Here is a 54,151-nt window from a genome sequence, read left to right on the forward strand (position 1 = left end):
CAGCCAAACGCTCCCCCAACTTGGCAGTCTACGGTCTCTGCTTCCTTCTTCTCTATATGTCATCCTCCTCTGCTTCCTTCTTCTCTATATGTCATCCTCCTCTGCTTCCTTCTTCTCTATGTCATCCTCCTCTGCTTCCTTCTTCTCTATAATGTCATCCTCCTCTTCCTTCCTTCTGTCCTTCCCCTCTTCCAGTCCAGGAGAACAGTTCATCTCTCTACATGGTGCACACACACAGCCTTAATCTATAGTTGCTATATTTGATTCACACACAGTCAAACACATTGCACATCGATGCAGTTAATTGAGTATACAACCCACACACACACGCACGCACGCACGCACCAAAAGACCACCTCCTGCTGCACATACACACACACGTGCACAAACGCACAAACGCATACACACATACATGCGCGCACGGATTCAAGCAAGCACAAGCACACACACTACACACTACCACAGCCCCCCCCCCCCCCCACTAAAGGAACTCTCATCTCTGCTTGCCTTGCAACCCCCCCCCCCTGTCTCCCTCACATGCAGAGAAAAGAAATCAAAGCCCTTCACTTACTGTCTTCTTCGATTCCTGTTGAAATACAGATCCCTCCTTGAGGAAGAAAGAGTGGCAGAAGTGGTGAAGGGGGGCAGCAGGGAGCGAGAAGAAGGCAGATGATAGGGGGGCAAATAAGACTAAAAGAGGGGGGAAAAGGAAGAAAAAGAAGTAGAAGAAATCACAACGGTTAGACCCCCAGGAAGGAGGAGGTGTCCGGTGTGGCTGAGGAGGAACTGTGCATATCCTCCCGGCCCAGGCAGCCTGTCTCCCCGCCTGTGTCCCAGCCTGAGCCTGTCTCCGAGCGGCGGCAGCAGCAGCAGCGCTGTAGTAACACTTCTATCTGCTCGGTCCTCCTGACAGTCTCCCTACCCTTCGCTCTCTCTCTCTCTCTCTCTCATTCTTCCTTTCCCTCCCCCTGAAGCGTGAGCATGTTCAAACGGCCCCTATCGCTCTCTCTCCTTCAGCTGGTTGGTTGGTTTCTTTCTTTCCCCCTCACCCCCCCTCCCATACCGACTCCCTCCTTTCTCTCTCACTCTCTCTCTCTATCTCTCTCCTCAGCTCTCGCCCCTCCCCCTCCTCCTCCTGCATGGTCTCTCTCCATCAGCACCCAGATACAGGGCATACCCCTCCCTCCCTCTCTCTCTCTTCCACAGTCTTTGATGTTTTGAGGAGTTACTCCTATAGCTGTGAATGGGAATGTATGGCTGTTTTTATAAAAAATTTAAAAAAAATATATTTCACTGAACTGAAAGCACCATGGCACACAGCAGGATTCACCAAACGATACAGAGACACAGAAACTCCAAGATACCAAATCATCAGCGCGTTAATATTGACAGAGATAAGCAATATTAAACTGACATTTCCAATTAGAAGCATCATGCTCTGCATTAACAAATGACAACACCAGAAACAGGACATCACAATCTGAAATAAAGTGTGCAATCACACACACAGAAATATGAATTAAGAATGAAGGGGATGTGGATAAGCGGATGAGGGAAGCCACTGCTGCAATGCTTATTAACATACAGAGAGGCAGTGTGGGGGGGGGGGGGGAAGAGACCAAGAGAGAGACCAAGGGAGTGGGTGACAGGGGGGAACCTTGCACTGACTACCTGAAAAATAAATAGCAAGGAGAAATCAACACCATTTATGCCAATCCAGGGTGAGTGAAGCTGTCAAACTTACTAGAGGCTTTGATAGCTGACACCCCTTTAATAGATCTCCACATTACTGCAGGGGGAGCCAGCGTGGCTGCATGTGTATAAATAGCCACCCACACACAATGATAGGGAAACGGACATTGTGTTTTCTAGCAGTTATATCTCCCTCTATTTTGCTGGTGGCAAATGATGGAAAGTGTGCACTGGCTTGTGTGACACTTGGGTAGGTGGAGGCTCAGTACTGTAACAGGGTCTGTATGTGAGCGCTTAGCGTTGCAACAAAAAAAACATCTGTCTGAGTAAATCCACCAGCCTACAAAACTGGCTACTTCCAGCTTTATGCAGAATGTCAACCACTGACAACACACTAGGTTCATAATCCTGAAATAAATGCAAGAAGGCAGACAGTACTGTATGCAATATACATACATATATATACAGTATATACATATATCGTACTTACTCACACACTTAAGATTCCCAGAGTTTGCACTGAATTAGGAAAATCTGTTTTTAGCTTCTGTGCCCCAGAAATATGGAATGTTTTGCAATGCACATTAAAACTCAATGCATAAAGGTCCCATGTCTTATAAATGGCCTTTTCCAGTGTTTAGCATTGTTTCCTAGCAATGGGGGATTATATCAATGTGGTCTGTGTCTCTAATTATCATATTGACTCATCAGTCTAGTCTCGAGTTCACGAGATCTTCCCTCACTGATTTGACTGTTTTGCTGACGTGAATATGGCACTGATATGCATATCTCCGCCCCTGGTTGTAGTCACCTCCACCGCCCACAATCAACCATTATTTAGTGCAGAGACCAGAGACCGCAAGGAAGGAAGTGCAGTGAGTTAGCCTAACCTAAAAAGTATGAGCAACACGGGCAAGAAATGTGCTGTTCCTGGCTGCCAAGCTGCTAATATGTCTTTGCACACTTTTCCTAATGATGTTGTGCTCCACAAGCAATGGGCCATGTTTGTTTTTGGATTTTTGCAAAGATGAGGGACTTTATGCTGCCGTGATTTCCTGGCTGTTGCTAAAGAAGAAGGGAGCTAGCCTATACCAAGTCTTTGAGACTGAAAGAAAGCATCGAATCAGTAAGTACATACAGTACGTCGTAATTAGTTAATTAGCAGTAGGACCTCATTCATTCATCCGTTTGTGTATTACGGTACTCTTCCGTGTGTGTGTGTGTGCGCCAAGACAGTCTAACGTTAGTGCATGGGAGAACCTTTTAACCTCTGTCTCTGTCTCAACCGGTCCCATGGAACAGCTTCAACCTTCTGAGTGACTCCTCCTGCCCCCACGGGGCATACGGCCCTGAGCTATTTTCTTGTATCTCACCCTGTATCCATACACTTGCAGTAGTTCTATCTATTACTCTATTTCACACTTTTCTTATATACTATGATTCTACTGTCACCATGTATGCATATGCTCACTACATGTATCTATTGCTCCATCTCCACCCACTACAAACATGGGAACTCTCTAACCCCTGTCCCAACCGCGTGTAGCCTTTTTACAACGCATCCGCAAGATTCGAAAGAGTGCCTAAGCTTAACCGGCGAAAGAACTTGCCGTCACGCTCTAAGACAAACTCTAACCGTAACCAACTTCGAACCAGTGTAGAAACTTGCCGTCCCACGATTGGCGCTCATGTCACATGACCTGGCCAATCAGAGCGCAAAACGGGAACCCGGAAACGCGGATGCGTTGTAAAAAGGCTTCAAGCGTCCCAACCCCCCGCCACCCCCATCTCTCTGAGTGCTTGTCTCGTAGTGCTGACCAAGGTGGTGGATGTCTCGAGGTCTTGGCCAAGATTGCAGTGACTGCTCTACGTGCACCACCGAGGCCATGGATCAGCTTCTTACCATCTTCTGTCCGTGGTCTGTCAACATGGTTTGTGGTCTGTCAACGTGGTTTCATTGCTGGGTTAAGTACTTCTATTCTATTCACATAATATGCTTACTTCATATATCTATTCTATTCACATATATGCTTACCACTTGTATCTATTGCTATGTCCGCCCATTACAATCACACAAGCTGTCTAACGCCTGTCCCGTCTCCCTGTGAGTTGCTGTCCCGGAGTGATGACCGGAGTGTCGGACGTCCCGTGATGAAGACCGGGAGGATGCGACCCTCTCTGCGTGCCCTCCTGTCTCCGGCTGTCTCGTAGTGATGACCGGAGTGCTGGACGTCCCGCGATGATGACGGGGAGGTTGCGACCCTCTTTGCGCCGCCCCCCATCTCCCTGTCTCCGGCTGTCTCTTTGCGCCGCCTCTGTGCCTCAAATAGATCCGCTATCAGCTCTATCTTTAATCTTTCAAAATGTTCAGTTGCTATCGCTATCAGCTCTATCTTACATTTTTCAAAATGTTCAGTTGCTATTGCATGCACTCATCTGTTTCACTACACACATGAGTGCATGCTTACCAACTGTCCGTCTGCAACACTACTATCACCGACATCTACCCAAAGCTGTAAAGGAATGTGAATCACTACCCACTTTCAAAAACACTCAAAAAACACCTACGGGAGACTGCAATTCGAAACTGGCCCCTGAAAATGTCCTAACACAACCCCCTCAAATGTACAGTAAATTACCAAGTATGGTCTTGTCAATATTCCAATGTACAGTTTTGCTTGTACAGTTGTACAGTGTCCCCCACCCCCCCACCGTCAATGTACAGTCCCCCCCACCTACCCAACCTCCTCCAATGTACAGTTTCTACGTCAAATGTATATACTCTCTTTTCTGGACTCTTTTCGTATCACAAACAGTACTGTATTTGCAAATCTGGTATGTCATAAATGTATAGATGTAGCAGTACTGTGGGCGCCTAGGTGGTGTAGTGGGCAAGGCACTCGCCACCAGTGTGGAGACGCTAGGATTCGCGTGTTCGAATCCAGCTCTCCACATTGTTTTCAGTTTAGCTGGTCGTCCGCAGTAATACACATTGGCCGTATTACGGGGAGGGAAAACTGAAGGGTGGGGATCGAACGTTGTGAACAAGCGACTCCTACAAGTCGGTTGGTGCGCCTGCGCAGTAGAATCAGGAAGTGTCGGGGGCAGCGTGAGCCTCCCACGCGTTACTCCTCGACACTGAGAGATCGAGCTGCGCAGGTGAAAAGATGCGACTGCTGTTACCTCAAGTACCGGAGGGGACTTGTGCTATGTATGACTTAGTCCACATTGCAGCCGGCTTGTGGGAGGCAAGAAACAGCGTTCGTGACAGGGGAGGGTTGAATTGGATGATACGAAATTGGGATGGGAGAAAATATAGAAAAATGGGAGAAAAAGTGGATAAAAAAAAAAAAAATGTAGCAGTACTGTCTATCTGTATGTCATATATGTCATATGTTATGATGAATTGAAAATGGAGGACCCTGATGTAAACAAGACTAAAGTCTTTCTCTGGTCTGCATCCCCTTAACAATTGTATGTATTGAGCTGTAATGTACTGTACCCATTCTGCAATCTGTTAATAAAGTTTTCAATCAATCAATCAGATCCCCCCTTGAATGGCCCTTCTAAGGTTTCTCTCCTCCACACTGCCTGTGGTGCATTTTTTCCTATTGCTAGGTTTTAGTGAGTTTTTCCTTACCTTCGCGTGGGGTATGTCTGGGAGTGTTGCATTCATTCATTTATTTTGCATTTATTTTAAATTTGTTGGACCTTATGGTGTTCTTGTTTTGATCTTGACTTATTGTGATGTTTCTTCTTGACTTGTTTAAAGAAGACGTGTCCGGCCCATGGGGACATTAACGTGTGTTGTCGGGCCTTACAAATAAATTTGATTTAGTGCAAGCACCATGTGTGCGTGTTTTAGACGGAGTGAGAGAGCAAGCTAGCTTAGCTAACGTTCTTAGTTCTGTGCTTCGTTGTATATATGTAGACCTACTTGTGTGTATTGCAAATTAATGATTATGTTCCTTGTGTGGGTTGGGGGATTATCTTAGCTCTGTTGCGCCAAGAAAATCTAACGTTACTAACGTCGTAAGTACAAGCGCCGTGTGTGTGTGTTAGTGAGTGAGAGAGCAATCTTATTCTTCCTGTTATTTGTTTTCCCAAAATCATATGGCATGGGTACCTGCTTCAGTGTCATCCCTTTGTGGATTGTATTGTATTCGAAAATGTATGCTTGAGCCATATTTGTTTGTGTATTAGGTTCACTTTGACGTTAGTAGAGTAGTATGGGCGGAGCTACAGGTGGGGGTCTGTCACTCAAATCGCATTCCGAGGCTGGGCAGAGCCCAGACACAAACAGTCCGAAATCCTGAAGTAGAAAAATTATGCTTTTGAGTACTTCATTAGAAATACAAAACAATGAATTTTTTTGAAAAAAACTTTACAGAGATGTGTTCCATAGACTCACAGGAATTGTGTAAAGTTGCCCAAATAATACAAGGAATAGCAAGACATGGGACCTTTAAATCTTTAATAGCAAACCACTTCACCAGTCTGCAGTTGTTTTTCATTATATTAAATGTTTTAATTGATTGACTTTCTGTTTCTATAGTTTTTTTTTTTTGGTATTTATTACATGTTGTATTTCTCAACGTCATTGTAAATGAGAGCTTGCTCTCAATGATCCTTCGGGATTGAATAAAGATTGAATGCATACACACATACGCTGTATGGACAAGTGTTGGGAGTGTTACTATTAGGATGACTGGAGCTAATGCCATGGCATGGATTTAGATATGGTGGATGCACTGTTACAGCTCCCAAATTGATCGAATCCTTGTCATCTATTCAACCACTAAAAGTTCTGTGAATAATTTAGTTAACCACATGCTTACAAAATATCACTTCATTATGGATGATCCCTGCTAAGATAAGAAGCCTCCCCCGCTGAAATTCCCTCCATTAGTGCCAAATTGCCCACTCCAAAAAATATGGATTGAATCACCCGTGAAACTCCACTCCAACAGGTCCAACTCAGTCACAGAGTCAACTAGAGGCTATTTTCTCCAACCTGAAAGTATTCAAACGTAGAAGACAATATCTTAATCTGATCCAGCAAACGGAGTTTGAATTGCTTCGTCTGTCTGTATGCTGGGCATGGCCTGGTTTCATGCGGTTTGCTAGCACTAATCTATTATGAATGAGTCAATATGCATGAGCATGTATTTAACGGATTTTGTTTATCAGGCTCGAGCAGAACTAAACAATATTGTTCGAGAGACAAGCGACAGTTGCACTAAGCCGACAGGGATTGCTGTGCTTCGTCAAAATAAATAAATACATTAAATTTTTTTTTTTTTTAAACACAATTTTAACCAGTCCAAGGAGACTGGGGAGTTGCCTTAAGAGCAAGCAGTCAGACTTAATGGAGAAAGATGGCCATAATAATGATAAGAGCAACATCCCTGCTTGTGAAGCGGACATATTTATTCAGCCCCTTCTCTCAGACGTTCCCGGTTTTGTTACAGCCATAATTTACACTAATGCACTAAGTTAACATCTCAAGCAGTGGCCGGTCATTTGGAGCCTCTGCCACCTGGGAAATAATGTGCTACCACACCACTGCATCCTCCAGTAGCTCTCTCTCCCATCGCTCTCTTGCCTCCATCACTCTCTCTCTCCCTCTGCTTCTCCCCCGTCTCTGCTACTCCCCTCCTCCCGGCGCGAGCTCATTCCTCAGGGTTACAGAAGGTTTGTGTTCTCTCTCCGCTCCACTGCTAGGGTGACTGAGCCCCTGCTGTCGGATGGTTCCACCACACTGGGTCTCACGCAAGCTCCCCATATACCAACTCAGCGCAGTCAGCCATCTTCCAGTGGCTATACTGTTGCTGTGCTACTCTCATATCCCGTGATGACAGCCTATAATAGCCTGAGGATGTCGAACATGGGGAGGGGGGGGGGTCATGTGGCTACATGTATAGTTAAGCTTTAATGGAACTGTGATGTAGTACACAAGTGTAGAATGGGAAGTGGGTGAGTAGGGGAGGCCTATGTGAATAATTGAAAAAGGGGGGAATATTGCCGTGGTAAAAGAATGGTTAGAGAATATTCCATGTGCCAAAAATGGAATTCCATGTGTAAATTTTGCATAAGGGGCACGGAGAACACATATGGCACATTCACAGGCTTGGATGAAGGTATAGCAGTGTAAAAAGAGGTAGAGTATGGTCACAGAATGCAAATATGTTGGAATCTGGCTTGACAAATTCACATTTAAGCACCACATCTGGAATCTTGTTAGGAAATTGCAACAAAAGATTGACTTTTTGTATAGAAACAAAGCCAGTTTCCCTTTGACCTGTAGAAAAAGGATTGTAACATACAGACACGCTGCTGTCTCCACACTCAGGCCCTTAAGACTCTGTTTACCATTCAGCTCTGAGGTTTATTATAGCTACATCACTCACCACTGTATTCTATAATATATTAATATATAATATAATCTATTATATTAATAAGGTTGATTGGACTTCTCTGGCTGACAGGCACAGTAATCATTGATATCTGTTTATTTTTATAAAGCCCTACTCTGTAAATTACCACCTTATATCATCCATGCAGCTCTGGAACACTGGCCCACGCTTTACAAGCTCCAATGATCGTCTAGTAGACTAGACTCGTTCTTCTGGTACCCTGTGTTAGAATTCATCTTGGAAGGACCTTATTGTATTGATGCAGCGGAATCATGGTATCTGTAACGTGACCTAATACTACGCTTGTCTCTTTTGGACGGTTTCGATTCTTAATAAAAAATGTCCTACTTCGACCCTTAATTGCTTTTGCTGATACAATATTGCATATTAAACTGTATTTATTTTTGGCTGTGTTGATGATTGATTTATTGTATGTTTTGAATTGATCGTGTGTGTTTTGTAATGTCATTGCCATGTAACACTTGGCGCCATTGAAAATGAGTGGTCTTGTTGATACAACACTCAACACTTGTCTTGGGTTTAAGTGGTTTCTGCAAGACCTTTCAGAAATGCACATCTTCCGTGCTAAGAGATCACCTCTGTCTCTGTCCTTTTTATGAAAAAAGCTGTTATACTTGGCATCAGTGTTAACCCCTTAGCTTCCACTAAGCATTGAGCATGAGGCAAAAGTGGGTCATGTGCTAAACGATGTGTGCGTGTGTGTATGGGGGTGGGGGTAGAGAAGGTGGACAGAGGGAATGTAATGCAGGGAAGAACCAAAAGATAGATTGGAAATAGGCATACAGCTAAATAGGGGGGGTAATCATCAAATCAAATGTATTTGTAAAGACCGAAATCACAAGTTTAATGTCCCCATGGGCCGGACAAGTCTTCTTTAACTCTTTAATTGCCAAACCCGTGATAAGTCGGGTTAACTCGCCATGCGTTGGCTGCCAGACCCGAGATATCTCGGGTTTTGATCGTTTATTCGATATCTTTATTCATCCACTGACCTCGGTGTTGCCATAGGAAAGGATTTTGAGATTGCCAAAGTGGAATACCGGCCGCATCCTGCCAGATGGCAGTGTCGCCCACCCTTTCAAACCTTATATCTAACGCTGTGTTACACTCAAATGTCTCCGGGCGCTATATTTAGTCGGAGCCGAGTAAGTCGCTTCATCCGACCACTTCGAAACGCACCTGGCACACTCCATCCATAAGTTGTGCCAAATTATGTCCGGGACCAGATGGACACCAATACTGGAAATAGCGATCAGACAATTGGAATATTCTTGGAATTCTATGGAATACCCCCGACCACAGGTAAGGACTATCTGACATCAATTTCAGCTTGATCCAACAATGTTTTCATATCCATCCAGCTGATCAGCTTCTGTATAGTGTTCAACACGAATGCCGTTACTGGCCATCAAAGCATAAAAAAACTACCCCCCCCCCTTTCATGCATTCATGATGAAACATAATACTAATTATATACATTTGATTTGGAAATAGTAGCGTGTCCAGGCAAGAAACGCCAATGCTTATAGTAGAATTCATGTTGCGCCCTACAACTCGCTTCCCAGGAATGATCCCGGATCACTCTGAAATTATACTTATATTCACCACGAGATAAGGCGCGGACGTATGCATGAAGAAATTATCTTTTTTTGCATCTTGGACAGAAGAAAGTCACTGTCAAATGACCATAGTATTGTCCCCATAGCTATAATATAGAATATAGACATAGCTCTCCAAACATAGTGACGCACAGTGAAAATATGTAATGGAAACCGCACGTTAGCTACAAGGCCAAGACTAATAGATGGCACTGAATGAGTTAAACAAGTCAAGAAGAAACATCACAATAAATCAACAACAAAAAACCCACCATGAAATCCAAAATAAATGTAAAATAAACATACCCCAGCGAAGGTAAGGAAAAATTCACAAAAAACCTAGCAATAGGAAAAAAGCACCACAGGACATCCACCACCTTGGCCATCACGAGACATCCACTCAGAGACAGGGACAGGCATTAGGCAGTTTGTGGTGGGCGGACATAGGAGCAATAATACATGTACTAAGCATATTATGTGAATACAATATACATGTAGTAAGCATTATGTGAATAGAATAGAAGTACTTAACCCAGCAATGAACTAGAACAGGCATGTTCATCGTGTACACTGACCTCCTTCTTCTTCAAGAAAGGATCAAAATGTACAAAAAAGATAAAGAAATTAAAGTTTGGGGGGGGAACAATGCGTTCACATTTTCTGAAATGGCCACTGGAACGAACAAAAGGTGCGGCCTGCGGAACTCTGCCACTAACCTACAGGGAATGTAAATATGACACCAGGTGGATATTCGTGGGTGGGACCTTCTCAATTACATTCACACGTAGTCATTTAGCTGACGCTTTTATCCAAAGCGACTTACAAATTGTGTACAAGTCAGCAGGAGGGGTGCACCCTGGTGACTAAGGGTAAGTGGTATTGTTCATCTAGCAGTGCAGAACTTGAGTGCTACACGACATATTAGCATAGTACATAGTAATAGACATATTAGCATAGTACATAGTATAGACATATTAGCATAGTACATAGTAGTATAGACATATTAGCATAGTACATAGTAGTAGATATATTAGCATAGTACATAGTAGTATAGACATATTAGCATAGTATAGTAGTATAGACATAGTAGGATAGTACATAGTAGTAAAGACAGTAAGGTTCGTTTTGTGAGCATCTGATGAATGGGATGCAACATGTTTTAAGTCATGTTAACAGTTAAGTAAACAAAGTATGTGTGTAGGTTGGGATACTACACAATGGTGATCAGGCCTAAAATGGCACACAGCCTAACTGTATATGGGAGAGCCTGAACGATATTGGCTAATCACATATTGTTACTGGTTGATAAGCCACCTTTTACGGGCAAATAGTTTTAAGCTAATCCTTGTTACATACAGCTCAGTGAAATTATGTGGATGAAAAAGCATAGGATAAAGCTTTGTGGAGGGGTGACAGCTATAGTTTTCAAGTTAGTAAATTGTTTCATATACCTTTATATGCTGTGTAACACTTTTTGTAAGGAATCTACATAATTACAACAAAATATGAACTTCAACCAAGACCAAGGCAAAAACCTAGAAGAATCAATTGCACTGAATGATTGCAATTGCATGAAGTTAAAAGATGAAGGTTAATTTAATTTACTTGTACTATTGTTATTGCACATACCGCACAGTATATTGTAAATAAATACCCTTTTTATTCTATCAATTGTTGCTTTTTATACTGTATACTTACAAGCAACAGTTGCGATTGGAAGATCAGGAGACGAGGGCGGGGTTTGACTGTTTGTAGGCGGAGCATCCCCTTCAGCAATGAGCGCGAGAAGGAAGCAGACATTATAAACAATAAGACGAGGAGAGTTAAGGAAAGAATTAGTTATCTTTAATGCTTTAGGGTACAAGTACAATACTACAGCAGACCTTTAAAAAGACTATATGCCGATTCAAAAAGGCTGAAAATTTTCACATCACCTGTAACAACTCAAAACATGACTAGGTGAAATGTCAAAAAAAACGAAACGATTTTCTAAATTAAAACAGTCAATGAAAAATATTCAGTTCAGTATTTTGTCCCATTAAATAAAAACAAGCATGTTGTGAACAATCAAGGTGAAATATTAAATTACATTGAAGCACCATTTCAAGAATGAGGATATTGAAATAAATAATTGGCCTTTGTGTGCATAATATGCACCATCATATAGAGACAGTACAATTTCATGGTAGAGTTATGTAAGGCTATGAAGTCACACTGAACCCCCCCCCCCCCCCTAAAGTTGTTAAATGGAGCAGCATCATCACAACATGAGTGGAATGCTCACAAGACTTCTACGAGAAACAGGAAATAATTACAATTACATACAAAAACCTACAGGTACCTCAATTTGAAAAACACAAAATAACTGGCTGTAACCATAGAGGTGATTGACAGTAGGTTTGTCTCGCTGTTCTTCCATCGCCGCTCAACCCTAGAAGAAATGAAGGAGGCCAAATCAAGAAAAAACGTCAGGCTCGTTCCGGTAGTTTTGGTGTAACATAGTCTGATGACTTTATTTTTTTTTAAGTGATAATCTTTATTAGAAATATTCCAGACCGTTGACCGTGGAGAAGGTAAATCCACATTATGAGGACCTCGTCTTGTACTACACTGTACCGTGATCCATATATTACCACCCTCGTCGCTATTCTCGGGAGCAGCTGCGGTTTGCGCGTACCACCCTACGCCCCCGGCGGAGCTGTCCTGGAGGGGACACTGTTCACGCCTCATTTATGCACCGCCAACTATGATCTTAATCCAATTTGGCATGACGATGTTCATACAATCAGGTATGAAGTAACACATGGTACCCAACGATACTCTCCACTCACTGCTTGCCTGCCAAACACATGTACGTACATACGTACGTACACACACGCACACGAATACACATGCATTCACATACAAATTGAGCAACCAAAAAAAAAATCCCATAAAACTGTGTAGCATACTGTTAAGTACAAAACGAGGGTAAACTGCTTTGACAGGTGTTGCAAAAAGTCACAAGAACATATTACAGAATTAGGCACAAAGCTGCCTATTTGAAACTCGTCAATACAAGTACCAGCTATGTGTTTTGGTGCTCCCGTTTCTACTGCCATACCTTGTAGAGAAAAAACCATACAGCTATGTTACAGTACAGTAAAAGGGTTTTCAATATTTATAGGGATTGCAGGTTCAATGTCCTAATCACAAACTTGTTTTTCAATTTGGCATTCTCTACAAGCGCTGATAGCACATTTTATCAAAATAAATAAATATGTTGTTTCACCCACTTCACTGTTATAAATCCCTCTACAAGACATTCATATAATAACAGTCTATCAAAAAAACTGATTAGGAAAAACGCCAGTAATCACTTAATAGGCGTCGAAAACTGGTAGACTGTGTAAATTACAAGGTTTAAAAAAAAACATTTTGTAGCTGAAATAATCCCCTTGAGCAGAATAATGTACATGTATACACAGCCTAAGTTCCAGTGAGCTTAGGTAGATATAAATTAGTCTGAGTATTGGAGGTCTAGGTCCACTGTCCCATCGGTCACCACAAGTCTTACTCTCTTGGGCTTTGTAGCACCCACTGAGTGGGAGGACGAGGCAGGTCCATGGTGGGACATTGGTGGGTGGTCCCCAGGCTGGCACTGTTGCTGCGTGTCCTTCCTGCAATGATCATCCTGTCCCTTGAGCCCCGAAAAGCCCCCCGGAGTAAAAGCGGGCGAGTTCGACTGCTGAGGTCCACAGGGCTCAAGGACTAGCCTCCCCTGGGTGCCCGAGGGTTCCATCAGACAGTGGTAGGTATAGTTTGTAGACCCTAAGCCGGGGTAAGTCATACCTTCTGCACCGTCCCGGAGACCCAGGGTCAATGAATGGTCTCCGCTGAAGTTGAGCACATAAGGGGGGCCGCCTTGATATCCGTAAGGGAAAGAGGCCGAGGGTGCGGAAGAAGAGGACTGGCTCTTGTCTGTTGGTGCCGACATGACAGGGGGCGTCCGGTGGGCCACTTGATGGCTATTGTGCTGAGAGATGGAGGGAGGGAGCAATGTGCCAAAAGTAAAATCGAAAGGGTCTTGCTGAGTGTAACACATCTGGTGTTTGTCGGGGGCTGGCGACCCAAACTTACCCGGGTTCAAACTCTTGCCCTGTGGCGTGTCATGACTTTCTGACGCGTGGCTGGGAAAGATGAAGGGTCTTGGAAGAGCAGAGAAGTTCTTGTGTGAAAAGTTGGCCTCTATGCTTTGGGGTTTTTCAGATATCTTGCTTTTATTGGAAGACTGGGAGAACACCGGGTGGCATTTGTTACTATGAGGATTTGACTTAATGGTGTTGTGGGATGAACTATGGTAACCTACATCTTTTTCAAACATAAATCCATGAGCTGAAAGGTTACCTTTACGGATGTCTGTGACAGTATCCATTTTCAGGCTCTGCTGTGTCCTCTTATTATCACTGCATTTTTCACTCTGTATTTTAGATGCGACCGAATGGCTGCCAGCAGCTAGACTGTCTTTGCAGGGGGCACTATACAAATTCTGACTCGGCTTCCCGCCTTGATACTTAAGAACCCGCTGGATAACAGAGGAGTTCTTGTCTGGGAAATTGAACAGATTGTCTGCGGGATTGGGATTTTTCACAGTGAAGAGTTGAGAGGATGACAATTTGTTAGCCATTTGAGGCGAGTGGACGGACTTGCTCGAAGCGCTGTGGGACACCGCTCTGATTGTGTTTGGCTGATTAATGGGGAACGATTTTGCTTTGTTGGGAAAGCTCACACGATGGAAGGGCCCCTGGGTTTTGAGGTGGGACTGGGCCTTTGATTGGCTGGTGCAAGCGTGGATACCGCTACCCTGACTAGTAGGATGAACTGGAATAATGTGAGACTGGGACATGACAGCAGCAGAGGTTGAAGTCAACAACCGTGGCTTGTTTACTAAAGGCATGGGCTGTGTTTTGGGATCCTCTTTGGACAATTGCATCCCAGGATTTCTATTCAAACTTCGATCAATAGCGCTCATCTCTGCGTTGTTCGGAGCTGTAAAACCGAAGCCCGCGTTGAGCGGGTGTTTGTCTTTGGTGGGATCCTTCACTTCGCACTCCAGAGGAAGAGAGTCACTTTTGCTAGTAATGAGACCAGGGAAAAATGGCAGTTCCTCACTACTGAAGTTGGGGTCCGGACTGGGTGTGCCAAGGTATGGTGTTTCCGGGTCCCAGGCATCTGGGGGGCTATGAGAGAGGGGACTGCTGAAGGGGTCTGTACCTGGCTCCAACGAACAGAGATCAGATGGAGAGGTTGGGATTATGGTCTGCGGATGATAGTACCCCTCGAAACTGAGACACTGAAAGTCCAGGAGGTCCTCGCAGCAGTTTGTGAAGCTGGATTCGTTGGGAAGCATACCGTCTGGAGATGTGAAAGGGGGAGATTGGGACTGGCCCTGGTTGACAGAAGCAGAAGTACTGGGGTAAGCTGCAGTTGTCTTTTCTAAGACCTGAGATGCACACAAGCCTTCAGAGAGTTTGGAGAGACTGTTGTCAATCTGTTGGAGGGTATGACTGAGACAAGTGGTGGGCGTTTCCACAGTTCCAGTCTTATACGTTTTCTCCATTTTGTGCCTCGGCTTCCTTCCCCTGCTGCTCATATCCAGCACCGGCCTTTCAATTTTCCTATCTGGAGCAGACGGTGTAGCGTGAGTTTTAGCTTCATTAAGAGGTGAGGATAGAGACAAGGATGAGAGGGATAAGGATAAGGGCGGGGCTTCAGGTTTCATAGGAGCCGAGCCGCAGGCGAGTTGCTTACTAGTAGAAGGGAAATCTTCTTTGGCCTGGCCTGAAGCTACTAACCCTTTCCTCAGTTTCTCCATAAAATTACTCTTTATATCTTTCTCAAGCTCTGCTTTTATCTGCTTCACATCGTCCACCTCCCAAACATCCTCTACCTTTCTCCGTAGTTTAATTACCGGCAAGGACTCGTCGTCACAATCCAATTCGGGCTTGTGTTTGTGTAGTTGTGTTCCACTTTCAACACAGCAGCTACTCTTTAGAAGAGGCTCTACTTTTTCAGTTTTTTGGCTTTCTAGAGGCACGGTCTCATCAGGCTTCTTATCATCCTCTTTCTTTTCTAACACCGGCTTAACTGCCCCTACAACCTCACCATCTAGCTTCTTGTCAACCCCCGCCATATCCTCATGAGAACCGCCATGTTCACCGCCTGCCGCCTGCTCAACATTTCCGACGTCTTGGTCCTGGTCCGGGTTTAAGCCGGCAGCGAAAACTGCCCCCTGACTTTCCCTCAACCTCTGACCTCTCCTTTTCAAACGATGCAATCTGCCCTTTGACCTCATGCTAGCTTGTACGTGTGCCTGAGCTGCCGCCATCTCCATGTTCAACATTGATAAAGAATCCATGATGCCCTTGAAAGGGTCCTGCGTCTGCGACTTCAGCTCCTCCTCTGTTTTCATTAACAGATCCTCACCCCCGGGTCTCTCCATCTCCCACACCTTCCCCCTCTTCCTCTTGAAGAGGATCTTGAAACACTGCTGCTTGTCCATCTCATCCTCCGTACAGGTTTGGGGGGATAATGCATTTTCGGCTTCATCCTCCATTTCCGCTTGACTTTTATTTGTCTCGTTTCCGGTATGTGGGGATATTTGAGCAGGACTCGCGTCTTCTTCGTCCTTGGCAGGCTCGTCATCCTCAAGTCCTCCATGCCTCTCCAATTGACACCTTCTAACTCTCCTCAGTGGGCGGCTTTGTTGAACTTTGTTAGCTCTGGAGCGAAGCACCCGGGTGACGTAACTTTGTTTTAAAGTCCCTTTGGGGGTTAACTTCTCAGATTGGACCAGCGGTTTCTTATGTCTGCCTTTGCTGTCCCTCGTCGTTATGCCGATCTCTTCTGAACATAGACCGAGGTCCTGCCTCTCCTCTATGGAAGATTTTGATTCCGAGACTTTAGAGGCTTGGTCAGAAACGGGGAAATTGAAACTCTGTTCAGAGTCCAAATCGACAGAATTTCGGAACATGCGTTTCTTCAGAGGAATGTTGGACTGTATGTGCATCTGTGGAACGGGATCTGTATGTTGATTCATTGTGGTCTTCACTGGAGTCGACGGCTCCTGATAAGACGGTAGTGGGTTAGGGCATGTTGTGAGTAACGCATTGCTTTGTGATGATTTGACCTGTAAACGATCCTGGTTTAACATAGTCTTAAAGCTGGGTAAGACTTGTGGGTTAAAGGGTTCCTTGATGCTTACTTGTTTCTCTTCAGCTTTACCCCGAGGCCTTCTCCTTCTTCTGGTTGCCATCTGCTCCTGCGCTGCACAGGCCAACCCATCTCTGTGTACTTCAGATGACTCTTGTCCTCTCTCAATACAGGTCTGTGTTACTCCGTCATGTCCACTTGCTTTATGTGCCGAGGTAGAAATATACTTTCCTGCACAGTCTCCCCCTAATCGCTCATTGCTATCAGTTCTCCCTTTCCTTAGGATATCTGAGAGTAGAACCCTTGGTTGTTTTAAGATGATGCCCTCCTTAAATGCGAACGCGTTGCACAACTTTGCAGCCATTTCGCTTCTATTTATTGTTCCTGATATTTTACAAACGTCCCCTTCCTTATCCGCATCCTTGATTTGATCAGTTTTCTTCTGTGCTCCTTGTGTCTCCCTATCACTCTCTGCCTCCTCTCTCCCTTCCAGTGTCCCTTTACTGTTACATCTAACAATTGGAGATATTACTGCATCAACACATTGTTCATCCGATCCATCTTTTCCTTTAATAGTCTGCGTATCCTTTTGTACACTACCCTGCTCTTCCAACGAGGCTGCCTGTATTTCAATGACCTTCTGATTTCCCCTTTCCTCAACATCCATAGCCTCACATGTCTGTCTCTTACTTGAATTTACTTCAACAGCCTTGAAATACATTTCCCTCACCCCTGTCTTACCTTCAGCTGTGGACGCCTCTGGGCTTCTTAATCGCTTCTGCTGAGATCTGGACTCTCTGGTTTCTGCCTGTGCTGTTTGGGTCAGTGATCTAGTCCGCTGCTCTCTTTGTACTGCACCTCTGGACGCTCTGGTTTCTGCCTGTGCCGCCTGGTTTGCTGGTCCTACTGTCACACTGGTTTCTGCCTGGTTTGCTGGTCCTACCGTCACACTGGTTTCTGCCTGGTTTGCTGGTCCTACCGTCACACTGGTTTCTGCCTGGTTCGCTGGTCCTACCGTCACACTGGTTTCTGCCTGGTTCGCTGGTCCTACCGTCACACTGGTTTCTGCCTGGTTTGCTAGTCCTGCCATGACTCTGGTTTCTGCCTGTGCTGTCTGAGCCACTGATCTTGTCCGCTGCTCTCTTTTTACTGCACCTCTGGATGCTCTGGTTTCTGCCTGTGCTGCCTGGTTCACTGGTCCTACTGTCACTCTAGTGTCTGCTTGTGCCACCAGGTTCACTGGTTCCACCGTCACTCCAGTTTCTGCCTGTGCTGCCTGGTTCACTGGTGCTACCATTGCTCTGGTTTCCGCTCGTGCCGTCTGGTTCACTGGTGCTACCATTGCTCTGGTTTCTGCTCGTGCTGCCTGGTTCACTGGTCTAACAGTCATTCTGGTTTCTGGCTGTATTGTCTGGGTCACTGATCTTTTCCGTAACTCTCTTTGTACTGTAGCTCTGGGTGCTCTGGTTTCTACCTCCGTTGTCGGGGTCACCGGTCTTACAGCTCTGGTTTCTACCTCCGTTGTCGGGGTCACCGGTCTTACAGCTCTGGTTTCTACCGCCGTTGTCTGGGTCACTGGTCTTACAGCTCTGGGTGCTCTGGTTTCTACCGCCGTTGTCTGGGTCACTGGTCCTACAGCTCTGGGTGCTCTAGTTTCTACCGCCGTTGTCTGGGTCACTGGTCCTACAGCTCTGGGTACTCTAGTTTCTACCGCCGTTGTCTGGGTCACTGGTCTTACTGCTCTGGGTGCTCTGGTTTCTACCGCCGTTGTCTGGGTCACTGGTCCTACAGCTCTTGGTGCTCTAGTTTCGACCTCAGTTGTCTGGGTCACCACTGGTCTTACAGCTCTAGGTGCTCTAGTTTCTACCGCCGTTGTCTGGGTCACTGGTCTTACAGCTCTGGGTGCTCTGGTTTCTACCGCCGTTGTCTGGGTCCCTGGTCCTACAGCTCTGGGTGCTCTAGTTTCGACCTCAGTTGTCTGGGTCACTGGTCCTACAGCTCTGGGTGCTCTAGTTTCTACCTCAGTTTTCTGGGTCACTGGTTTTACTGCTCTGGGTGCTCTGGTTTCTACCGCCGTTGTCTGGGTCACTGGTCCTACAGCTCTGGGTGCTCTAGTTTCTACCGCCGTTGTCTGGGTCACTGGTCCTACAGCTCTGGGTGCTCTGGTTTCTACCTCCGTTTTCTGGGTCACTGGTCTTACAGCTCTGGGTGCTCTGGTTTCTACCGCCGTTGTCTGGGTCACTGGTCCTACAGCTCTGGGTGCTCTAGTTTCTACCTCCGTTTTCTGGGTCACTGGTCTTACAACTCTGGGTGCTCTGGTTTCTACCTCCGTTGTCTGGGTCACTGGTCCTACAGCTCTGGGTGCTCTGGTTTCTACCTCCATTGTCTGGGTCACTGGTCCTACAGCTCTGGGTACTCTAGTTTCTACCGCCGTTGTCTGGGTCACTGGTCCTACAGCTCTGGGTGCTCTGGTTTCTACCTCCATTGTCTGGGTCACTGGTCCTACAGCTCTGGGTGCTCTAGTTTGTACCGCCGTTGTCTGGGTCACTGGTCCTACTGCTCTGGGTGCTCTGGTTTCTACCGCCGTTGTCTGGGTCACTGGTCTTACTGCTCTGGGTGCTCTGGTTTCTACCGCCGTTGTCTGGGTCACTGGTCTTACTGCTCTGGGTGCTCTGGTTTCTACCGCCGTTGTCTGGGTCACTGGTCCTACAGCTCTTGGTGCTCTGGTTTCTACCTCCGTTGTCTGGGTCACTGGTCTTACTGCTCTGGGTGCTCTGGTTTCTACCGCCGTTGTCTGGGTCACTGGTCCTACAGCTCTTGGTGCTCTGGTTTCTACCTCCATTGTCTGGGTCACTGGTCCTACAGCTCTGGGTGCTCTGGTTTCTACCTCCATTGTCTGGGTCACTGGTCTTACAGCTCTGGGTGCTCTGGTTTCTACCTCCGTTTTCTGGGTCACTGGTCTTACAACTCTGGGTGCTCTGGTTTCGACCTCCGTTGTCTGGGTCACTGGTCCTACAGCTCTGGGTGCTCTGGTTTCTACCTCCATTGTCTGGGTCACTGGTCCTACAGCTCTGGGTGCTCTGGTTTCTACCTCCATTGTCTGGGTCACTGGTCTTACAGCTCTGGGTGCTCTGGTTTCTACCTCCGTTTTCTGGGTCACTGGTCTTACAACTCTGGGTGCTCTGGTTTCGACCTCCGTTGTCTGGGTCACTGGTCCTACAGCTCTGGGTGCTCTGGTTTCTACCTCCATTGTCTGGGTCCCTGGTCCTACAGTCACTTTGCACTGTCCTCTTACCATCACCTTCCCCTGCTCCTCCTGAGAGGCTCTTTCTGCTTCTAAACTTCCTGGCACCGACAGCCTTGTCAAGTTCACTGTAAGGTACTGCTTTAGTGGTGTGAGTGGACCATCCCCGGCTTTATCTGAGTCGCTTTGACAAACTTCAACAATTTCCTTTGTGTCTTGGTTTATCAACTGGGATGGTGGATCTTGGACAGTTTTGTGCTCCTTTTCTCCAGTAGTGTGTTCATCTATCAAGAGGGGTGGTGGATCTTGGACAGTTTTGTGCTCCTTCTCCCCAACCACTACATTGTGAGTCGTGCTGATCTTGGGCCCATCTCCTCCAGTGTAGGTCCTGTTGCTGATGTAGGACACAGTGCTGCTGCTCTTGGTGCCTTCACCAATTGTTATGCAATCGCTGCTGTGACTTTGTGACTCTGCGGTCGACTCTGTGGTTGACTTTGTCGTCGACTCTGTGGTCGACTCTGCCTCTGTCGTCGGTTTGTGTATCTCATCTTGTTTCGGGGAATCTGCATTGTTGTTATTGTCTAGTTCAGTGGAGTTGCTAACGGTTGTGTTGATGTTGTCGCTGCACCCTGTATCGCCCGTGTGCACGTCTTGAACCTTGCTCCTTGTTCTCGTGGAGATCCTCGACTGGACAGTCTTAACGCCCAGCACTTTCAGGGGCATCCCGCTAAGGCTCGCACCAGCGTCTGCTGGGCTACCTTTCTCTTGAGAAGGCATTGAGGAGTCTAGAGTGAAAGGCTTCAAGTTGATCTCACTAGTAGTAGGTTTACCACTGCAAGCAATTCCACTGTCGTCCTTTTCTTCGCCCGCTTTATTTGTAGGGCACAGTTTATTCAGCGGCCTCTGTTTTGGCTTGGTGGCTTCCCGCAGTTGTAGCAAACCCCTCTCTTTGCTTTTTGGGTCCTTGCACTTCAGTAGAAAGTCGACTGTGTGGCGCCACACGCTGATCCTCAGGTCCCTCAGCGTGACTTGTGACAGAAGGGGAGCCGCCAGGCGCTGCTTGACTGAGGAAGATTTGAACGGGCGCTTCTCTTGTCTCCACTTCTTTGTCAATTTTCTGCTCATCAAGGCTTCTCTCTTTATCTGCTGCGTAAAGGAATTTCTCGAGGGGATGACTAAGAATGGGAAACATACAAAAAAAACAGAGTTTAACTTATGCTGCTCTAATACAAAAGCAGTCGTCACTGTTTAGAATGTGCTTGGAAATCTAAGAAATTTGAGCAGAGAAGTTTATTTCCAAGATCAAAATTTAGGAAATGCAAAAGAGATTTCACCCGAAACAAGACATTATAAATCCACAACCTAGCCAACACAATGCAATGGATTTGACATATGTAGTGAATATGTTGAAATATGATGTGTATTTGCCAAACAGTCACTTAAAGCTGCAGTAGGCAACGTCAGAGAAGTCAGTGAGTTTACCTGCCCAGCATAAATTGAGCACACTCTGTAGCCCGTGCAGCACACGTAACAAATATTTTCCAGACTGCCAGAAGCGCCAGTAACTTTAAGCCGAATTAAAAACATATATATTTCCCAACCTCTGATCGGCAGGTGGTTTTACGCCATGTGTACTTTTCGATGAGGAACACGTGGTGATGTTAGCTTTCCCAACGTGACCCCATGATCCCCACTTGGCATCAGCTCCCTGCATCAATAACCAATCAGGTGTGATGTTCCTGGGGTCTAACCAATCAGGTGTGATGTTCCTGGGGTCTAACCAATCAGGTGTGATGTTCCTGGGGTCGCACCACTTGACGCACTGATCAGAGGCTGGGGAATATATATAATTTTTTTTATTCAGCAAGGAAACCTTTCTTGCACGGGCTTAAAAAGTGAGGCAGAGCTTCCTTTATTTCTAGAGTAAACCCACTCTTGATAATTTCTCTGAAATTGCTGGAAAAGGGATGACTTGAAGATGCTAAGATGTCCTCATTTATGTCAGTGTAATTAGTTGTAACAAAACTGAATACTAACCACAACAAAAAAAAGCCAACTAAAGACATCAAAACAGTAGTCCCAGTGATCTGTGTCATGCTTTCATTTGGTCCAATCTGGGAATAGAAGCCTTGCACAGAATGTTTGTGTAGTTCTCTTTCTTCCAACATGGCTGCCATTGGTAACCAGTTTCAAAAGAAAATGCCTAATTTCTGTGCAGTGGTAGAGTAGGTACAATTCTGAATTCCACCCCCCCCCCCCCCCCCCAATCGAGACGCACAATTGTCATTGTCATAATGCACAGACCAGCGTGGACCTTCAATTTTCAATTTAAGTTATGACATCTAGTTATCAGCCCATGTGTTCGACATTGCCCCATTACAACTCCTCTCGCGAGTTCCACTGTTTGTGTCCAGTGAAGACGTGTTTGTGTGCGAGACGTGTCTGTGAAACACAAAACTGAAGACTATATAAGGCCTCACTGCCTCACTGAGCACAGAGTAACAGTATAAACTCTCATCTTCCTGGACATTTTACATAAACATTTTTGCTGCACATCTTACTGTATAATTATAACTGTATATTTTAGGCTGTATATACAAATTTTTTAATGTAAATCAGACTGTATTTTTATTCGTATTTTAGATTTTTGAGTGCATAAATGTTTATTGTGAGCGATCTGTAGTGCTGAATTTCCCTCTGGATCAATAAAGTGTGCCTATGAACTAACTGGCCTTATATCCGCAAAAAAGGTGAGCAAAATCTCTCTGCTCAATGATTTTAAGTAGCCAAAGGTTACACTATAAATATTCCACTGCATTAGCTGAAACAGAAACATCAAAAACCTGTGTATGTGTGTGTGTGTGTGTGTGTGTGTGTGTGTGTGTGTGTGTGTGTGTGAGAGAGAGAGAGAGAGTTTACTATAGGCTACTCTTTTTTTACATGGATTATCTTTTAACAATCCTGATGAAGAAAAAGTATTTTATTCAACAGGAAGATACTGCTATACATATATCAGTATCTTCCTATATATATATAAAAATATTATATATATATATTATATATATATACACTCACATTTACATTAGTCATTTAGCTGACACTTTTATCCAAAGTGATCCAGAGTTCTGTACAAGTCAGCAGGAACTGGAAGGCAGCGAAAGGTAAGTGATATTGTTTGTCAAACAGTGTCGAACTTGAGTGCTACTGCACTGTATAATAGTATAGACATTTTAGCATAGTACCGGTAGGTAGTAATGTAGGCATAGTGGATTACTTAGTAGCAAAGTGCATAATAGTAAAAGACAGTAAGAGCGTTAGTATTTCTTTTCTTTTCAGATATCGATTGAAGAAGTGTTTTTAATGGCAGAATATTGGGCATCATTTCAGCTGTCCTGACTGTGGTGGGAAGTTCATTCCAACATTGTGGAGCGAGAACCGAGAATAGCCTGCTTCGCTTTGATGTATAATAATAACCGTGAAAACCGCAATGTTTCCCCACACAATAATCGCATCATCAAAATCTCATATCTTGACATCCCTAGTGCCGTCACACGCCGTGCCACACGCCACGACACCCACCACCACAAGTAAATACTCTACCTGTGGGAAACACTGGATTTTTTTGTTGATATATTTCTATTATTGCTGTGCAATAATTCAAATGTGCATTCTAAACATTCCGTGAAAGGTCTCAATTCTCAGGCCCAGTTTCTCATCTCCCAATAATAGATTTGTGAAAATGCATCACTATTAGGGGTGAGGAAATAATGAAAACTGCCAGGCTAGGCCACACAATATAGAATCAATAGCTGTTATCACCCATCTAAAGCTCTGCCCTCTTTTCTCGATCCTCCAATCACAACCGTTGTTTGTTTGTCCGAGGATAGCAACGGTCAGGTCAATTGGAGGATCAAGAAAAGAGGGCGGGTTTGAGATAGGATTCGACAATGATATATAGAAAAAATCCTATGCAGGTCGTCACCTGAGTGTAGTCCTAGAATAACAGGCTTTGTAGCACAGCAGTAGCCCCTCCCTCTGTGTTGACGAAGGAATCTCTCTCGCAGACTATACTTCTGGCCCTCGGAGTCCTTGGATTCTTCACAGTCAGGCTGCTTCCCTCTGTGTTTGAAGTGACCCTCTCCTTTCCTATTAAACAAAGTAAGAAGCAGTAAATCACATGATACACCGGGTCTGTATCAGCAGAGAGCCAGACAATATTTCGAGCGCCTCTGGTAAAGGAGCGGCTTCTCGGGGGAAAAGAAAGGGGATTGGGAGCTGATCTAGCGAGCGGCGGTTTGGCGCTCTACACACCTCTCGCAGGTGCAGCATTCGCACATTTCGTTGCCTTCGCCGAAAAAGCTGGCGCCATAGTAACACGTGATCTCCTCCCCAGGTGAGATGGGTCGGATGACTTCCACACAGGCACCGTTCTTCTCACCGGGGACGAACTGTGGGCGGGAGAGAGAGAGATAGAGAGACAGAGGAGAGAGAGGGGAACAAAGACGAGGTTTGACATCGTTTGCCCCCAAGGTTGATACAGTACCTACTTCTACTGACACAGCAATAACAGAACAGAATGAGTAGAGGGTGTATAAAGGAGATTTTATTTCTGTGCCGATTCATATGAATTCAAGTTCATTTGAATGGGTTTTATTTTCAATATTCAAAAAACCAACACAACACAACGATAATAAATGTTACTGTAAGTCGCATATATATCGACCTTTAGCGAATCTCCAACCTTTTAAGTATAAGTGAACAATTAATACTGACGCTTACCTTGCAGTTTGGTTTGCAGTCTTCAACCCGGAACGAGGCCGAGCGATGGAGGGAGAAAACAAAGACGTTATTAGGACTGCAGCATTTCACTAATAACAGTCTTCATTTGTTGCACGAAAGGGTCCAAGATAAGGCGTTTCACTTCTTACAACCCATAACACTGGCAAAAAAAGCTTATCAGAAAACAAACTCTTAAGCAAAACTGAGTGAAAGAATTAACACACAAGTGTGATTGAATTTCACTTTCTTTCCTTTAGACGGATTATTATACCATGTAATGAAGGAATTCAAATCCAATTTATTATTATTATTTTATTTTAACGGCTCTGAAAGGTAGGCTAAATCTTCTAGGCTTAACTGCCGATAGGCGAATCATAGGATGAATGCTAATATACTGAATTTCAGATTAGGGGAGAATTCAGAGGACCCAATTGCCATACACCGTGTAATTGACCCATCTCAAACCCTGCCCTCTTTTCTTGATCCTCCAATCACAACTGTCGCTTCCCGTCAGAGGAAAGCTAGGCTGGTAAAGATATGCCTCCTAAAGTGTGTAAACGAAAGTACAGGGCTTCCCGTCAGAGGAAAGCTAGGCTGGTAAAGATATGCCTCCTAAAGTGTGTAAACACAAGCTTCCAATAATGGTGACTGTACTGTTCCCATGTGCAAGAGTTTGTTTGGACAGTCTGCCTTCTCTGTTAACGGGGCAAACTTATAGAACTCTCTGCCTACTGGCTTAAAACTGGAGTCCAATGCCAACGTCTTCAGCAGAGGATGGCTGAAATCAAAGCAGCAGTGCTCACATATTATGTAGACGCGGGCTGGTTTTGTTATTTTGATCATGGACTCTTGCTCTGGTAACTATTTGTTCTGATTTGTGATTTTAATTCTGTATTTTACTGTTAATTTTATTCTATCTTTTAGAAAAGCCTCAATGGACTAGTGTTGAAAACTAGCACTTGTGCTATAAACACACAAAACGGCCAATCTGGTCTGTCCACTGTGACTGGTCCAATGTAGCTGTGGTGTCCATTTTAAATAAACGTTTTCATTCATATTCCCCTCGAGACTCACGCGTACAGTACATGTAATGGTCACAATCATGCGTTTCACCAGAGGATTCGAGTACAGGTGTAACCAGGGCAACGAGGGATGAAACCCCCTGGAGCAGGTAGTAGGGGTGGGAGGGTAGGATCGATACAGCATAGTATCACAATTGTGCGTGCCAATATTACACCGATAAACTGATACACTGAAGTAGCGATTTAACCTCTTTTTTGTGCTTAACAATCCCATTTTGCTGCAGTAAAAATTATTGGAGTGAGGTGAACAGACTGAAAACGTTATCTTATTAGATGAAACATGTTGGGGACATCATTTACATAATTTTCACTTGAATAAATGTAATACATTGCAATACGTCGTAATATTATAGTATTGTGATCGTATCGTGGGGCCTCTGATGATTGAGATAGAAACAATCCTGTGCCCTCTTTTCTTGATTCTCCAATCACACAGTTGCGACAGTTGTGATTGGAGGATCAAGAAACGAAGGTGGGGCTTGAGATAGGTCCATTACAAAACAATCTCTCCAATCACCAAGGCACCCTAATGTCACAACATGCACATTCTATCTAAGAGGAAAATGGTGAGACAACAAGATGCCGTACGCAGGATTTCACGTTTCACGCCGTTGTCTCAAATGTCAACGGCATAAAGAATGTTCAAACAAGGTGATCCACAATCGTCGTGTTAACACATTCAGCGCCGGAGCTATATGGCGAATATAGGTATAGATGGCCACCGCTTTAATCAATGGGAGGACGGGGAGATTTGCAAGTGCTTAAAATATATCTTAAATTATGGCTATGGGTCTAATACACCCGTCGCTTATCAATGAGTTGCTTGCAGTCAACATGTACAAAACCGATTTTTTCATCTGTACATTTACGGTTTATACCGTTTTGAATACGAGTATAGTTTTGGTGATTTCTAGTAATTCCAGAGAAAGACGCGATAATAGCCCTTTAGTGGAATACACAAAACACGTTGTAATTTTTCGGCTGATTTACGAATTGTTTTCAAATAAATGCTAGATTATCGATAGTATATGTGTCCTCATGCACGATACAGAAGCGGGCTGAAAAATCGATTATCCGTGCATTGGTTGGCGCCAACGGCACGCACACATAGACACGTTGAGATCGCTGTGAAAGAAACATCTGATTAACCCAAGATTGGTAACATAGTCCTAACCTCACATCTGATGTCCTGCAAAAAGATTAATCCAATTCCAGATCACCAGTCCAAATATTGATCGCGTTTATTGATCCAACGTTATATATCCAAAACACATAATCCACACTGCTCAGTGTCCCCAGTCAATGTGGTATAACGATACTGCATGCCCAAGAAGGAAAACCTGGACCGGACTTTTTTTTTGAGCCAATCCAATGATGTGCAATACCATCCGGGAGACGATAGGCGGCGGTATTTGCCCTTTTGCGAGCTCAGACCCATTCCCAACGATAACATCAGGTTGGATGCATGGCCGCCTAGGCAGATTTTTTTACATTTAATGAACACCTGTATGTGCAATTTCCTGCAATATAGAGCCTTCAATCTTGACCAAAATAAAGCTGCTCTTTTCACTATAAAACTCAGTTTATATTGCAGTATGATAGCTATAATAACTTCACTGCGAGGGCTCTTTTAGCTAACGCTAGCTAGGCACGTATGATAGCCAATTACTATTATAATAATAATAATAATAATAACTTTCCCATCCTCCCAAAGCCCCTCCAGCCCCGTTCACATCCGCCGCACCAACAACAAGTAACAACAACAACTAATTGACGCTATCAATAGCCCCAGTGAGCGCGGCGGCTGAATGAATGAAAACTTTATTTAACAGATTGCAGAATGGGTAAAATACAGTACGGCTCAATACACACAATTGTTAAGGGGATGCAGACCAGAGAAAGACGTTTGTCTTGTTTACATCAGGGTCTGTGCTGCACCGAGTGAATCCACAGTCACTTGCTCCTCAATGGGAAACCAACCTAGATTTACCATGAAGGACTGGTTCTGGCCGAACCGTTCGTTATACAAGTATCACAGAGACATTACAAAGGTGCTCAGAGTTGCACGAGGGGTTCGCACAGAGATACGGGATGGTTTGAAAGCTCGGCGTTGCTAATAAATATTTTTTATATTTTTTTTATAAACTGCTCAAAGCGGCATTATTTCCGTCGTTGGGTGATCACAGCGCCTGCGCAGTGCGCACCATCCCGTATCTCTGGATTCACTCGGTTCAGCGCCGAGGCTCACCATACGAGAAATATTCAGTTTCAATCTGTTTGCGCATTTAGTATACAGTCACAGTGTTCGACTTACGTGATGATTTGCTCCATTTTAATGTAAACGCCGAAGAATAATCCTCACGAGTCACAATGTTATCCAATATCCAGCCTGAATTTCGAAAAAGGTTCGAAAAAGCCGCCTCCCCCAACATGTCGTATACGTCATGCCGACAAACGCCCGTGGGCACTGGATCAAACCATTAAAGTGGGGGGTCACACAATCTTTGGAAACTTAAAAACTTGCTATTAAGTGTCATTGCGTATTATTAATTTGATTGAAATTACGTAGTTATGGTTCGATAAGATTTATAAATTGGGGGGGGGATATTTATATCATATGATATGATCAAAAAGTGAGGGAGCAAAAAGACAAGCTTGCTCCCCCAAGTTCAATAGTCCTAGAGCACCCGCATCTTCTGCTCCATTAAGTGGGCGCCTATGGTTGGATGGATGAAAATGAATGGATATCACTAATAAAAGAAATAACGATTAAAACCCGACTATACTCGTGATTGGCGCTCAAGCGTCGGCGAGTTAACCCGACTATCATCGGGTCTGGCGTCCAATGTGTTAATAGACTTACCATGGTTAATGAAAGCAGCAGGCCCAAGCCAGAGCTGGGCACACCGTTTACGCGTGGAGTACATCACACTGAAGTCGTTAACTCCTGTCCTCAGAAAAGCACTGTCGACGGGGCTCAGCTCTGCTATACATCCCAGCAGAACCTCCACCCGCTCGCCTATAAACCTGCGGTACAACCATTCAAATGTCACATTATTATTATGTTCATTGTCAGTTATACACAACTTATACAACATATACGCAATGGTATCCGATAAGTGAAATCGAATATACATGTTTCTTCGCTAATAATAAATGACATTACCAGAGCCTTGTCGATGTTATTTTTGCTCCGTTGGTCTCTGAGGAGTATCTGTCACAAGACTCAATCTTGACACCGCTATCCAACAGGAAGGCTCCGAGGTAACGATACACCTGAGAGGACGACATGGATGGTTTAAGATGCAATTAAGATCCGTTTACATGCCCGTCAACACAAACTCAATTACTGCTGTTGGAAGGACTATAAAACAAATACAAGGAGACGGGAAGAGACAGACCTCAAATCTACACCCAAATAAGGACAGGTTAGTGATGCACCGATGTGAAAATTGTGGCCGATACCGATATTAATATTGCTGTTCTGGCCGATACCGATATTTACAGATGTCGATATCTCTGTATTGAAAACACTTTTTTATGATAATCAAATAAAGAGCTATTTTCCAGTTACTTTTGTAACTTATTTTCAGAAATGACTGATATTTTGAAACTATCAGACAAAATGAAGTAAACAACTAATTGTCTGTTTTCGAACACATGAACCGGCGGTGCTCGAGTGTCCCCAATCCATGTGTTATAAACGTTACTCATGCCCGAGAAGGAAAACCTGGACCGGACTTCTTAGATCGACGTACAGCCCAATCCAGAGGGTTTCCAATGATGTACAATACCGGCCGCAAGGCGTTAGGCGGCTGTATTGGCCGTTTGCAATCTCAGAGCCATTTCCAATGATAACATCAGGCTGGATGGATGAATTATGAATGGATATAGCAAATAAAAGAAATAACAGTTAAAACCCGACTATACTCGTGATTGGCACTCAATCGATGGCGAGTTAACCCGACTATACTCGTGGTTGGCACTGAATGGGTTAATAGAAACTGATTAACATGCGATGCAAAAAATCAAGTGTAAAATTATATTAGCTTACGCTAAATGCATTGAAAGTGCTAATTAATTAGAGGCTTGGTTTTAACTAGACTACTCTCTTCCTGGTTAATAAATTAGAAGCTTGGTTTTAACTAGACTACTCTCTTTCCACAGACAGACATTTTGGGGCAAGCTGCCATATGTTATCACTACTTACTTTTACTACTACTTTCGAGCAACACTTTACTTATTGTACTTATTTTATACCTATTCTTGTCTGCACTTTATGCATTACATTATATACACACACACACACACACACACACACACATCTTAAATACAGCAGTCTGTAGATTTAACCTTATTTAACAATATCCTATGAATATATTTCACAATGTACCAACACACAATGATGGATTGATGACTTAACCTTAACCGTCTTTGACTGTGCCAAAAATCATCATTCGAGGTTTATCCTATCTGTCCGACATGAACTCAACAGGTGGTCAATTCAAACAGAGAATGTGATTTCCACTGCTGCGATGGCTATCAAATGTAGACAGGCTAAAAACGTCATTTCCCTAATTCCAGTGTGTCGCCCCTCTTTTAATCCTCTCTCCTGCTGTGCTCCGTTGTCATGTGTCCCATTAATGTTTCATAGCGTATTTAAGAGCAATTTGCATTAGTAGAGTCTGCACCAGTCATCTGGACTCATTTGACTTGCCAGTGCATTGTGCCATCTGTTGCACCTCCCTGTTCAACGCGAGGACCAATATATGGCAAGAGCATGCAGGGAACATTGATCTGGTCATTTAACTGTGATCACTAAGATCTGATTAGAGGTCGTTTTCCATCATGTTCTAGTACAGTTAACTTATTGGGAGACTGGAATAAGACCTTATAAGTTATTGAGACCTTTTTATGTCTCATTGTGGCATCAGCTTGCATTTATAACATGAGGCATTTGCCAATGAATTTAGGACGCAAACTAAAGTAGGCCAATACCATAAACTATGGAAACAGATAGTTCCACACCTAGTCTATGGAAACAGATAGTTCCACACATAAACTATGGAAACAGATAGTTCCACACAAACTATGGAAACAGATAGTTCCACACCTAGAGTCCTAGACTATGGAAACAGATAGTTCCACACAAACTATGGAAACAGATAGTTCCACACATAAACTATGGAAACAGATAGTTCCACACATAAACTATGGAAACAGATAGTTCCACACAAACTATGGAAACAGATAGTTCCACACATAAACTATGGAAACAGATACCGTAATTCCTCTAATAGTAACCGGGTCTCAAATACAAGCCGGGTCTCTATTAATGGCCGGGTGCGCTCTTGAGCTAAGCAATTATAAGCCGTCCTCCTAATACAAGCCGGGTTACTAATATACTGAGCTGCATACTGAGCTGGTTACTTGATTTCACTTTGAAAACGTTGACCAGTGACCACCTGTAATTGCACTGTTTACTATTTCATACAGTACTTGGTTTCAATAAATGAACCCAGTACATTTTACTGGGTTCAAACTGACACAAAATGTTGATTTATTCATTATGATCCGTTTGAAAATTTGAAATATAGGCCTCCCTCTTATACAGGCCTCCTCCTAATACAAGCCTGGTACCCGCTACAGTTGAAACAAATACAAGCCGGGGTTACTATTAGAGGAATTACGGTAGTTCCACACAAACTATGGAAACAGATAGTTCCACACAAACTATGGAAACAGATAGTTCCACACAAACTATGGAAACAGATGTTCCACACAAACTATGGAAACAGATAGTTCCACACATAAATTATTATTAGGCAATGAATTAGACCCAATGAAGCAAAAAGGAGAGCGTATAACTTTTGAAATAGAAATGTTGAAATATCCAAATATATTCGGCCAATCCTAAATTAGTTAGGCTGTGTGCTTGTTGATCAAATTCCAATAGTGCTGGAGCCAGCTGTGTTTGTTGATTGACTCAGTTACAAGCTAAATGGCCAATCTAAGCAATCAAACACAAAAAATAATAATAAAGGTCATCTTCACTGGACACGCTCTCTCTCTCTCTCACACGCCATCTCTCTTGATGTCTCCCTCTCTCACTTGCTCTCTTCCTCTCAAAAACTCTGCTACAAGGACTTGATGATGTGTGATAGAGGAGATTCAGACCTGTGAATCCACTATATCTATAACGCTATCTCCATCTTAGCTTCATGTATCAAAGTACAGACAAACACAAAAATGCAGCGACGTTATAATGTTACTAACATTGTTAGAAGTCCATAAAAATCATTAACGTAGTCCCGTGTTGGTAACGTTATTGCTAGCTTTCAGAATCCTGTTAACGTAAGCCCACTTAATAGATTATCAGGCTAGCACATTAGCAAATGCAACCTGTATAACAAACATTAGCTACTGTATCTTATAACTAGCTAATCAATTGCTTACGGTAGTAGATTCTCAAGAGGCGCATTCTGCTAATCTCTGTAATTTCCTTGATAACCAAGCAAGTAGACTCATGACACTATTTAATTATTATATTACAATCGCAATATTGTCCACAATAATTGCAATCGCACTCTTTCACTAAATCGTGCATCCCTAGTGATAACTGTCACCTTATACACAGGTGATAACTGTCACCTTATACACGGGTGATAACGGTCATCTTACACGGGTGATAACTGTCACCTTAAACGGGTGATAACTGTCACCTTAAACACGGGTGATAACTGTCACCAGTGTTTTCCATTAATTACCTAGACTGAACCAAAATATATACAGTATATATTTTTTTTTTTACTATTTTTTTTTAATATAAAGTTTGCCAATAGGGATGTATCAGTAGTATTGGCAGTGGTAGTAGTCGTAATAGTAATCCAGTATATATATATTTTTTTTCTAAAAAATAAACCAGTTCAACAGTAACCACTTTTGCTTCATTTCTTTGATGGCTCAAATGTATGCTCTAGTCCAGTGGTTCCCAAACCTCTCCTCGAGACCCCCCCAGCCGTTCCATGTATTTGTTAAATTCCACCACCAGCACACCTGATTCAACTAATAAAGGGCTAGTTAAGTTGAATCAGGTGTACTGGTGGTGGAATTTAACAAATACATTGAACGGCTGGGGTGCTTCGAAGAGAGGATTGGGAAGCACTAGTCTAGTAGATTTTGTGTTTTGAGCACAAAGTTCATCATAGATCTGGCCTCTTTATTTTGCTCTCAAAGTGCACCAGATTGATGCATTTAACTTTAAAATGTACAAAAAAAGGTTCCGGGGGGGCATGCCCCTGGACCCCCCTAGAGGGGCTGAGGTTCACCCACCACAGTCTCACAAAATCCTGTGGGAACCACTGGTCACCGTATACACAGGTGATAACTGTCACCTTATACACGGGTGATAACTGTCACCTTATACACGGGTGATAACTGTCACCTTACATGGGTGATAACTGTCACCTTACATGGGTGATAACTGCCGTTTGGTCAATTAATGAATGCAGAGGGTAACTTACATATGGCTACAGACAGTTACAACAAATGAGGTTCCTTCCAAGAACTGCATTTGATGATACAGGCTCCCCTAAGGCATCTCATCATGATTAATTATCCTAAACATCCCAAGCATTGCCCAATTTGATACCTAATTTGTATGTCCATTAAAAAAAAATATATATATATCCCAGGGTACTCTATTTGATTTCTGTTTATTTCTATATAAACTTTACATAATATTAATGGAACCACATGCCTTCCAAAGTGAGTCAGAGGCTTCATTTATAAACATTAGGTGCACACAAAAGGCTACTCTGTCACTTTCCGCACAGAATTTGGAATTTATAACAAACAATCTTGGCATGAGAATGTACTTATCTCTACACAGACTACACAAGACATCATTTGCATAGTTTGAGGTCCATGATGTTGCAGGATATAATGGACAGATAACAGGAATTTCAATTTTATAGCAATGCGGAATGTAGAAAAAGATAATGCAAGGCTCATGCCTACTGTATTTTAGTGTAGGCGTTGGTATTCTAACATTTCTTAGAATAGAAATAGAATAGAAATACTTTATTTATCCCGAAGGAAATTCAGCACTACAGATCGCTCACAGTAAAAATGTAGGTAGTCAGAAACAAAAGTCATGTATAAGAATAAAAATAATAAAGAATAAATAATAAAATACGGTCCGGGATATACATTCTGTTATGTATATACATTCTAAAATATAATATATACAGCCAAAAATATACAGAGATATACAGTAAGTGTACAGCATTAAGTGTAATATTCTAAAAACGTCGATTTGAAAGTAAAAGTCCATGAAGATTATGCCAGATAGCACGGTCACCCTGTGCTCACTGATGCAGTGAGGCACAGTGATGAGTTATAAAGTCTGATGGCTGTCGGAATGAAGGACTTCCTGTGCCGTTCAGTGTTGCATCTTGGGAGTCTTAGTCTAACACTGAACGTGCTCCTTCCATAGACCACCGCAACACTTCCGGGATTCTGAAATCGGGGAGGAGATTGCGGGGGGGCAAATGAATGAATGTGGACGAGAGCCTTGACATTAAGTGATTGCAGATACGGCTGTGGGGGTGCTGGAGACATGATCCAATAGACTTGTATGCGCCTGACTCTCCTGAACACGGCGCGAGACATTCCTAATCGATCAGAACTAAATTGGCAGCGAAAAAGACCGCTTTTAAGCATCGATTCCCCATGCACATGCGCAGATTGGCCACGGAGTGTGACGCAACGCACATCCACACTGGAATGTTCCATTAGAGGGGGTGTTGTGTTGTGAGAATGCTAAGATAGAATTAAATATACAGTAAAAGGAATACAGTACAAATATACAGAAGTCTACAGTAAGTGTAATATTGCACAGTGTTGTGCATTTATAATCAGTAGCTTAGGCTACATAGTAGGCTAATGACAGCCTATTCTAGTCTAGCAGGTGCTGATATAGACTAGTAATGTTGATTTTCAGTCATCTATGACATTTTTTGCCTAGATATACCGTATATCTAGGCAAGAAAAGTCATATATGTGATATATGTCATATATTATACGTCTATACCAGCAGCACCTGCTAGACTAGAATAGGCTGTCATTAGCCTACTATGTAGCCTAAGCTACTGATTATAAATGCACAACACTGTGCAATATTACACTTACTGTAGACTTCTGTATATTTGTACTGTATTCCTTTTACTGTATATTTAATTCTATCTCATCATTCTCACAACACAACACCCCCTCTAATGGAACATTCCAGTGTGGATGTGCGTTGCGTCACACTCTGTGGCCAATCTGCGCATGTGCATGGGGAATCGATGCTTAAAAACGGTATTTTTCGCTGCCAATTTAGTTCTGATCGATTAGGAATGTCTCGCGCCGTGTTCAGGAGAGTCAGGTGCATACAAGTCTATTCGATCATGTCTCCAGCACCCCCACAGCCGTATCTGCAATTACTTAATGTCAAGGCTCTCGTCCACATTCATTCATTTGCCCCCCCCCCGCAATCTCCTCCCCGATTTCAATGTAACGCGGAAGTGTAGTGGTCTATCAGCCAAGTCTGTGTGTAGTGGGTGGGAGGGGTTATCCATGATTTTACTTACATTTACAGAAGCCTTAAAGTTTAGTAGAACGCTAGTCATTTAATATATTTTCAACAAAGTACCAAGTTGTTAACACTTTGATCGCCATGGGTTAAATTCATAATTTACCATCCCACGCCAGCTCTATTTGTCTATGGAGAAGTTCCCCTTTGCAGGGCTATAACTTTTTAAATTCTATTGCTAAATTGCCATTATTATGGCCCATTCAATGTCCTATATGTATTGTTCAGGGTGTAGCAACGTTAAACTTTTTCATTCACATATTCATACTAAAATATGGTCTAAAGTATAAGTATGTTTTTATCGTTTTCTGCAGCTTTCTTCAGAACGTGATTTATAGCCCTAAATGCATTATATTGATGATCAAATACAGTTTGGTAGGAATCTGTGCGAGATAAAAAATGTCAACTGGATGTGCTTCTAGGAGTTACTACATATCATCGGATGATGACCGGATGGGCGGGGGATCGTTTATAATTCCGTGGGCAGCGTTAGATGATTCATCCAGAGTGAGTCATATGTTCATCATAGCAGTTTATATGGAACACGTTAGAATATAACGCTGAATCTTACGTGGCTTCCTCGCGCCGCTGGCAGATGAGCGTGGAACAGAATTTTTTCTATTATGGGATGGAGAAATGCCCGATCCATTTCCAGGTTGTATAATAGTATATTAGGGCTGTCTTAAATACTTCGAAGCTTCGTTCGATGGCACAAGCTTCGAACATTACAAAAAATTGACGTTTAAAAAAAATAAAAAATAAAAAAAAGAATTCAAAAAAAGAATTCTTCAATTTTTTTTTTTACTTCGATTTGTGTGTGTGTGTGTGTGTGTGCGTGTGTGAGAACTACCCATCCCAGTTAGGACAGCCGAATCCCGTCGAATCTTTCGCCGTCGACTAAAGACTCACTTCTTCAACCATTATCTGAAATGATTTATATAAAAAAAAAAAAAAAAAATCTAACCGTGACTAACCTTACTGTCATGCACCTTTCCTAATAAACTAACCTACACTGTAACACGCAACACTTTGATAAACATTGTTACTCAGCTGATAGAGTTGTACCCTTCTTGCTGTCTTGTCGTACAGAACTTGTAAGTCGCTTTGGATAAAAGAGTCAGCTAAATGACTAAATGTGTGTGTGTGTGTGTGTGTGTGTGTGTGTGTGTGTGTGTGTGTGTGTGTGTGTGTGTGTGTGTGTGTGTGTGTGTGTGCGCATGGGGCCATTGGGTGGGGCCGGGGGACAAATACACTGGAGGAAAGTAACCCAGCTCAGCACTGCCCAAATTATATCATCACTATTGCCTGTTTGAAGGATATCATCCTCAAATACATATACACCTACATGCCTTGTAGAATTCCACACATAAGAAAGAAAGATACTGGGATGAATAAACAAAATAGGAAATAAAATTTAGATAAGGTGCTACTGAGATGTTTTGGTGAGTTCTTTGTTTTTTTGTGGAAGTTGCCTTTCTTAAAAATGCATGAACATTCACTGATAATTGGTCTGTAGTGGAGTCTGCAAGGTTACATTGCCGGACCATGTAGAATCCGGACCTTGTAGACTGACATAATTCTGTGCATAGTTTAGTCTACACAGGCCATATTTCAAATAATCAAAATCTTATTTCATTCATCTTAAACATTCTTGATTTGGGGGATTGGTAGTTCCCATGAAATCTGAAGTTGTTCAAACGACAACAGCGATCCACCTTGAATTAAATCACACAGCCAAGTGAAACCTTGTTGGCTCAGTCACGAAAGGGGCTACTTAATTAATTAATCCAACCCACTTTATTTATAGAGCACATTTAAAAACAAAATATGAAAGTGCTGTACAAGTCCCACAACATAAGATAAAAAAAAATAAAAAAAAAAAAATAAAAAATAAAAAAGCTTTTTTCGAAGCTTCGAATTAAAATCGAAGCTCGGCCCCGAAGCTTCGATTGCCAAAAAAAGCTTCGAAGGTCAGCCCTATAGTATATATGTCCAAATCATGTTGTTTTTTCGAGTTATTTGCACCGATCGATGTTCACTGTGTCAAGACGGAGTCTCTCTAACGATAGCGAGTGCCCGGACCACATATGGATGAGCACTACCGGTTCAAAGGGTCATTTCCGGTTGGCGATCTGCCGATCGGCCACCAGATGGCGCTCTTGAACCGCTAGAGAGTTGAGTGGAGCTTTGCAGTGTGTCTCAGGGCTCCGGAGGGGAAATATGATTTCGATCACAGATTTTTGAAATATTGACATCAAAGACGAGTTACGGCGTCTTCGGCAGAATGAGCATGGCTAGGAATGACGTCTTAACTCGTCATCGGCGATCATAGTGTTAAGTGTTGTGTAATCTTTAGGGCTGACCTTCGAAGCTTCGGGGCCGAGCTTCGATTTTAATTCGAAGCTTCGGGGGGAAAAGAATTATAATAATTTTTTTTTATTTTATTTTTTTTGTATCTTATGTTGTGGGACTTGTACAGCACTTTGGTAAACTTTGTTGTTTTTAAATGTGCTCTATAAATAAAGTGGATTGGATTAATTAATTAAGTAGCCCCTTTCGTGACTGTGACGCAGCCAACAAGGTTTCACTCGGCTGCCCTGCCTGGGTGCAGTGGGGCTGCTCTCACAGCCAACGACATGACATTACATAATTATGTTGCAACCTTCGTCTATCAAGCAAACAATTATATAAATATTTATATGTAGTTGATAGAGACAAAGGCAGAATTCGACTTAATTAAGCACGTTTTATTAAGACATATTTTTATATGGGTCGGGACACTTTAAAAAAGCAGCACAATGAACACAAATCTGTCCGACATAGTCTTAAATAACAAACGGCATTGCTTCGCTTCTTCGTCGACATGTCTGCTGCACATGTCCTTGTTGTTTAACACAAATAATCTCCACGTGCTTGTTGTAGAGTCGAGGGGCCGCTTACTTTCGTTTCATTGGAATGGAGGTGGGAAGGCGCCGCTTACTTTCGTTTCATTGGAATGGAGGCGCAAGATTTTGGAGGCAAAAAATAATAAATTTTTTAATATTTTTTTTTTTAACTTGGCTTTTCTTTATGTTCGAAGCTTGTGCCATCGAACGAAGCTTCGAAGCTTCGAAGTATTTAAGACAGCCCTAGTAATCTTTATGCCCTACATCATGTTTGTTTCGTAATCTAAAATAAACTAGAAAAAAGGCAATGTGGTTGTATGCCAACGCCGACCAGTAGCCAGTAAGAGTAGTAGGAGGGGCAAATATAGACCAATGTAAGCGGATGTCCCTGCTGAGTCCAAAGACACCACCCGCGAACCTGTACAACAAACGGTTCATGAGATACAAAAGGTGGGTGGGGTTTACGTGTAGGGGCAGGGCCCTGGTTAACCTAGACCAATGAAAGTAGCAGTCTGTACTGAGTTTACTGACACCGCCCATAAGTCTCTACAACAAATGGTTAATGAGATATGAAAGGGGTGTGGCTTAAGCATGAGGGTGTGGTTAACCTAGACCAATGAAAGTAGTAGTCTGTACTCAGTGGATGTTTGTACCTAATTTAAAGAAAATCCCTTGAAATTACCTGAGATATCATGTTCACAAGAGAATGGGACAGACGTGAGGTCACAGTGACCTTGACCACCAACATGTAATCAATTCATCCTTGAGTCCAGGTGGACGTTTGTGCCAAATTTGAAGACATTTCCTCAAGGCGTTCCAGAGATATCATGGTCACGAGAATGGGATGGGCGGACAAGACGAAAACATAATGCCTTCAGTCACGGCTGCACCATTCCAATATGTATAAAGAAATGTAAATAAAAAACATGGGACAGGATGGCATAATACAATTGAAAGAAATCTTAATAAAGTGTACACATTGTTTCCACCTTTGTGCATGTGCAGCTTTCCCATTGTGAATCTATATAATGTAGGACACATGAGGCCTCTGCTGTGTGTGTAGTTCCACTGTAATTGTCAAGCGATCCCTGGTTACAAGCCACAGTTAGTATTTTCTGATGGTCCACAACGCTGTCTATTGATCAAATCAAAACATTGCTACGCACAGCTATGTTGAAACTAAATGCACAGAGAGAGAGAAGAGAAGCGTAATAAACCTACATGTTGTCTCAGCAGTTCCTGGCGATGGCTTCCCAGTGCGTTGAAGTAGTCGCCCGCCCATTCGCCCACCGTCAGGGCTTCGAAGGTGGTCTGGAAGTCAAGTGTCCGCTGGAAGCGTAGCAGAGTCTCTTTGAGGTTACCCCAACGACGGATCTCTGGTGTTGGGCTGGAGAAGAGGGGGAGGGGGAAATACCACAAGATGAGGGCAAATAAGAGAAGCTGGAGGACGACCATCTGCACTACAACACTCTACAGTGACACTCGTTCACTTTACTCTAATGGTTGCAACTGATTGCAAAATTGACGTACATGTTACTACATTCATGGGGTGTGATACAGTGTAGTCAGACTTGCATCAGTAACGTTGTTTTGGCTCTGTACACCAGCACACTGGATTTGAAATGGAACAATGACTGTGAGGAGAAGTGCAGACTTTCACCTTTAATGTGAGGGTGTTTACTCACATGAACTGTGTAGGAATTGTAGACCTTTTTATACATAGCCCTCCCCATTTTAGGCGACCAAATGTAATTGGATGAATTAAAGAGATATTTCACTTTAGTATAACTAGTTTCAGCAGTCTAACCTCTATCTAAAGTAATCTACAAATAACAATATATAGCCTACCCTGTATTGTATAGTTTGTATAGATAGAATATACGTTGTATATTATGTTTGGTTTTTACTAGTTTATTTAGTTTATAGTTATAGTTTGTATAGATAGAATATACGTTGTGTATTATGTTTACAAGTCTACTGCGGTTGATGAGCCGGGAAAAACAAGCATCTTGCATGTATGTATGTCAATTTTAATAAGCTGTGACAATAACATTTTCTGAATCCGAATCTGAATAAGCCAGTGCTCGACACGTAACTATTTTCCCAACGAGTACACATGCTCCTAAATGAAGAAATGTAGGAGCACAGTGAAACAATTAGAATATTTCAAATATAGCTATGAATTTAAATGTTTATTATGATCCAACTGCTCAGATCGTTTTTTATAGTGCAACACTTGGCTAGACTTACAAATATATATATTTTTTTTCATATTTAAAGTTTTTATTTATCACAAGCAAGACAATACATACATGACAAGACAAACTAAGACAATAATAATAACAACAACAACAACAACAACAACAACAACAACAACAACAACAACAACAACAACAAGGGGGGGGGGTTGCAGAGTGTTACAAAGGTTCAGTACACAAACATATTCCAGATAGTGATCTAATAAAGCTCAGGGGACCTTGAAGGCCATCGGGCCTATCACTCTCTTGAAGAGATAGAGCAGCCTGTTCCATTGATAACAAGTCCATGAAGTCCTTGCGCCAGTTCTCCAAACTGAAGCAGTTCGGTTTGCGTTCTTTCCAGTTCATTAAAATAATCCGTTAGCATACACTTACAAATCATTGAACGTACAGAGAGAGAGATTTTGTGTTGGCAAGTCAACTCAAAACTCAAGTAATCTCGCCCAGAGGATTGCTCCGCTGTGAGCTGCCCCAGGGTTAGTTTAACTATTTGGGGGCTTAGTTAGCAGCTACTTTAGTTTTTTACCGTGTCTTGGGCATACAGGGATGGATGGTGATTTTGAGGATGCAAAGCATGTTAGGGTGCTTTCACACTAGGCATCCGGGGCCGTTTCCGAGCACGATTGCCCCAAAAGTAGTGTAGTGAGAACGCTGCGTTCTGTCCATTCCGTCCCCGGGACCACTTGAAAAGGTGGTCTGGGGAGCGATTCAAGCATCCCCAGGCACGGAACAATTAAAGTGTGGACACAACTGTACAAAAACACGGAAGAGGCTTGCTGTAACAAGTGCTTCTGTCTAAGTTTAAGGAGGAGGGTGCTAACCTGCTTGCCCAGAATAGAGTTGTATTCATACTTCAATTTACAAATATTATTTAGGTCCGTTTGGGATTGTGAGAGTCTGTAAACCTGCTCCAACGAGGGAAGCTGTGTGTCAATTTCAGCCAAGCGCTTACGTCTTTCTCTCTTTTCAGAGGCTTCATAAGATATAATGTTCCCTCTCAATACCACCTTAACAGACTCCCCCCAATGTAGCGTCAGACACATCACCGGTATCATTCGTTTCCATAAACTCAATAAGTGGAGATCTCATTGTTTTTGTCTACCTAAATGTACGGAGCGATTTGTAGTGCCAAATTTCCCTCGGGATGAATAAAGTATTTCTATTCTATCTCATTTGATCCCGAAATTCTTTCTCCGAGAGCAAAGAAGGGTTGAAGCGCCAGCTATAGCGCGTCTGTGGCAGTGCCAGCTTTACCAACATCGGGGTGTTGCTCCCTCAAGTGTGCTCGGGAACTAAACAAGATTGGTAGTGTGAAAGCTGGCCAGCAGGGGAGTGGGGAGGGGGGACTATCGTTCTCGGGAACTGAACGGAGGCAACCGTTCCTAATGTGAAAACGCCCTTAGACACATTGGACCCGTTGGCACTTTTCATCTGCATGTTTTTGGCGAATGCAAGGCTGGGATGTTAGTTCCTTCTGCTGTTTTCACAGCATGTCTCCTCTCTGTAAATTAATGTGTTGGTGGGAGTGGCACTCACACAAACACCTCACAGAGAAACAGCATGACTCGAGGAGTTTTCACAGGGCAAAGTCTAGACAGGGCTGAATAGCTAGATACTTTTCCTGTTTTAAAACCGTGACTAGCTGGGTAAAAGATTATGGTAGGTTGTAATTTTTTCTCGCTAATAATTTTTCCAGTTCGAACATATCTATTTTTAGTCACAATGTGAGTGTAAGGAAGCTAGTGACCACTGCTGTCCCTGTCATCCGCTGTCAAGACTATCATTCCTACCAGGTAGCAGGCTCCACATTCACTTCCATCTATTTTGAGGTCCATGTCTAAATATTATAAATTAATACAGCAATATTTTCTGTGGAATACATTTTTCGGTGTCAAAGGTAGGCTACTTGTTTTTTTTAAGCTAATGTTACCATTTTTTAATTATGAGTATAGGAACTATTTCTCACTTGAGGTGTAGTTTGACCAACTGTAAACTTTTCACAGAATGTAACCGAACACTCCACAAGACAAAGACACACAAAACACTTAGACCTACAACAAATTGACCGGATCTGCTTTTACTTTTCAATGGTAATAAATCTGTAAAGACACATCAAATACCAAAATAGAGCATGTACCTTTCACTCTGAATTGTCTGCTTTATTTAAATCTTCACAGCAGCAGTTTGTTTATACTTGTTTATACCTAGAAGTATGATATTTAGACAATGGCCCCAAAATGAATGGAAGTGAATGAGGAACCTGTCACGTGGAAGGAATGGTGGTGTTGACAGCGGACAACAGGGACAGCGGTGGTCGCTTGCTTACTTGTAGATATATACTACAATACTTATTATATATATATATATAATATACCTTTAACATAAACTTAGATAAAGTAATATTATTAACATTTGGTTGCCAATCCCTTGCAATCAATGACGATGACAATTATTTTGTCTTTCCTAATAACAATTTGCATATATCTATACTTCACTTAGTGATGGAAGGGGTAATGATTTATATTTTATTTGACCCCTCTGGAAAGACACCATTTCTGATGTCATACATCAACTGGACGAGAAACTCCCAAACTGAGACCATTACTTATGATGAATATGATAATCGCAAATATGCTCTTCCTGGTGTTTGTTGCTGGGTCACTTGAAACAACTCCCTGTCATAGTGTTCCATTCAAGAGAAAATCCACCTTAAAACCGTATTCACACTGTGCTATTCCAATGTTTCTCTATAAACATGAACCGTCTCGCCAAGATGGAAATCGGCACATCAAGACTTTTAAGGGTACCGATCGAATTACGCCAGTACCACAGAGAGTACCGATTCACGTTAGATCAATCTGTGCCCAATTTCAGTCCCCGAGAGCGGGTAGATTAAGACCCGCCCAGGCGAATTCCAACGACGGGCAATTGTCATTTCATAATGCACACAGACCAGCGTGGACCTTACATTTTTAGAAACTATGATAGCTAGCTATTCAGCCCTGCGTTCAACAGCCCTGCGTTCAACAGCCCTGCGTTCAACAGCCCTGTGACAACTCTCCGCTGTTTCTATGTGCAGTGAAAACTCAGCTGTGTGAGCAAGTGCCACTTGAGTTTCAAGCTCCAACAGAATGGGAGGGGCTGAGCCCGAGACCCTTTCGCTCTCTCTCTCTGCATTCAATGATTTAAAGTAGGCAAACGTTACACTATAAAAACTAACTGGATAGTTGATGATAATCAATATTTTACTTCATTAGCTGAAATATTCTAAAATCATTAAGTTTGTTGTGTGTGTGTAATATGTATATTACTGTCCCATCTCTTGGGTCTTTGGAAAGACCATATGAGGTCAGATGAGTTTGATAGTATTTACTGAGGCTGGCCAGATAATGTTGATATTTAAATATAAAATACTAATAATACAGGGCGGCCGGGTAGCGCAGCGGACTAAGCGTCTGCCTACCACCGCAGAGACAGTGGGATCGAATCCAGTTGCCGCGGTACCTCCGGCTTGGTCGGTCGTCCATACTGACACAATTGGCAGCGTCAGCGGGTGGGTCCTGGTCGTTGTAAACAGCGACTCCTACAGGTCGGTCGGGGCGCCTGCTCAGCGAGGAAGGGATCTGGGTGAGGTAGTGTGATCCTCCCACGCATTACACTCACCCAATGAGAGTCCTCGCTGTCAGGTGAAAAGAAGTGGCTGGCTGACTCCGCATGTATCGGAGGAGACATGTGATAGTCTTCAACCCTCCCTAGACCGGCAAGTGGGGGGGAAATGCGCGCAAAGACCAGGAAGGGAGGGAAGGGAATTGGCATAACGACTAAAATTGGGATGGGAGGAAAAAATACAGAAAAACAGGAGGAGAAAAAGTGGATGAAAAAAAAAGATACACTACACGACTAAGGTACCCATGTACATGTCAAAATACTTCCCAAAGGTCAGTGAATACCACGACCACAACACCAGAGGGAGCTCCACAAATCATGTTAAACCCAGATTCGGCTAAGGACTAACACATTTCACAATTATGCCACATCAATGTGGAACGCCATACCCAAAGCTGTAAAGGAATGTGAATCACTACCCTCTTTCAAAACCATTCTCAAAGAGCACCTACAAGAGACTGCAATTCTAAACTGGCCCCTGTAAATGTCCTAACGCAACCCCCTCCAATGTACAATAAATGTCCTATTAAACCCAATAATACACGAGACCCTCTTCTTGGGACCAAGTAAGATTTCGTCGATAATCCAATGTACAGTTACACCCCCCCCCCCCCCCCATCTATGTACAGTTTGCACTTTGACTGGGCTTGACCATGATGCCAACAACATGCCTAGCGCCGTTTCTTGCATTTTGGTATGTTCCTCCAAACTTCAATTGCAAGTTAAAAGGTTTATGTTGTGCACGCTAATAGTAATAATGTACTGACCTGATGGCTCCCTTCTGTGACTACAAGTCAAAGATGTCCAGGGCTAAATCTGAGTGTGATAAGGCTTGTCAGTGTCATAAGCACCAGACGAACACAACCAGTCAATCATGACATACAAGGCATGTGTGAATCTATTTGCTATGCAAATCAGCAGTAAGCACGCCATAAATCAGAAAGATCATAAACTACAGGCAGGAACAGACTGGTAATTATGTCAGTCCAGTGCTAGACTAGAACCTTTTTTTTTTTAACAACTATTTAAATCAAGTGTAACATTCCTTTATGTTTATGGTTTATCATAAACTCATGGTCACCACACTAGAGCTAGCATTGCTGACCTGTGCCTGCCCTGGTGTAACACCAACACAGGGAAATGTTCTAATAAGTTTAGGGGAGCTGTGAACTGGAACAATAAATTATTATAATAATAATATAATAAAATTATAATTGCATATAAAAAGGTCAGGTAAACAACATATTTTTTGTTTTTTTTAAAGGGTCAAACTCTGGCTTATGGCGAATGTAGAAACATAGGAGTGGTAGCTCGGCATTAGCAAAATGTCAGTTGTAGTAGTATTGTCATTGCTGCTGCTGTTGCTTTTTTTACGCATCTTAATTTTTTTAAGATGTTTTCATGTAAATATTTGTATGCATAATTGTCCCAGTTAAAATATAACATGTAACATATATGTTCTATTCTATCTTAACAGTAAGGACAATGGTGGCAATAAGTCCTGGTCTTTATCGTGTTATCCTTGCAAGTAATTTTTTTATGACGTTTAAGAAGAAAAAAAGGAAACTAAAACACGCCTTACCTGAGCTTCATCTTATGGGTGCTGAAGCCCAACAGGGGGTCCAGCACCAGGCTGGTGGCCAGGTCATCGGTGTCACACAGCTCCCTCACACTCATTCTAGTGCCTCCGTCCATTGCCTCCCACCATCAGCATGCTGAAAACACACAGCAGGTCAAAGGCCCCTTGAGTTGATCGCGACAACAACACAGCCCGCCCCCCCCACAAGGGACGGTGACGTTCAGCTGCTCTGCCCTACCAAAGGCTAACCGCAGCGACTACAATAATGGACACAATCGAGTTATTATGACTGAAATGTAACATTTTGGTTGTTTTCCTGTGACACAATTTGGTTAAGTCCTGTCCGATTCTAGAGAGAAAATATGGTGTCAAAATTGCAGTGACTACAAAACCCAACGACAATCAGAGGCAAACCGCAGTGCTCTGCTTGTTTTACGGGGCTGAGGCGAACCAGAGTGGAGCTGCAGCCACAGTATAGTCATCATGTTCTGGTGATCCATGAAAAGATAACAGGACTAGTCGGCACATCAGTTATATTATTTATTTCCATTACATTACATTTCCTTTCTCAATTACTAATCTATTTTCAACTTTTAAAACACACCGATATCTATAAATAAAACCATGAAATACATGTTGGGTGTGATCACATTAATCAAACAGAAATGGCATTAAAAATCCTAGTTTAAACTGCACTTTGCCTCTGCATCACCTATATAACTGTTTATGGTAATACCACAGCAGAGTGCAGTATCTGCATTTTCGGGGTCATAGGTCAAATCATTGGTCGTGGGGTTTTTTTTAGGTTAAAAACTGACTTCATGGATATGCCTATCTATTAATAAATGCATTGCCACCTGTCTAGCAATAACACATTTGCACCACTTTGACGACATTGTTCTCAGTTTCGGTGTTTAGCTGGTTAGCCTGCAGGGTGCTGTTGGTCGGTAATGGATGTTATCGCTAATGAACGCGGGCGAAATGGTAGCTGCGCTACAACTGATGTTAGCTGTGAATATAAACAGCAGGTCTGCAACACATGACAATAGTACCCGGTTAACGTTAACTTCGCATTGCCACTCACCAGTCAATTGACCCACGTAGCTCCAAATACACGTCGACATGAACGGGATCAATAGAAGAAGTAACTAGTAGGTGTACTAGCTAACGTTATTAGCGAGCTTAGCTAACGGGCCGTGAAGCTACTGTTAGCTCGCCGTTAGCCGCCTCGCGAGCCTCACTGTCCGCATCGGTCCAACGGTGAGATCCACGATCATGCAAAGATGGAAAATCACGCGAAGCTCTGTTATCAGTGCATTGTATTTTGTAATATATATATGTAATATATATACCTGGGAGTCGCGTGTAGCTAACGGAGTTGTCGCCAGATCAGACTGCAAGCTGCTAAGTTAGCTAACCAGCTAGCTTTCCGCAGTTCAGCTGGCTCCGGCTGCCTGCCTGGCCGAGCAACAATAATGTCGTCTGATCTTGAACTCTGGAAATCCCTCCGTTTTGTCGTGATAAAAGATGTTAAATCCCAGTAGGAATGGCTAAGTTAATGTTATTTAACGTTACCGCAATGGGGAAAAATACAATCCAAAGATGTTGTTTGTTATTATGTGGTTAGCTTTTCACGAGGCCTTGGTCTAAGCACCAAAAGTCGCTCAGCGATGCCCACAGTGAGAGTAACCAGAAGAGGAGTAACGTAACCAGCTGAGGCTGGGAGGAGGAGACGGAGCCCGAGGAGGGACTGGAGGACGGAGGGGCTGGAGGGACGGGGCCCCAGTCTGTCTGTCAGACTGGTGTTTCTGTTAGTGCACAAACTAGGGATCACAACAACAAGAATTTCCACACTGTTTCTAATAATCACAAAATGACCATGACCATTTTAATTCTCATATTATTTTGAGGGACAAAAGTGTGGTGGATAGAGAATGTTTTTCTAATTAATTTTCTATAATAATAATAATAATAATAATAATAATAATAATAATAATAATAATAATAATAATAATAATAATAATAATTAGGGGTTCCAAAGCCAAATCCCTATCCTCCTCGGTTGGGCATTTAAATAAAATAAAAAGGAAAAGTTGAACAATTTAATGGTTATCCAACATCATCCCCAACCATCTATAAAGGGACCTAGTATAACGTGTATATTTACATTTGCTGCACTTCTATAAAGTACTTCTTTGGGAGCCTGGCTGGATCCAATGTTTATTACCGCCCGCCACCACCAATACCACAGGACCTACATATATATATATGCCATACCATAACAATATAATGCCAGTGTTGAGAGATAAATGTCACCATAACTAAAAGAGACGCTCCTATGGGCGCCACCTGATATACCCACACAGTTATGGTTAAGGGTAGAAACCATAATCCCATCAAACAGCGACCTCTAGGCAAAAGAGGCTCTTGTTTACATTTTTCTTTTTTATCTGATGTGTGGGTTGGATTTGAGTGAGGAGAGGTAGGGTTGCTTGCTATTGCTGGCCACACCTCAGGCTCTGCCAAGAGAGGTCTGGAGAAATTCAGATAAGTTACTGTATAGATATTGTGTTATTTCTATATATGCCAGTACACATTCTGTTTGTATTATATATATATTATAGCTATGTAGTAAGTAACCTTTCTTTTCTCCAGACCTCTCTTGGCAGAGCTTGATGTGTGGCCAACAATAGCAACCCTATAGCCACTCAAATCTGATCCACAAATCAGACTAAAACAATAAATGTAAACAAAGCACAATACCAAGAGGGGCACTGGCGGTCACTGTTTGGTGGCATTACAATCATATTTTGTGAACATACAAGTCCTGTCTCAAGTCTTCATTTTGCACCTCCTGCAAAATAACTAGTAGATTGACCCTCCCCTCTGATCTGGAATCATTGTATCTTATGTCATCATCATAAATCAAAACAAAATAATTTTGAGGTGCCGTAAGCCTTCTTTAAAAACGTTTGTAACCAAACCATTGTAAAAAAAACGCAGTTGTTTACTTTTCAGGCAGATTTCTAAGTGTTCCTGCTAGGGATGCACCGATCCGACTTTTTCAGTCCCGATACCGATACCTGGGCTTTGGGTATCGGCCGATACCGAGTACTGATCCGATACCCATTGTTCAATTAATAAACTGTATGCCTCACTGTGTGGAAGAGACTGGGATAATTATTTTGTGCAAGGCAACATCAGGCTTGACTTAAAACATTACTTTCCTAATTAGTGAAACTAAATGTAACAAATGAACATAGATATAGGCGGTCAGGTGGCGTAGCGGAGATTGCGCTCGTCACCAATGCAAGAGGCTGCGGTCTTGACTCCCGGAGTCAGCATTGCCTGTGGCTTGGGCCGGTCGCTATACTAACTCGTTTGGCTGAGTTAGGGGGAGGGAAGTCATGGGTGGGAATCTGGCATTGTGGACAGCGACGCCTACAGGTCAGGTCTGGGCACTTGCTCAGCGGAGGCAGGACTTGATGAAGGCAGCATGACCTCCCACGCGTTACGCTTCACCAATGAGAGTCCTCGCTGCCAGGTGAAAAAAGAGTCACTGGCTGTTGCCGCGCGTGTCGGAGGAAGCGTGCGGATGACTTCAGGGTTCCCTTGTACCGACCAGTAGGAGAACATGCGCACAACAAACAGGGACCTGGGCTTGAACTATGACCTGTGCCAGTGGGTCCTGGACTTCCTGACGGGCAGACCCCAGGTGGTAAGAGCCGGCAACTGCACCTCCTCATCCATCACGCTCAACATAGGGGCCCCCCAGGGCTGTGTTCTGAGCCCCCTCCTCTACTCCCTGTACACACATGACTGCGTAGCACAGCGGAACAACAACACCATCATCAAATTTGCTGATGACACAGTAGTGGTGGGCCTGATCTCTGCCAACGACGAAAGGGCCTACCTGGAAGAGGTAGAGAACCTGTCACAGTGGTGTCAGGAGAACTGCCTCTCCCTGAACGTCAGCAAAACAAAAGAGATGATTGTGGACTTCAGGAGGACGGGGGTCAAGGACTACAGCCCCCTCAGCATCGACGGGGCACCAGTTGAGAGAGTGAACAGTTTCAAGTACCTCGGAGCCCACATATCCGAGGACTTGACATGGACCACACACATTGACAGTGTTGTGAAGAAGGCACGACAACGCCTCTACTTCCTCAGGCGCCTAAGGAAGTTCCAAGTCAGTCAGAAGATCCTTAGGAACTTCTACTCATGTACAATAGAGAGCATCCTGACCGGCAACATCACCTCCTGGTTTGGGAATAGCACTGCACAAGACCGTAGCAGACTACAAAGAGTGACACGTTCAGCCGAACGCACAATTAGAGGGGGGCTTCCCACCCTCCAGAACATTTACAACAAGCGGTGCAAGGGGAAGGCTAAGAGAATTATTAAGGACTCGAGCCACCCGAACAACTGCCTCTTTGAACTGCTGCCGTCAGGCAAGCGATACCGGAGTCTTATGGCGAGCACAGAAAGACTCAGAAGGAGCTTCTATCCCCAGGCCATCAGGCTGCTAAACGAACAATAATCGCTAAACGAACAATAATCACTATGCAACAACCATCAAATGCACACAGCACACACACCCACACGCACACACACACTCACTCAAACAAACAACACACTGCAGCACCCACTCTCCACACTTTAGATCACACAAACACACTTACACTTTATATTTATTGATAAAGGATTTGCACTACAACTCGTACACCTACTGTGAATTGTACCTAAACTGCACCTTGTCCATTTATGCCTTGCACTATATAGTATTGTATATTAGTACACTGCACAGTATTGTATATTGTATGGTAACTACGTCTACGAACATTGTACATATGTCTAAACTGAACACTGTGACCTCTTTTTTTCTTCTAATTTTTACTATGTTTTTATTTCATACTTATCTTGTCATGCACAGTCTCTGGAGCGCAACAGTAAGAAGCATTTTGTACAAAAGTATTCTGTACTTCTGTATGACAACTATTAAAGAAACTTGAACTTGAACTAGGGGAGGGGGGGAATTGGCACAACGACTAAAATTGGGACGGGGAGAAAAACAGAGAAAAATCGGAGAAAGAGAGGATAAAAAATGTAATAAACACATAAATTACTGAATTGTTATTTATTATTATATTATTATAAAAAAAGAAAAATCCGATATTATTTTTCGATACCCGATCCAGCTATTTTAGTCATATCGGGGCCGATATTCGATATCAATATCATGTACAGTAGCCTATAAACAGGGGCAAAGCCAATGCACTTAGCAAAATAGAACATTTTGATTTGTCAATGTACTTATTCACTGCACTGTCTAGGCCTGGTGTAAAAATAAACTAATAAATAAATAAATGCACACACAAACAGAAATCCCACCCACATTCACCACTACCTCAAACCTAAATGACTAATGGACATTGGCCTACACAAAAGTGACACTTGTGAATAATAATAATAATAATAGCTTGGATTTATATAGCGCTCTTCATGACACCCAGCACGCTTCACAGAGTCCATTATTCGTTCATACACAGTCATACCGGTGCCCTGAGGCAGATTCACGGAAGCGTGGCGAATAATCATCGCCTACGGCCCCTCCGACCACCACCAACATTCATTCACATGCATACGAGGCAAGTAGGTTAAGTGTCTTGCCCAAGGACACAACGGCGATGGGATGGACATGGGCTTGAGCGGGATTCGAACCACCAACCCTTCGATCATTGGACAACCCGCTCTACCCCTGAGCCAAAGCCGCCCCACAAAGAGGTAAGAGACAAGAAGACTTGAGTACATCACTGTTGGCAAATAGGCGTTTCTCTAATCTCTATCCTGCTGACTCCACCTTCTAGTGACACTTTTGACACTGGACTAACATTATGCAATTTTGTGATGATGAATTAGGGAAAACAAGACAATTCTACAAATGTTACGCTTTATTTTCTATCTTGTAACAGAGACCATTTGTGATTGATTGAAAAACAAAATACATACAAACAAAAATAACATTATTTTAAATGTATTCCTAATCTTAATTAATATATCATCTCTATAGCCATCGACAGTGCATGGTGTAAAATATCCCTGATTAGTAAAAAATAAATAAATCCTACACGATTAAGCTTGCAATATCTATCCTAAATTTTGTCAAAGGCAGCATATCAATAACGATAGTGGTTGAACAAAGAATCTGGGTGATAATAGTAACTATATAGTAATAAAAAAAAAATGCAAGCATGTTTATCGAGCAATGAAAAGGGGGATGAGAATGGGTTTTAGGGGGCTTATCTGGAATATTTAATTACATTACCTGCAAATCCTAGTGTTGTTGAACAGTAATTTGATATAATAGCAGTTTAATTGCTCTGCATCGTCAAAGACATAGATGCAGCGCTTTTCCACATGTGGAGAATCCAGAGCTCCCACGAGCACAAACACATAAGCTTTGTCTCCGGTTACAAAAGTTGTACTGTATCCCCCCCCCCCCCCCCATCTATACTTTCTCCATACATTTCTCAGTTCTCATTGAAAACTTTTCAGAAAATTCATTTTTTAAGCATACTCTATATTATGAATTGTGTCCTTATTCAAAAGCAGAAGTTAGGCCTATCTCATTTACAAAAGATATAATACCGGTAATTAAAAAAGCACTCCCCAAGATCATTGGTCTCCATGCACTACTAAGCTATATACAGAGAGCACTGATGAGTCCTTACCACAAGCCCTCCTGAGCTGATACAAGTAAGCCGTCTGCACATCAATCACAATTGGGTTTCAAATCCTAGCAAGATATTGAACGCATTCTTTGTCATAAACATCAAGCGAAAATAAATCAATTCGACAGCGGTCACTGTGGTTCGACAGTTGAGGTACTCCGTTGGGAGAGACTCTTGTTTAAGAAATGGATGCGTGAAGATGGGTTTGACTAATACAATTTTAAAAAGCTGGCCATCCCAACCCTCTGATGAAAATGCGTACTTGTGCACTGCAGTTAATTCCCGTCGGCCGATATATCCAGAGGTGAGGAGGGTGCACATGTACAGCAACACAAGAGTGAAGAATGTGGCAAGACAAAACATCTATACATCTTATATCTATATATACACGTGTTTGGGGGTGATTATTAGAAAAGGGTATTTTTAAGACCCTGAAATACTGCACACAGGAAATATTTATTTTCAGTCACAGTAGGCCTTGTGGAACTACGGGGTGTTTTTCCGTTTGTGCTACTTTGCATCCCAGCTGGTCCTCACGTTTAGGATGAGGGATGCCAAATAACCACAAAAGAAAGCGCCATAGGGGGGCGCTGTGACATCAGGCAATGGCATAGTTTGCAGGATGGTTGTAGTATTTGGTCACTACCTTCATCTCAAGCCCAGTCTGTATTTTGAAAGTCTTGTCCTCCTGTGTGAGGTCTCGTGTTTCTTTCCAGGATCAGAGTTCTCACTGTAACAAAGAATCAAATATTCTAGGCACAAGGCTCACGAGTTTCTATAGGAATTCAATTGTTCTCTTTTCTTGATCCTCCGATCACAACCGTTTGAGATCATAGGTCAATTCGGAATATCACGCCAAGGTAAGAGACGTACAATTCAAACTATACATTCTGAACAACTTGTATATTTGGGGGGGGTTATTTGATCTGGTGTTCCAAACAAAACATAAAACCAAATGTAATTGGCAAGGACATCACTTCCTAATCACGATTCTCATCATACTGCAAAATCGAAGAAAAGATTTAGGCTTTAAAAGGCTGTGTGATTTTCAGTACAGCACACTATCATTTAAAAAAGATTTGCATGTTGATTCGTTTAGCTTTGGACTAGGCTTCCAGTTTCTCATCTCAACTTCGACCCCCGACCGCACCCCCCCCCCCCCCCACCCAAGTAGTCAGTAGGCTGATTCATCAATGTTGGAGGGGCATCAAAAAGGGCGAGGGGAGAGCATGTTACAGTAACATCCATGTTACAGTAACAAGCAAGTGAAGGGCAGGGTAAGATTATAGACTTGGTTACTCAGCTGGTTAACTCCCTGGTTAGAACCCGTTTTCAACTCAGACCAGAGGTAGCAAGTCAATGGCTCCATTTT

General features: G+C 43.0%; 2 protein-coding genes across 3 annotated transcripts; both read right to left on the minus strand.

The window, feature by feature from the left end:
- Window positions 1-11,550: 11,550 nt before the first annotated feature.
- LOC311239837 (uncharacterized protein) lies at window positions 11,551-18,260 on the minus strand (the record flags this gene model as incomplete). Its single annotated transcript, XM_084328286.1, has 1 exon — window positions 11,551-18,260. One exon carries the CDS (start codon window positions 18,258-18,260, stop codon window positions 13,227-13,229), a length of 5,034 nt encoding a protein of 1,677 aa, XP_084184412.1. The 3' UTR covers window positions 11,551-13,226.
- On the minus strand, window positions 11,551-47,676 carry LOC311240057 (uncharacterized protein). Of its 2 annotated transcripts, none has more exons than XM_084328565.1 (10): window positions 47,401-47,676; window positions 46,052-46,184; window positions 39,767-39,932; window positions 29,190-29,299; window positions 28,887-29,050; window positions 24,942-24,961; window positions 24,474-24,610; window positions 24,145-24,308; window positions 20,214-21,337; window positions 11,551-12,158 (listed from the first exon to the last, which is right to left on the minus strand). In XM_084328565.1, the coding sequence occupies exons 2-10, from the start codon at window positions 46,162-46,164 to the stop codon at window positions 12,153-12,155; spliced, it is 2,004 nt and encodes a 667-aa protein (XP_084184691.1). In that variant the 5' UTR covers window positions 46,165-46,184; window positions 47,401-47,676; the 3' UTR covers window positions 11,551-12,152. The 2 variants fall into 2 exon arrangements, with proteins under 2 accessions (XP_084184691.1, XP_084184690.1); XM_084328564.1 differs by having other exon boundaries at window positions 47,133-47,676.
- Between the last annotated feature and the right edge of the window lie 6,475 nt (window positions 47,677-54,151).

The sequence above is a fragment of the Notolepis coatsorum genome (genome assembly GCF_963971535.1).
Source record: "Notolepis coatsorum genome assembly, chromosome: 14".
NCBI classification, from domain to species: domain Eukaryota; kingdom Metazoa; phylum Chordata; class Actinopteri; order Aulopiformes; family Paralepididae; genus Notolepis; species Notolepis coatsorum.

Excerpts from the sequence above, each read along its gene's own strand:
- LOC311240057 (XM_084328565.1), bottom strand. The coding sequence starts at position 46,164 with ATGGACGGAGGCACTAGAATGAGTGTGAGGGAGCTGTGTGACACCGAT. Across the intron at positions 29,051-29,189 it reads ATAACATCGACAAGGCTCTG|GTTTATAGGCGAGCGGGTGG; the intron begins GTAATGTCATTT and ends GTTGTACCGCAG. Across the intron at positions 24,309-24,473 it reads GAATGCTGCACCTGCGAGAG|GAAAGGAGAGGGTCACTTCA; the intron begins GTGTGTAGAGCG and ends TTTGTTTAATAG.